This window comes from Bubalus kerabau, chromosome 11 (assembly GCF_029407905.1).
Source record: "Bubalus kerabau isolate K-KA32 ecotype Philippines breed swamp buffalo chromosome 11, PCC_UOA_SB_1v2, whole genome shotgun sequence".
Taxonomy (NCBI): domain Eukaryota; kingdom Metazoa; phylum Chordata; class Mammalia; order Artiodactyla; family Bovidae; genus Bubalus; species Bubalus kerabau.
Window position 1 is genome coordinate 65332020 of NC_073634.1, and position 72089 is coordinate 65404108.

The 72089-nt window shown below is 38.1% G+C and overlaps 1 protein-coding gene across 1 annotated transcript; it reads right to left on the reverse strand.

Moving 5' to 3' along the window:
* Positions 1-329: 329 nt before the first annotated feature.
* On the reverse strand, positions 330-56289 carry PELI1 (pellino E3 ubiquitin protein ligase 1). The gene is made up of 7 exons (XM_055540459.1): positions 56150-56289; positions 15482-15621; positions 12586-12715; positions 6357-6458; positions 3620-3817; positions 3344-3532; positions 330-2767 (listed from the first exon to the last, which is right to left on the reverse strand). Exons 2-7 carry the CDS (start codon positions 15550-15552, stop codon positions 2201-2203), a joined length of 1257 nt encoding a protein of 418 aa, XP_055396434.1. The 5' UTR covers positions 15553-15621; positions 56150-56289; the 3' UTR covers positions 330-2200.
* Between the last annotated feature and the right edge of the window lie 15800 nt (positions 56290-72089).

A 72089-nucleotide genomic window follows, 5' to 3' on the forward strand; every position in this document is an offset into this window, starting at 1 on the left:
CACCTCAGGAAGAACATGAACCTTTTATGATTACTGAGGAACTGCTTAAACAGTCTAGTTATGCAACTTACTAAGAACTATCTCTCTAGCAGGGTTTAACTTAGAAAAAGGCCACAATTACTCAACCACTAAAGAAGCTCCTCTATTATCAGGGAAGAGATACTTTCCTAAGAGAACCAGAGAATAAAGAGTTACATGACATGCAAACTCCTCACCTATTTCAAGTGAATATTTTTGGAGTGTGCATTGGTTTTGTCCACAAGTTTTCACTTCTGGTTTCCCATTCTAAGTTATGGAAAAATGAACTCACAGAAACAAATTCAAGTATCTATTTTGAAAAGTATTTACTTAGTTTGAATAAATTAATTGCAAATAAAAATTAGCTACAATATATAGCCTGAATAGAAATGACTAGAACAAATACAACACAGGACTTGGTTTCCTTGCATTAGTCACAAAGCATGTGACAATCTAGAAAACTTCAAAATCAATTGTATTTCTTTGAAAAAGGAGTAACAGCAGTTACTGGTACATCACAACTAGTCAACTTATAATACAAGTTTCCTGACATGCACTTCCTGAGTGAACCCAAATGATCATTTTTTTAAAACAAGGAAATTTTGACAAGTTGAAGTAAAGTAAAATAGTTCATGGCTTCTAAGCAACAGGTTTTGTTTTTTAAAAACCAAAAGAAAATTCAGAACAGTATCATAACAGGATAAATTAAAGCTATGCTACCACATACAAAATCTTGCTATAGTCAATTAAATATAATACAACTTTTTGAACTAAAGGAAAGCAAATCAAAAGATTAAAAAAATGATTCTGTCTAACCTAAAAGTGTACTGATTTTGACAAGTGTCACAAAGGGTTTGCTGTAGTGCAGCTGTCTATACTTTCCTTGTGGGTATTAAAAAAAAAACAACGGGTGGGTGGGGGAAAGGGAGAGAAAATGTTTTCTTCATTCTGAAGCAAAGAACTTCCTGGAATTAGAGAATAAACTGACCATGCAAGTATGTCCCTCCATTTGGCTGTCACTGGTGCTCACCTGCCAACCAAATACTTCCTTGAGTCACACTGTGGCAAATGTCCTTTTAGGATTCAAACCCACAGTTAAGGCTGGTCTGTTAAAATTTAAAAAAAGAAAAACAAAGGAGCACTGTTGTCATTCAACCCTTCAAATCTTTCTACATTTCTTAACACCTGAATAAGTCCAAATACAGGATAGTTAATTCAGCATTCTTTTTCTAAAGGCAAATCAAGTCACTCTCCTTTCTTGTTAATTTATGCTTTTTCTCATGGGAATGATTTTTTTTCTAGAAACAGTGAACAGATGAACCACAGTTTATATCTAAAAAATAAACTTGCCAAATGTTGCTGATACTAAAAACAGATTGGTTATTGTGGGAGAAAAATAGATTATCTAGATTAAATTGCATTTTCAAAGGAGCATATAAAATGTTTCTTAGCATTAAGTTTTTGTTATAGTACTATACTCGGAAGAAACATTAAGGAAAAAATTCTTTCCCAATTATCTTTAATGTGGTTAAAAACAAACACCTCTTACGTAATGGTAATTAATATGAATTTGTTTTTACAAAGTATTCTAATTTACCAAATTTCATATTTAGATGGGGTGGGGAGAGAGTCTCTCCTGTCCTTCTTCCTAACTCTGCAAATCCTTGAGCTACGCTTGCTAAACTACCATTCCCACCAGGAGAGTGAGACCATCGTTACCATGCTACTCTATCAGGAACATTCTAAGATATTTTCTATAATAAAGATAAATAGAAAAAAGTTAATATACATGTTGCTGTATTTTACAATTTTGCAACAAACTGTAAACTAACATAGTTTGAACCAACAGTACCCTCAGTTATACAAAACAATTTTTCAACACTGAGGATGGGTGATTCAAAAACACTAAAAGGAAGGCATCAAATTAGACTATGTCTTTTTCTCCTCAAAATATATTTTCAAAACTCAGAAATCAGAAGTCTGGTACTTTCGAAAATTCCTTTGCTTGAGTTTCCCAGATTTTTGCTCAGAAATTGCTACTATTTATTACAAATGTTTAAAAAAATTCTTCATCTTAATGCAAACGACCAGAGCAGAAAAACTGTGACGTGGACAACAGGTTGGAAAGCCCAGATCACTTAGCTTATAAATGTGTAATGTAGTCCTGGAGGACAACTGTCTGTTAGTCTAGAGGTCCTTGGAAAATAAGTCTGATGTAGCCTTGTTCACCAGCCAACTGATGTGCACAGAAGGGACAGGCGGCATGAAAAGTGTGAGTACCGTGAGGAAGCGGGATCTGGGACCAATAGGCAGTTGTCTTTTCTGAACACACATGCCCACATGGGCTGAATGCATGGGTTGGAGGGCCGGCGTCCACATAAAATCCAGCTTCACATCCAAGCCACAGAGGGACATAGGGACCAACAGACCTACACATGGGACACTCCCGATCTTTTCCGTCACGTTCTTCCTTATTCCCCCAGTTATGATAGCCATGCACGTGGCCGCAGTGTAGGTACACCCACGGTTGTTTCTCATCAACGACGTCTTTTCTCTTCATGCTGGGAAATGCTAGTGTGTTGAACCCGACAGGGCACTGAGGTCGAGCTGCATTGATTTCCTGTCTTAAAGCTTCTAAATGCTTCACGGTAGGAGTGTGGGAAAGGCCTTCTGCAGTACGCCACAGCAATGTTGCGCCACAGAGATCAATTAATGAGCCATCTTGTAACTGATTGGTTTCAATTTCCACCTAGAGGAAACAAGAATCAAAAAACACACATTCACCAGGGAGTTTTGGATTTTTACTTCAGAGTTTTGGTTTTACAAGCTCCTTACTCAAGAATCGAGATTTCCTCTGGTTGTTTATTGAAGAAACTTGAATGGCAGTCATGAAAAATACAGGTTTCAAAATCAAGGATAAAATATTGAACAGTAACATATCTTTTCAGAGTTATAGTAAATAAAATTTATGATTAAACCATCTGACTAATCAGTTAGCTTAGTATTTCCAATTTGGTAAATATCTTGGTCAAAGATTTACAGATACAAGTAGAAAATACACAGAGTGTTGTTTAAATTGGGAAAGCTTAGGTTGTAAAATATATTAACAAAATATAAAAAAAATACATTTTTAGAATGTCTTCATTGAAAAACTAGGATACTACCCTCCTCGTATAGCATTTGGAACTCAGAGCTTGATAGCCACACTTTGTACTTTGTATCAGCAAAAGATTTAATAGTTTTGGGGAATATGTAATGCATTCAGTCCAACTCACCCCATGAAGTCTACTGTAATTAAGTAAGAAGTTTACATCTTAGTACTCACCATTTTCCCTCTCTGCTGAGCTGATCTGGTTTCACGCAGGCTGAACACATTTCCACACACTGATATTTCTCTCCATATTCCAGGTTTGGAGTCTTCTGTGAACCCATTGCGTGGATGCATAACAAGAACGCCATTAGTGGTCAGGCCATCCATCTGTCCATCTGATGTCTTCCATTTGGCAGCCTTCTCCTAGCAGGAAAAATAGCTTCTGTTTATTTGTAAACTGGGAAACTGAAGTGGTTGTGAAAGGCAACATTTAGGAAAAAAGCTTTTTACCCCAAGAAAGATGTTTTTTGATGAGTCAAATCCTGCAGCATAAATCCGTGCTGTAAAGGGAGGATTCCGTTCACATATGATTCTACAGGCAAATCTTGATATGGTGCTCTGCACTGACTGTGTATCAGAATTACTTTGACTTCCAGGAACTGTGTCAGTTACTACAAAATCAATGGGACTTTCAGTCGACCGGCCAATCTAAGAGAAAAAGAAATATCTATAAAACTATTGAAAGGAACACAGCGGAAAATTCACTCAAAGACTCAAAAAGTAAGGTGAAATCATCAAGCCTCTGAAATTTCTAAAGCCCAAACTTATTACACTTAACTCTGGGGGTATCTATACCCTTGAAAACCAATCTCTCAGATTTCCTCTGATGTAGTAATCACTTAGAGCATAGAATTAAGTAGGAACTTGCTACCCAGAATATAGGAAACCCTCAGAGAATGAAGAGTTTAGGATGGCTGAGATTTCTAAGTGGGTGCAGATTTTAATTTTAACCCCTTGGGAGAGAAATATGTCTACCACATATTACTCTAGTTTCCTTAACAGAACATAATGAACATAAAAGTAAATCTTCTATGATGACTCCAGGACATTACACTATGAATACTGTTTATATTAAGCTGAAGTGCAGTGACGTCTTTGGGTGCTATAAAGGTGTAGAAGAACACTGATCCCTATGTTAAAACCTTACACAGCCGTGCTTGAGGTCTTATGTCTACTTCACAGATTTTCTCCTGTCTTTTCTGTCAGGCTGTCAACTCTCATTTCTTGCTGATGGGTATACTTGTTTCTGCAGCGTACTCCTCCTTGAACCAGCTACTCTGAATTCTGCTATGGGTTGAGAAATCAGATAACTGAACTTCAAAGAACAGTATTTCAAAAGGTTCTTGGTGATGGCCTAAGGGAGTCTCTAGGGAGTTAGAGAAAAGGAATTTCAGTACATGGACTCTGTGGCATTTATTTTATATGTCTAAATGTCTTTTCTGTTTTCTTCCTAGTTCTTGGCCATAGTTTAAAGACAAGTTTCCTTGAACAGAGTTCTGCTGGATGAGGTGTCAGTGAAGTAAAAACATCTTCAAATGTACTAGCTAGTAAATTAATTAATTTCATTTTGAAAGATGAAAGTTGAAAAAATGAAATTGGTGGAAAAGACGTCAAAAGTGACAATTATCACAGGGTATTAAACATTTAGAAATCAGTTCATTAATGTATTTGTTATAAAGTAGTATCATAGGACTTCCCTGGTGGTTTGGTGGTTAAGAACCCGCCTACCAATGCAGGGGACAGGTCTGACCCTTGGTCTGGGAGGATCCCACGTGTCATGGGACAACTAAGTCCAAGCACTGTAACTACTGAAGCCCCCGAGCCTAGAGCCTGTGATCTGTCAAAGAGAGGCCACCACAATGAGAAGCCTGCTCACTGTAACAGAGCTGCCCACACTCACTGCAACTAGAGAAAGCTTGCTCGCAGCAATGAACACCCAGCACAGCCAAAAATAAATAACACTGAATAAGTAGCATCATAAAAAATAAAGAAAGTTGATCTTGAGAAAAACTACTGACCCTTTACAAAGATGACAACTCTTACGTTGTTCTTTGCCTAGTTGAGCTTTAAGAATTCCTTTTATCAACACACTTTCAGATAAAACTCTAGTGTTTTTATCCTGCCACTAAGTACAAAGACTTATTTATTTAGTCTGGATAGTTTTAGGGGGAAATTTATTGATTAAAAAAATGTAACATTTGGATGTTCCTTTCTTTATTTCTAAGAATACGATATCTAAAAAATATTGTCTTAAACCTTTGGAACTAAAAATATTTCCACTATTCTAAAAAATTCAGCATTCCATTAAGAGGGTTGAGTGTAAAGTGACTTTAAAGAAATATTTTGTTACTGACTACAGCAAAGACATCTCCAGCCCTTTTTATCTTCATTTTATCTCATAAAGTTAAGAAAAACTGTAAAGTCATTGGGACAATAATTATAAGAACAACATTATTAGGCACTTTATAGCCCATTTAAGTTTGTTTCAAAAAAGCCCAAGGCTTTACAAAAACCCAATATTAAGAGAAACGATGTCATGAATATCAAGAATCTTGCTTATGTCTTTAAGGTTTGGCTTTTCTGTCACTGATTTATAAAACCATCAGTACTGGATTGGTACAAAGAATGAGAGAAATAAAAACTTACTATACCATTAGCTTTGAGCAAATATGTGCTGAGAAGAAAGTTTGACTTCACATATATGATATGAATAATTAGAAACTGTACTTTTAGTTGCCTAGAGAGGGAAAGTGAGAAGTAATAGCAAAAAAGATCATAAATGTGTATAAAATATCCCTTGGTTTCTTTTTTGGATAATTATTCTTACAGCTACCAATACTAGCAGCTAAGTGTTTACCAGGTACCTGGCACAGTTCTGAGTACTTCAGAGGGACTAACACATTTAAGCTTCCCAATAGTCATCTGAAGGAAGTTTTATTATCTCACTTTATAAGAGGAAACTGATGCAGAGAGTGGCTAAGTAATGTTTACCAGAAATTCTGATATCAGAGCCCATCTCTTACCCATGCTATGTGGACTTCTAGACATGGGGTTTAGAAATCAACATATATTTTAATGAAATGCATTAAGTGTGATAACCTTTAAGCTGACCACAGCGAAAGTCAATTACAACAGGTTTTTAACTTTTGTTTTTTAAGAAAAAAAGTTTAGATGTTATATATAATACCTGAAACATATCAGTGTTGCTGTCATGAGTATATTCAACCACTACTGTCTGTGCTCGAGACAAGGTGTATGATATGCTATGCTGGTCCTTATTGCTTATTGCCTAAGAAAAAAAAAGATTAATAGCAAAAATTAGCAGGTACATCAATCTAAATAGATAACCATAATAGATAATAGATAAACCTTTTTTTCAAAAAAAAAAAAAAAAAAAAAGAGGGAGCTGTGCTCATTATACTATAACAATGTAATTGGAAAAAGAATCTGAGAAAGAAGAGATACATATAAATGTATAACTGAATCACCCTGTTGTGCACCCAACACTAACACACTGTATTGGAGTATATGTACTCCAACATAAAACAAAAGTTAAAAAAAAATACCACTATACTGCTTCAAGGGTAAGTCAACTATTTTATAATTACAAAAGAAAACATCTCATGTCACTGCTAGTATTCATTTCACCTATACACAGACATATAAAAATATACGTTAATACATAATCAAGGACATCATTGCTGCTATTTTGAATAAAATATGTTTGATCAATTGCAAATAAGAAAAATAGAGGTTTTTATTCTTTCGTTAAAAAACGGTAATCTGTTTATTACATATGTGACATATTTTCCCCCTGAAATTCAGAGATTAATAACTTGCATAACCTTTTGCTGTGACAGTGGTTTCTTAGAGTGAGTGGAATGTAGACGAATTCAGGCAGACCTCATTTTATTATGCTTCACAGATACTGAATTTTTTATAAATTGAAGATTTGTGGCAACCCTGCATTGTCAGATAATGGTTAGCATTTAGCATTAAAAGTACTTTAAAATTAAGGGCTTTCCTGGTGGCTCAATGGTGGGAAATTCCATGGAGAGGGGAGCGTAGTAGGCTACAGTTGATGAGGTCGCAAGAGTTGGACACAACTGAGTAACTTTCACGATGCTATTACTGCACACTTAGTGTGCTCAGTCACTCAGTCGTATCCAACTCTTTGTGACCGATGGACTGTAGCCCACCTGCTCCTCTATCCATGGGATTCTCCAGGCAAGAATACTGGAGTGGGTTGCCATTCCCTTCTTCTGGGGATCTTCCCGACCCAAGGATCGAACCCAGGTCTCCTATAATGCAGGTGGATTCTTTACCATATAAGCCACCAGGGAAGCCTGTACACTTAGGAGACCACAGCATAGTGCAAACATAACTTTTATATATATATTAGGAAATGAAACCAGTTGTGATTTGCTTTATTGTAGTGGTCTGAAACTGATCCCAAAATATATCTGAGGTCTATCTATGCACTGAAGCAATTACAGAGTAAAAACATAAGTTCACTGAATTAAAAAAATTGTAAAATCTGAGTCTCCATTATAAGTATTTCAAGTTATAAGATACTTAAAGGAGAAAATACAAAATCTTGCAAGATAAGAGGAATCTTCTTTAATAACTCAAAGAGGTTTAAAGTTAACAAATAAGCAGAGTTAACTGGTTTTCCTAGCCCCTCTGTGACTTTATAGATGGCAAGTATTTGCCATATGCTAGGCTAGATACAGAAAAATTCATAGAATGATTAAACATACCAAAAGAAATGGATATAATGCTTATGACTGTATTATTGACATATGCCAAACTAAAAACATTGCTAAAAAGAACTTCTCAGTTTTGTTTTCAGGCGTTTTCTATGCATATGAGTTGATGATAATATCAGAGGGGGAAAAACCTGCACAGAGGAAGTGGAAAAAGCTTGTGTAAAAGAAACACAGAAGACACAGAAGAATGATTATATGCAGCAAAGAGGCTAAATGAAAAAAAAACTTTCGTAATTAGAACTTTGGTATTATGAAATTTTACTTGGTTTCAATTGGTAGCTAACCTGTAATATAAAGTCTTCATAGTTTTAAGATAATTAAGACTGTGAAATTTTCAAATATACAAAAAGAATATATAAACACCTGGGTACTAACTACCCAACTTTTATCATTCTTACTAATACCATTTCTGCTTCTGATATTTTAAAAGAAATTGAACTGCAGATATAATGAAGGCTGCTTACATGTCCTTCCCTACTCCTGTCTCTGTAGAGGAACTGAACCTCAAGAGTACAGTTTAGGTCACTCCCACGCACTTTAACAGGCTTTACTACACACTGATGCATTCATAAACATGACAAAATGGTTTTAAAGATTTAAAAATCTGTAATTACTTTATCTCAACATTAAGCAGCTGACTTTTCAATCAAATAATTTTTTAGTACTTTGGCCATTAATTCTTAATGGCTAAAGGGATTTAAAAACACAGGTTTGTGTACTTTGAGATTATAAGCTGTTTTTTTTTTTTTAACTATGAGATCTACTCTGATTGAGAATACAGAGCTGTGTCAAGTTAAATTCTCACTGGATTGGAAGTCAGGGTTTAAGCACTCATCCCAGATGACTGCTAGACTAAACAGTTAGTTTTCTTCCTGACCTCATTACACACTCCTCCAAAATTGAAAAAGCAGAAAGTCAATCTTTGATCCCTAAGATTCTTGCTGCCTAGTAAAGATGAAAAGGAGCCAGCAATGAAACATGAGGAGTATGACAGTAAAAATATGAAGAGAAGTACACAACAGGAAATTACAGAAGTAAGACTTAGAAAGATTTTCCCTAGGATAGTAGTTCTTAACCAGAGGTGATGTCAGCTGTGTAAGGGGCGTTTGGTGGCTGTGTTTGCTGGCCATCACAATGATCTGAGGGCTGAAATGGCATTCAGTGGGAAGGGACCAAGAGTATTAGGTTGGTGCAAAAGTAATGGTTGTTCTGCATTGTTGAACTCTGCCTTTAATATTGGAATAAATTCCTAAATAAATGTGGCTATGTTATTATACATCATTTTAATGTGCATTTCTCACTTTATTTTTTTTGCTAATGACTTATTACTTGTTGTTTATATTTATTTTAGACTATAGAAATGATGCTAGATAAAAAGCAAATTTGAGCAATTTTTTATTCGAGTTCAAAACGGATCATTAGGTAGCAGAGACAACTTGTAACATCAACAATGCATCTGGCCCAGGAACTGCTAATGAACATACAGTGCAGTGGTGGTTCAAGAAGTTTTGCAAAGGAGACGAGCGCCTTGAAGATGAGGAGTGCAGTGGTTATCGGAAGTTGACAGTGACCAACTGAGAGCATCACTGAGGCTGATCCTCTTACAACTACACAAGAAATTGCCAAAGAATTCAACATCGACCATTCTATGGTCATTTGAAGCAAATTAGAAGGGTAAAAAATCTTGATAAGTGGGTGCCTAATGAGCTGACTGCAAATCAAAAAAATCATTTTGAAGTGACATCCTCTCTTATTCTACACAACAACAAACCATTTTTCAACCAGATTGTGACATGTGACGAAAAGTGGATTTTATACAACAACCGGCAATGATCAACTCAGTGGCTGGACTGAGAAGAAGCCCAGAGCACTTCTCAAAGCCAAACTTGCACCAAAAAAATGTCATGGTCACTGTTTGGTGGCCTGCTGCCCATCTGATCCACTATAGCTTTCAGAATTTCGGTGAAACCATTACCTCTGAGAAGTATGTTCAGCAAATCAATGAGATGCACCAAAAACTGCAACACCTGTAGCCGGCAATGGTCAACAGCAAGGGCCCAATTCCTCTCCGTGACAATGCCCGACCACACACCGCACAAACAATACTTCAAAAGTTAAATGAATTGGGCTACGAAGTTTTGTCTCATCCACCATATTCATTTGATCTCTTGCCAACCAACTACCACTTCTTCAAGCATCTTGACAACTTTTTGCAGGGAAAACACTTTCACAACCAGGAGGCGGCAGAAAATGCTTTCCAAGAGTTCATGGAATCCTGAAGCACAGATTTTTATGCTACAGGAATAAACAAAATTATTTCTCATTGGCAAAAATGTGTTGACTGTAATAGTTCCTATTTTGATTAATATAAATATGTATTTGAGCGTACTTATAATGATTTAAAATGCACGGTCGGAAACTGTAATTACTTTTGCACCAAGTGGAGAGTGAAAAAGTTGGCTTAAAGCTCAACATTCAGAAAAGGAAGATCATGGCATCTGGTCCCATCACTTCATGGGAAATAGATGGGGAAACAGTGGAAACAGTGTCAGACTTTATTTTTTTGGGCTCTAAAATCACTGCAGAAGGTGACTGCAGCCATGAAATTAAAAGACGCTTACTCCTTGGAAGGAAAGTTATGTCCAACCTAGATAGCATATTCAAAAGCAGAGACATTACTTTGCCAACAAAGGTCCGTCTAGTCAAGGCTATGGTTTTTCCTGTGGTCATGTATGGATGTGAGAGTTGGACTGTGAAGAAAGCAGAGCACCGAAGAAGTGATGCTTTTGAACTGTGGTGTTGGAGAAGACTCTTGAGAGTCCCTTGGACTGCAAAGAGATCCAACCAGTCCATTCTGAAGGAGATCAGCCCTGGATTTCTTTGGAAGGAATGATGCTAAAGCTGAAACTCCAGTACTTTGGCCACCTCATGCGAAGAGTTGACTCATTGGAAAAGACTCTGATGCTGGGAGGGATTGGGGGCAGGAGGAGAAGGGGACGACAGAGGATGAGATGGCTGGATGGCATCATTGACTCGAAGGACGTGAGTCTGAGTGAACTCTGGGAGTTGGTGATGGACAGGGAGGCCTGTCGTGCTGCGATTCATGGGGTTGCAAAGAGTCGGACACGACTGAGTGACTGAACTGAACTGAATATTAAATATCCTGCAACGTGGGACAGTCCTGCATAAAGAAGAATTGGCACACCCAAAATGCCAAGAGCACTTCAGTGGGGAAATACTGGAAAGAAGTTCCTCAGATCAATAAACCTTTCACCCTACCACCTGCTTATTATTTATCAGCACATCTCTTCTTTGCAAAAGAACAGAAGAAACACGTAAAAAAAACTGTCACTTTTCTACATTCTCTGGCTCTTAAGTAGTAAGAGAAGACTCCTTGAGGACTCTTGCTTAGACACCACACTGGATATAAAACAAAGCCAAAAGTCTAGGGACTGCAAATATAACTTAAAACAAGGCACTGTATGCCAATTTCTCTCTCATTTATTTTTAACCTACAAAAATATACCTCAGATGGTGTAATATTAATGTACATTCTGGGGTTGCTTAAAGATATAGGTACTTCCAGATGTAAAGAACTCTTTGTAATGTTTATTCATTCACCACAGTATCAAATTTAATCTGTGTTATAAAACTGGAAGTAGAATACATAGGAAATTTAAGATCTGAAATGTCCCCTTATTGTCTATCACTCTAGGAAAAGCCCAAGTGTCCTGAAATGGTGGCCTAGCTTCTGGAAATTTTGGTTGGGAATAAAAACGAGGTTCAGTTCCGTTCAGTCGCTCAGTCGTGTCCAACTCTTTGCGACCCCATGAATCGCAGCACGCCAGGCCTCCCTGTCCATCACCAACTCCCAGAGTTCACTCAGACTCACGTCCATCAAGTCAGCAGTGCCATCCAGCCATCTCATCCTCTGTCGTCCCCTTCTCCTCCTGCCCCCAATCCCTCCCAGCATCAGAGTCTTTTCCAATTAGTCAACTTTTCGCATGAGGTGAAGCATGAAATAGGCCAGGAGACTGAGAAGTTGTGTTACAGACACAATTGGGTATTTGCTTTCACAGCTTTGATTTGATTTAATAATTAATGAAGATCTACTGTATTTAAGGCACTATGCTACAAAGCTGTGGGGGTCATAAAATAAAAAATAAAAATAAGAGCATCCATAAAATCTTTGATAAAGACCACTTAGTTAAAAAAATGATCTCATCCAAACATGTTTCTAGGCCCTGAATACATATATTCTGTACCACGCTCCTTGCCCAGCTCAGGGAGGTCCCTCGAGTAATAGCGGGAACGCACTACATCTCAGGGCAGTTCCACAATTCCAAATTTTAGATGAAGCCCTGTCCCCCCTCCACCCCAACTTTTTTTTTTAATGACAAAAAAGGAATTATTTCCTTCTAATGGATTATTTCCTTCTCATGGATCCCAGTGTGTCATAAAAAAAAAAAGTCCTATGCCCTTTTAGATGGCATTTCTTTAGATATCCTATCTCCCAAGTGTCTTCTCCCATCCAAACAAAAGGAAACTTCTGGTATACAATGTGAAGGGTCTGCTAGAGAACATGAACAGCATATATAAGTCTTTCAATTTCTCCAAGTTAATTTACTTAGTTTTTGTTTGTGTTACCTTTGCAGCCTGAGGAGTACAAGCAACATGCACAGTGCTGGGCTTCACCCCATTTGCCTTAGGTCTTTTAAACAAAGCAAATCTACTTTTCCTCCTTCCTCTATCGCCGTTTGGAAGAGACCCATTATACCTGATGGGGGAGAAAAAAGTTTAGATGATCTCATGAAAGAACCACACAATTCTAAAACAAATGCTTTACTTTGTCTTAGAGGATCAGCCACTGATTAATTATCTATTAGTAGATTATAAGTGTCTGGAATTAACTTTTAGCGACTGCTGATCCCCAGACCAGCTGCCTGAGTGTGAAACAAAAAAGATTTTTTTCTGTTTACGTCTGAAGTCACAGAGAAGTACCTTTTGGATTACACACAGATTTAAATTACTTGTATTTTTCTTCCCTCTTTTATTTAAGATAATCAAGAGCTGATTAATGGCATATCTGACTTCTTATGACTCATTCTATTTTTTTTAAAGGTGAATGTTTGCATGTGGTAATACAACCTTTAAAAGTACATATTTAAACAAATATGACTTGTTTAAAATAGAATCTCCTTTAATTATGAACCAAACACTTTATAAATAACTGAACTTTTTAAATTAGGAATTTTTAGACTTGTTTGTTAGTCTCAGCTACTGGCTTGTACACATTCACGTTAAGTCAGTAAACCTGTCCGACTGAGCATAACTAACTGGCCGTTAAACACGTTTGTTGCTCACATCTTATGACCATTTCTCCATGATAACATAAACACGCTCTAAAGGTAAGCAAGTGAGCGAGGAGTGAACCAATAGGAAAAGGTTCAAAACAAACATCTGGGTGTTAACTATGTACTAGGCACTAGTGGGTTCTAGTTCACAAATCACTTATTTTATCCATTCTCTCATAAAAACTGCAAGACCAGTATCACTTGCCACTGTTATAGGTTAGGAATTAAGTTATTCTTCAGAGGAACTGAGTCCCTCCATTATTTTCTGAAGGTCACGCAAGTGACACTGGCAAAGCTAGAACTGGAATCTGGGTGCTTGCTGTGCTTTTTTTCATTCTTTACTGCTTCGCTGAGGCATGAACAGTAGCTTAATAATACTCTCTCCTCACGTACTGTCCCCTTATTGCGCGACAAAAACCTTTGGTGTGATGGTTTCTTGTTTATAGCTGGTTAATCTGGGGGGAAACTGAGGCAAGGAACGGGTACAGTTTTGAGGGTGGAGGAGACTGTGCTTATAAAATGGCCTACACTAGTGGCTGACAAGGAAGGGAAGGGAGTTTACTCAAAGGCTGTCAGATAGAGAAATTACACTGAACAACCTTTATAAAATGTAAAACACACTGATTCTTCTGGCAAAAGCCCCTGCTAACCTTGCTAAAGGTTCATGGTAGTGTCCCTCAGCTAACACATATTGGATTTTGCTGCTTGGGATTGTGCTGCCCCCAGTCTCACACACTGAGGGCTCCTCACTGCCCCTTACTACTGTCTGCCAGAGCCCGCCTCCTTCCTCTTCTGGACATATGCTCTCTATTCCTACACTGTGTTCCTGTAGCTCAGAGCTCTTTTCCAAATAGCACCAGCACAAAACTGACCACCTTATCCAGCTTGACTTCTCCTTCTAAAATGCTGAGAAGCAGCATTGTTTGCATTTTAATACATCAAGTGCCAGGTACAGAGACAACCATTTTATAAGGTTAACTGAGAAACTGCTGGGCTAAAAGAGCCAGTTTAAACCATATACTAAATTTCAAATTCTAAGTCTTCAGATGACTCAAATTTCCTGCTGAAGAATTTAACTTTGAATAGCTTTGGTGGTTAAAAATCTGTTATTAACACATCAAAATCTATGTGATTTTAAATTGTAATATTGTAGTTCCTATATTAAGTTTACAATCTTTTAAATTGTTTTTGAGAAAACAACATTTTCTTTAATCTCAAGGAACCTTAGTTGATCTTGTTTGTCATTTTACAGAAGAGGAAACTAAGGCCCAAAATGGTTAAGTGACTTGCCTAAGGCCACACAGCTAGCAGTGTTGGAAAAAGTACTGGAATTCAGGATTCCTGGCTTCCAGTTAAGCTCAGTAACACCATATTATTTCCCTAGTTTTTCTTACTTTCTTATCTGAAACAATGGCCACAGTCTCAGTTAAAGAAGAATTTGCACCAACCTGATTCTAAAATATGTTGTAAATGTCTAGAATTGTTTTTCAGGCAGGACAGAAACAGTAGGGAGAAAGTAAATTTTACAACGTCTAGCTTCTGAGATCTCTAAGAAACAGACTAACATTGTGTCTCCATTTTGACACTGTGGCAAGTTTAGACTGGATAAACTGCAATAATGGAATCATTTATTCCTCAATCATAAGACTGTATGAGTTGAATAGATGAGATTACTTTTGAAGCAAACAAGTAGCAATGTCCTGGGCTTCAGAATCATCATATTGTCATGTCTATACAACTCTTTTAAGTACAGGACCAAAAGCACAAAGCAGCATCTGTCTCAGAGGGCAAAGGAACAAATAAACACTAACCTACATGAAATGACCTAAGCAGAGGGGAGATTTTGGGTACAGTCAGCTGAGGCAAATTTTCTAAAAGAAGGCATAGGGAAGACAAATGGACTGGCTATGTGACTTTAGACAAGTACATTTTTCACTTCATCTTTAAGAAGGTTTGTCCTTTCTAGGGGTGAGGGTGAGGCAGAGTTTATGGAGCATTTGAGTACTTACAAAGGATGACATAAAAATGAGAATTAAAAGAATTTCTTAATTTGGTAATATAACTCTGTAGCTTTAAATACTCTTTGGAAACAGGCAGGATATAAATTCTAAAAAAAAGTGCATTTAACCAAGATTTTCAAGTTACCATATATCATTCAATTTTATGCTCATCAGATGGAGAAGTCTTACCCTAAGACAATGAGTTCACCATATTTTACTGGTGCTTTGGATGGATGATTTTCTTGATCAGGAGAAAACATGAGCTTGGCTGTCTTTCTCAAATCTTTGTTCACTGGTCAGGAGCCTTGGGACACCTTTTGCATTATTTCCTAGAGGGGAAAAGTTTTCATTAATAATTTGAACAATGAATTTCAGTTTAAGTAAAGATGTTCTTTTCTAAAAGTCCTTGTGAGCACAATATTATGAAAATTATCACATAATATATAAAGTGTACGACATTTCCCCCAATAATGGTTGTAGAGTTGATATAACTGTTTAAACACATTAAAATGTAAATTTAGGAATGTTAACTTTACATTAAAAATGTAAATTCCAGTTCCAGGACGATGAGGAAGACATTATTTTCCCCATGATTTATGCTAATTATAACCCCAAACCCTGAACATTATATATAAAGCAGAAGACGACTCTAAAAAGTAGAGAGAAGGCAGAACAGCTAGGGGCCTTGGGGCCCATGGAACGACTTTGTGGCAAGTTCTTTGGGTTTTCTTTTTGCCTAATATCAATACATCCCAGATCTGAAGCTCAAGAATCTAGCAACCTGGAAATGCCAACTGGCAGAGAGAAAAACAAACACCTGACAAAATGCTGCTCTCTCTGGTGAAAAGAACAAGAAAACACAGGCTTAGCAAGACAGAAAACTTTTGACAATAACTGCTCCACTGCAGCCAGCACCACAGAAAACACTGTGACCCCACCATCGCACTCACCTGCAAGAGCTGAGCGGTGAGCCCGGACATCCACCTCAGGAGGCCATAATGAGGCGGCCCGACCGCCCCCTGGGCCTACCCTTGCCAGAGGCAGTGTCAGAACAGGCCAAGTAGGGAGCCAGCACAACCACCCTGTTGGCTGGCAACATGCCCCCTCCTCTGCCCGAGTGGTGTCAGTGGAGAGCGCAGGGAGCCTGGGGTTCCATCCCAATTCGGCAGGATCTTCTTCCGTCAGGGGTCAGTGGAGGCCGAGCAGGGAACCTGGACTTCTATGTCCACCTAGTAGCAGTAAGAAGGCTCCCCGTACTCCCCTGACAGAGCAATGTGAGGAAAAGTCGGTGAAAATAGAAGGTCTGGATGATATTCAGAGTGTCCGAACATACAACGAAAATGTCCAGCTTTCAAAAGAAAGCCACTTACTATATAAAGTACAAGACAGAATTAAAACAATGCAAACAGATAATCAACAGATGCCAGAAGTTTAGATGACAGAGACGTGAGAATTATCTAACAAAGATTTTAAATCAGTCATGATAAAAAATTTCAGTAATCAATTACAAACAAGTTTGCGGCAAAGAGGCAAACGAAAAATAGTCTCCACAAAGAAAGAGAAGATATGTAAAGTTCACTGGATGGGCTCAACCCAGAATGGAAGGTATGTAGGAAAGGAATGAGCTGGAAGACAGAAAGTACCCAGTCTGAACACAGACAGGAAATTAGACTGGAAAAAAACAGGAAGGAGCCTCATGGACCTGTGGGGCTACAAAACGGCCCATTTAATAACATTAGGATCACTGGAGTTCAGAATGAAAGGAGAAAGAACGGAGCTGAAAACGCACTCAAACAATGACTGAAATGCAACAAATGTGAAAAGGGGAACAAAACCACAGATTCAGGAAGCTGAACAAACTCCACATACGATACAACCAAAGAAATCTATGCCAAGACACATGGTAATTAAACTTCTGACTTAAAGGCAAAGAAATTTTCTTGAAAGCAGCCAGAGAAGAACTAAACCTTACCTATAGGGGGAAAACAATGAATTTCTCACCAGAAACTACAGAAGACAGAAGCAAGTGGCCTATTTTTTTCAGGTGCTGAAAGAAAGTAACTATCAACCAGATTCCAGCAAGAATGGAAAGAAAAATTAAGACATTCTCAGGTGAGGAAAAATTAAGAGAATCTGTCACCAGCAGAGCTACTCTAATAGAATGGCTAGCAGGAATTCCCTAAACAGAAAATACATTTTTTAAAAAATAGTAACTTGGAACACCAGAAAAGAACAAAGAACATGGTAGTAAAATCAAGACTTATGTTCACACAAACCTGTACATAAATGTTTATAGCAGCTTTATGCGTAGTAGCCAAAACCTTGAATTAATCCAGATGTTCTCTACTGAGTGGATGATTAACCTGTGGTACATCCACACTACGGAATAGTTCTCAGCAATAAAAAGGAATAAACTACTGGTACATGAAACATCATGGACAAATCTTTAGAGAATTATGCTGAATATAAAAATCTAAGCTCAAAAGGTTACATATATGATTTCTTTTATATAACGCTCTTGAAATGACAAAATTACAGGAACATAAATCAGATAAGTGGCTCTGCCAAAGGTTAAACTGGGGGTGGGAGCAGGGGGGAAGTGAATGCGACTACAAAAAAGCAACAGGAAGGCACCACAGTGGTGATGGAAATGGGCTGTAGCCTTATCAGTGTCAGTATTCTATAAAACCGGAATATTGTGATATTGTGCTCCAGTTTCACAACTATAGTTGCATATAACAAGATCATCTGATCTACACTATGTCGTATATCAATATATGAATGTCTATTCCCTTTACTTCTCCCCTAAAGAAGCATTCCACTTTAAAAAGCTTAGATTTAACCAGGGGTTTTAAATGAACTCTTCTTAGACAATTAACGTACTGCCATCGAAACATGAAAACACTGCTGTGGCACACTTCTGACCAAGAACAGTAAGAATTAAAACTTCAATAACATGAATTAATTAAATTTAAAATTTAAATTAAGTTTTAATAACCCTGTCCTGATTCAGATTCCTTTTTAGAGTTACTTTCTATTTTTAGGAAGTGGGGGTTTTTCATTTATAGCAGCAAAACATTTCCTTAAAAAGAACTTATTTAAAGAAGTCAATTTCAACAGTATTAAATAGGATTAGTAAGCACATAGATATGGCAAAAATCTGAAAATGATACATAAATGCCCATATTTGGCTGACACTAATTTTTAGCATGGCTAACAAGTATTAACCTATGTTATAGTTCTAGTTCTCTTTGAATAAACCAATCTGTTTCCTCATCTCTAAAAATGAAGGGACTAAAGTAAAATGAAGAGAACGTTGGAGGTGAAAATACATGAGAAACCATCTGGTCCTAACATAAGAATTTACAAGTAATGTGCATACAGCACTATAGATTTAGTCCTATTGCCCCTATAGCAAAACAAGAACTAATTCTAGCTTTGACAAGGAATAAGAGTAGGGCTGGCATATACTCACCATTCTTTATTTTCTAGAGCCTCTGGCCAAATTAGCCAAGAAAAACAATATGTTCCCAATTATTCTTATTTTGGTTAGATTTCTTAGAGGGTCTAATTTGAGATATTTATCAGATATCAAAATTTCAATCACAGGAACACATTGAAACTTGGTTTCTATTTCTGTATCTAACAATCAAAATCTCTAATAAGATACTTTAGTAGTAATGGTTATTTACGATCTTAAACAAAGCCCAGCAGCTAGATAGCAACTCTTGCATTCACTCTCTGTAGATAATCTGTGTTTTAAAAATCTGAATAATACACAGAATTCTTCGAAATCAATTCCTGAAGTCATACTCCTGAGAACCCGACATGCGTATGTACGGAAGTGTATTCTAATACCTCAATCACAGACAGCACCTGGTGGTTTTAAGTTACGTTAGCTGGTCTGACCCCATATATTCAGTCCCATCCCAAAGTAACCTAGCAAAAAAAACAAGAAATAGCACCATTAAGTCTATATGAGACTGGAAAAAATGATAGAGAAAATCTTGCTAAGACAACAAGGCTGTTTCCTATAATATCTATTACTTTGAAGTCTGCTTGATCTGTGAAAATGAAGCATGCTGTTCTCATCAGCGGAGACCTTTCTAAGCTGAACAAAATTTAAAAGAAATACATTCTGGAACGCTATTTGTGTTTGGGAGGGGGAGGGCAGGAAAAGATGAATAATTCGCCATAAAATACGTTTCTTAAGAGTCTTATTAATTTGACTGATAAAACATTCTAATCATTTGTTCTTTAAAGGCCAGTGAAATACAATTGTTTTCTTATCAAGTGTTTGCAAAGGAAAACACTTTCTAATATGTAATCGTCAGTTTTACCTTAAGAAGGAAAACTGGGGAACCAATCTTGGTCCAAATTGCTCCTTTAACATAACATTTTTCTTTTTCACACTGCACACAGCCTTTTTGCTTTCTACCTACTAAACACAAGTACAAAATTCCTGTCCTGAAAAATAAAAAGAAGCAAAACAAACACTAAGCGAGGGACAAAACAGACCTTAGGAATGTGTTTACATAATCTTTTGAACACTCCTATTTTGGTGGGCAAGAGAGTAGGCATAAGGGATGCTGGGTGGAGGGGAGGAGGGAGGAAAATGTTTTAAAACATGAAAATGTTATAATTTTTTTATGGTGAAAAATATAATGTGGATTGCATATGTTATCTCTGATGAAAGAGAATTCCATCTACACCAGCGTTCCCCTGTGGTTGATTTCAAAAGGATGATTCAAACAAAAGGAACTCTTTTCTTATGCTTGTGGTGGAGCCATTTTGTGAAAACAAATTAGCTGATGATTGGAGGGTGGTAAACTTGCAGCAGTTTCTTGCTAAGAGTGAAAAGCTAATCATCATCTTCCTTCTTTTACCATCAGCAGGATTAATAAGCAGCATTTTTCCATAAATGGAGAAAGGAGATAGGCAAAATAATGGTGTCAGCTGTAGGAGGATGAGGTTACTACTTTTCTTTCTGTTGGTGTCTTTTGGCTTCTCAGTAGAGCACTCAAAGAAGTGAAGGCCATGCTCCCCTTCTCAAGATACAGGGCACTTCTGGACAAACTCCCAGCCCTGCTTTTTAGGGTGGCCAAATGACATGCTGATAGTCTATCAGCTACAGTGATAACATATTTTCATCCTGATGGGAAAGCAATTAACATCTTTCCCACAGATAGTGACTGTTCCCCTAAACTCGGGTTTCTCAACCCTGGCACTACTGACATTTTGACATGGGGAGTGGAGCGGGGAGATGGCCTGCACATTGTCAGAGGTTCAGAAGCACCCCTGAGAATGTCTCACCTTCCCACACTCCATCCCCCAACTTCCTTCCCACCCTTCGCCCTCAGAACCACTGAGAACAAACTGGAGATAACAATTTTTTTTAGGAGGAATTTCCCCTATTTTTGTCATAGTACTTAGTACACAGTAAGGTATTTAATAAACATTTGCTTACTACCATAATCATACTGATGTCTTAAAATTTTTTTATTTTATTCGGCCACACCTCACAGCACGCAGGATCTTAGTCCCCTGACCAGGGATCAAACCCATGTCTCCTGCATTGGGAGTGTGAGTCTTAACCACCGGTCTTAAAGAGTTATTACTAAGCCTTGTAATAGGGAGAGCAATGGCTTTGAAGCTGCCGTTTCAGTATTTCATTAGACTTGATAAGAGTGGCTGGAATGAGAATGGGAGAACTATCATCTTATCTTGATGGCGATTAATTATTAATATTTCTGTGCATTAAAATATTTTAATATTTAGCAACCTCTCTCAACCTTCCTTCTTTCTTGATGGAAAGAAACTGGAGTTGGGGTAGTCAAAGAAGTAGCTATAAGGCCAGTGCTTGGTAGCCTGACATTTTGTTGTTGCTTAGTCGCTCAGTTGTGTCTGACTCTGCAACCCCATGGACTGCAGCCTGCCAGGCTCCTCTGTCCATGGGATTTCCCAGGCAAGAATACTAGAGTGGGTTGCCATTTCCTTCTCCAGGGGATCTTCTCAACCCAAGAATCAAACCCATACCTCCTGCATTGGCAGATGGATTCTTTACCACTAAACCACCAGGGAAGCCCAGCCTGAAGTTTAGAGAAAGGCTAATCTGTGGAGGCCAGATAAGGAAATATCTTCTTGACCTAGGGGACCCAAACTCAGAGAAACTAAAAGCAGGCTTTGAAAAGCATAGGGGAATGCTTTTAAATCAAAAGGCATATCAATATCAATTGGAATCAAACTTAGATTAAGGTCTATCTTGCACTTGCACAGAAAGTTAATCAGCAAAGTGCTTTCTCACAGGATTAGGTTATTTGATCCTCACAACAGCCCTGTGAATTAGAGATGTCTTATTAACTCCATTTTCCAGACAGGGAACAGAAGTTGTCAGTCAGAAAGGCCAGTGACTGGTTCAAGACCAAACAGGTACTATGTGACAGAGCTAGAACTGAAACCTGTATATTAAACAAACACACATTAACTAATCTAATTTCTATCACAACTGTATCAAGTATAGTTATTTATCTCCACTTGATAAATGAGAAGACTGATGCTCCCAGAAGTTAAGCAGTAGTTCAGGTTTTTTGATACCACTGATCACACCCCAAACAAGGCTGGGTAGGGTTGATTCCTAAATATTAATAAGAGTAAGAGGCCATTAGGGGGCCATTTAGGAAAAGAGACTGTAAAGTAAAATAAACTCTAGACAAGTTACACTCCAGCAGAGACTAATAGCAACTATGCAATTATGACTAGGGCTTTTGGACATTATTTGAAATTTTGTCACTTCCTCAAAGCTCACTGTATTTGTCAACCCTGTTGCCTGGTAGTGACCAACAATAAAAACATCAGTAAATAAAGTGGACTTTGCTTTTTTAAAAAAATGAGGAGGGGAGAAAGGAATCAAAGGGGAAAAGCATGGTATTACACTAAGACAAATTCCTGGCACCATGAGGAAGAAAAACACATATATGAGAAGACAGCCCAGGGGCAGGTTTCATGCACTCCCAGAAAAGTGACAGCCAAGAAAAAACTGCAGGGCAGTATTCCTGACGGGGGTGGGGGTTTAAATACAACCTGTCCACCCCACCCCAAAATGATCACTTAACTCCCCACGTCTAGAAAATGTATTGTAAAGGACACAACTAAGGACTCTTTTTTTTTTTTTTAAATTGTGTCTGCCCATGCTTGGCCTGTATTCAACTCTTTTAGCTTACCAAAGTGCCTAAAATGATAATATGCTTCTCAGGAAAGCAAGACCAGAAATTCCCCTAGATTTCACCACTAAAGTCTTGAAGAAAATTTTGCAGAATGCAGCAAATTCAGTGGGATTAGACAGTAATTCAGAACAAAAAACATCTGATACAATTATACTCATTGTAAACGCTATAGTTTCTTCAAGTCAGCAGGCAACCCATGCCTCTGCTACCCTTTTTTCTTAGTGTCCAACACTTTCCGGGTTCTGTGCCAAGCACTGTTCTACATACTTTACATAAAACAACTGATTTAATCCCAGAACAACCTTGTGAGGTTCAACAGATAAGAAAACCAAGGTTACAATTCAAACTCAAACCAGTACTCTGGATCAGCTGAAACAACTGAGTTTAAAATGAAAAGTAAATGGGGGGTGGGGAGGAGAGAACTGCACTGGGAAACTAAACAAGCAAGAAAACCCTCCAACTCTTCCCCTATAATGTATTTAATAGTGAGAGTTTATATAAATGCTACTGCTCTAATACAGGACAAACTTCTATAATATTGACCAACCATCTGAAGTTTCTAGTAATTCAATCATTTTAAAGCTGAGTTCAAAAGTCCCTTGGATAAAATTTAAACTTGAAAAAAAAAAATGAATGAATGGATTTTTCTCAATCACTTTAAATCTATACCATCCTATGAAATTAAAAAATGGAATATGGAGTCCATGTTCCACAAAAAGCATTGTGTAATGATTATTTTGGACAGTTAGATTGCTCCCAGAAATAGAATAACCTCGGTTTTCTCTAGTCCTTGTTTTTATTAAAACACTGACCAAATTACACACATTTTAAAAAGGCCAATAACAGTCTCAAGTATCTCCTCCAAGATACTTATTGATTATGAAGTAGAAAACAGTAACTTACAGTGGGCGAAACCTGGCAGACACCAGCTTAACTAACTGATCAAGGTTAACATCTGCAATAAAATGTTTCGATATTGTGTATTCCCTGATTATGATGTATGAAAGCCACATCACTTTTGTGCTATGTTGCCAGAAAATGTGTAACCTCGATCTAATCAGGAGAACATATCAGACCAACCCAAACTGACAGTCTACAAAATAACTCTCAGCACTCTCAGTGCTAAGATCATGAAAGACAAGGAAAGGCTGCGAAACTCCCAGGTTGGAGATGAAGGAGATGAAGCAACTACACAGGATCAAGAATTGGATCCTGGAACAGAAAAAAGGACAGTGGAAAACTGAAATTTGAATATGGCCTATAGTTTAGTGAATAGGGATATATTATTAATGTCAGTTTCCTGGTCTTGATAAATATACTCTGGTTATACAGATTGCTAACACTGTAAAAGACCCTGATGCTGGGAGGGATTGGGGGCAGGAGGAGAAGGGGGCGACAGAGGATGAGATGGCTGGATGGCATCACTGACTTGATGGATGTGAGTTTAAATGAACTCCAGGAGTTGGCGATGGACAGGGAGGCCTGACGTGCTGTGATTCATGGGGTCACAAAGAGTCGGACACAACTGAGCAACTGAACTGAACATTAGAGGAAATAAAGGGTGTATGTAAACTCACTGAATTATTTTTCCGATTTTTCTCAAAGGCTAGATTTCAAAATAAAAAGTAAAAAAAGAGAAGACAATAAAAATGGAAAACAAAATGTAATAAAAATTTTAAAACAAAAAATTTAATATAGAAATGAATTCAAGATTTAAAGTTTGCTTTCTTTCAGCCCTCTCACAACCTAAATGTGTTAAGAGTTTCACTTATGCTGGGCCTGTCAAGTCACAGCGTCTGGTATCCCGTCCTATCTCTGATGTGAAGCTGCCCCATTCACAGCCTCTTTAGCGAGGAAAGTTGTTACTACCAAGTGTGGCCATTCATTGGACTGAGTGATAATAACTGAACCTCAGTGATGTATCCACACACTGATCTAAATTTGGCAGAATCATGCTTCATGGTTTTTTTTTTTTTTTCAAAGTTATGACATAAGAGCAACTTTACTACTGAATGCTCTAGGAGGTTTCATTAGAAAACACTTTGTATATGGAATTATATCATAGCTTTTGATTTAATGCTATACTATACAATGACCTTAAACAGGATTTTAGTTTGAGTTCTGAAGAATTTATAAAAGGGAATAGAAAGAAGGATGGGAGAAAGAAGAGTTAGGAAGCAGCAGCCCTGGGTGATTTTTGACACATTTCATTTAGAATAAAATCCTGAAAAGCCAGAAAGTCAAATACTTTCCTAAATTATTCATTAATTATTTCATTGTGGATACTATTCTCTTCCAACAAGAGGAGGCACTTGCAAAGGACTAAGCTATGACAGGCTTCTCTAAGGCCAGCCCTAAGAACTCTGGCCCTTGATAGTCATGAGGGCTGGACCCAGGGTCTTCCATGAATTCTCAAAACTACAAACCAGTCCTGTAACATACAATTCCCCAAAATGGGGACAACATTTTCCTCACCGCATAGGATTTGTCACCGGATCTAAATGAGAACAAAGCCGCATTGGGATTTGTTCTGTTGGGTCATCTCCTTGATTCACTCAAGTCACAGAATTTTGAGTCTCTTAAAATTAGTCACACTGTGAGAGTTAAACCAGCGATTTTCAAGGTCTTAATGTAATGTTAAAAAAAAAAATCAAGTATTTGTAAAATGTATTCAGTTAGGCTAGATAATACTTGGTAATCTAAATAATATATCTAATAATATAAAGTTGGCCTTGATAATACTTAATTTAAGGTAATGCTGCCTTATCACTTAATATTTGTTTTCTGAGATGCATCTTTATTTCTCAGTATTTAAACATGTTTATGGTCTGCTCTTTGTTGATAACTCTGATACCATATATAAAGTTCTAGTTTTCTACTGCTCATAACACATAACAGGCCCTGAAATTAAAAATCTCAAAGATCATAAACATTTGTTTAGATACTGAGAAATAAAGATGCATCTCTGAGAAAACAAATATTAAGTGATAAGGCAGCATTACCATAAATTATTATCAAGGCCAACTTTGTATTATTAGTTTTAAGGTTGAATGCTATATAAATGTTTTGCTTCTCAGTAGTGGAAAAAACTACATCTAAATCAAATTAGATTTAGTGTATGTACTTCCTGCTTTTGATGCTTTCGAATTACGGTGCTGGAGAAGACTTCTAAGAATCCTTTGGACAGCAAGCAGACCAAACCAGTCAATCCTAAAGGAAAATCAACCCTGAATATTCATTGGAGGACTGATGCTGAAGCTGAAGCTCCAGTGTTTTGGTCACCTGTTGTGAAGAGCTGACACACTGGAAAATACTCTGATGCTGGGAAAGACTGAGGGCAGAAGAAGGGCGTGACAGGGGAGAAAATGGTTGGATGGCATCACTAACTCAATGGACATAAGAGTTCGAGCAAACTCTGGGAGATAGTGAAGGACAGGGAAGCCTGGAGTGTTGCAGTCCATGGGGTCACAAAGAGCAGGACAAAACCTAGTGAATGAACAACAACAATTTCCTGCTCTTACAGGGAGTTGACTTTAACTCTTTTATAGTTTCACAATTTCATTATAAGCTCTATTAAAAAGGAATGGGAAAAGAAAATGTGGTTGAAAATTCAAATAACAACTAAATCTCCAATATTTCTTCTAACAGTAAAGTCAGCTACCCACAGAGAGAAGTCATTATTAAAAGATGATGACTATTATAATCTCACTAATGAACAAAAATTTCATCTTATGATTTCTCTGTGGTTCATGAAAAGTTCTCAAAAGTAACAGCATCTGATCTTTCTTTGACCAAACCATGTTTTCCCCATAATTTTTTATAGCAGTAAGTTAGAGACACTGTGTGTGGGAGGCTAAGAACATCTATTTTTTAGCAGAGTGAATATTTTAAATAACCCGGTATGGTGTTCCTAATTCTTTTCATTAGAAAAATAATACATACATGTAGCCGGGATATTTCTACAAATTTCCTCTTTCCACTCTGATTACCCAAGTAGGTAACTTATTAAGATCAATTTTTCTTCCTAATCTGCAACTTTTTTCTTGTCTTCTGCTGTATACATACCCAAGAGAGTGTATACTCCCCTCTCACAGATTAGAAAATCTGATAAAAAATGAACACACAGTTCTAGGCAGCATGTTGGTATTCTAGCAAACATTCAGTTTTTAACAAAATTAAAAAAAGAAAATCTTGGTTATACCTTTTCTTTAAAAGAAAATAAAATGCTTCCCAAAAGAACACTGCTGGGAACTTAAAACTGTTCATTTTTTAGCAGGAGCCTCACCCCCTCTTAATCAGTCAGCAGATCTAGAATTATTAAATCTCCTCCTACCACATTATAGAACAATAACAAAGCATTCAGGTAGAAACATTATCTAAAATTCTTATAAAGCAAAACTCTCAATATTTAAAAAAATCCTATAAATTTCCCCTGCTGCTGCTGCTAAGTCACTTCAGTCGTGTCCGACTCTGTGCGACCCCATAGACGGCAGCGCACCAGGCTCCCCCATCCCTGGGATTCTCCAGGCAAGAACACTGGAGTGGGTTGCCATTTCCTTCTCCAAAGCATGAAAGTGAAAAGTGAAAGTGAAGTCGCTCAGACATTGTCTGACTCGTAGAGACCCCACGGACTGCAGCCCACCAGGCTCCTTCATCCATGGGATTCTCCAGGCAAGAGTACTGAAGTGGGGTGCCATTGCCTTCTCCGAAATTTCCCCTACCTTGTAAAAATGTTTAAATAGTAAATTGTAGTTATCTCAAAGGCCTAATCTCTTTGAGAGGACCTCGGGAGGCTTACGGTGAAAAAGCTAAATTCTGGATAAGCATTAAACAGCTAACCAAAGTACGATGACAGTGCCATCATTCTGGCTACCAAACAATTCCCTTCATAGAGCAATGTAATTCTCAAATTTAATAGTTCAAAAGAAAACAATGAACAACACTGAATTCCAAAGTATGTTAAAAACTAAATACTGTAGCTTCAAAGAAAAAAACTAAATACTGTAGCCTGGATTGGAAAAACACTGCAAATGAAGAATTTTTAGTTTTCTGCTGACCAATAGTCAACAGGTAGTAAATCTCTGTAGTTATTTCTCTAAGAGTAATGAGAGGTTAAAATTAATAGCATAAACCTCCCTAAAAACACAAAATTCTTGGAGCCTGATATTTATTCAACCTTCTTCCCAAGAGGGAAGAAAATATAATTTATACATATTTCTAAAATCAAATGTGAAAAAATTAAGTATAAACCATCTGATGATTCCAATCATTCCTTTTGCAACCCTACCTTTAATCTGAAGCACTGACAATGTGACACTTAAAATTAAGCCATAGAACATCTACGTCTTTCTTCCTTTGCTATCACCACAAGCTAGATAAACAACCTTCTCACCAGATGATAAAAGCCAGATAGTACTAAAGCATCCTCCAGTTACCCTTGGAATCACACACATAAAAGCAGTCTGTTCAGTGTTCTTTCACTTAAGCACCTCATAATGTGTGTGGGTGGCCCTGTGTTAGGGAAAACAGGTAAACACTATGTAATTCTAGATTCTATTGGCTGAGTTGAGAATTCACTTCTCCCCTCTCCTCCGTAAGGAAGTCTGTATCCCCAAAGAGAAGAAACGGAAGTAGAGGAAAGCACTCAACAATTTTTAACACAGACTGAATTTCAAGTTATGGAACATGGTACTTCAAAAGGGAGCATTCTATTTTTTAAAAGGCTAACTGAATTGACTACCTAAAGGCTCTCTAAAAATGTTGGAGATATAAAATTTTGAACTATCTTTTCATAATAAAGTAATAGCCTATTTTAACGGATTTAGTATAATACTTAATCTGTTAAGAAACACTCTACTTAAAAAAACAGAAGAATCAATACCATTCATATGCAAAGAAAGATGGCTCTTTTAGAACTATCCAACGAAGCAGATTTTTTTGGTTTTGTTACAAAAAACTACATTATCCCAGGCATAAGAACAGGTGAGCATTCAATCACATTTCCAATTGATGATGCATATTTCCAGATTTATACTTTAAAAATAGATTCACTGGGTGCTCATGATCATGGAGAAATGATACCAGTACTCAGAGCAAGTTGGGGTTGTGTAAGTTTCACCAAACAGGCACCTTACTTACTGACTTCAGCAGCTTTTAGATCCTCCTTGTAAGCTTTATTTGAAGAGTTACTGCCTGCTTGTCCAAATTTCCCTGCATCTTTTCTTAAGAAATGTGTTTTCTTATGGTGAAGGGTTATACATGGAACCTGTTATTCCTCTATACAGCCAAAAATAAACCCGCTCTGTGCTTAATTACATTTCAGGTTGTTTTTTTTAAGCATGCTAAATTAAGTTACAAGAGCAAATTATGGTCCATACCTGTTCAATAAGCTGCACGTGCAAACTATCTATACTCTCACCCATTAAATTGTTGTTCAGCTTGAGTCTAGGGAGCAAATACTCTTATAGAAAAATATTTGGTAGCCCTAATATCTACCAAATAATAGATACCCTAGTATCTACCAAATAGTAGTAAATCAGTATATCTAATATCTACCTAATATCTACCATCTACCTAATATCTACCAAATAATATGTTGTCACAAAATGAACTCTCTTCTAGCTTATAGCTACAAGTCTACTTCTGTTGCTACCCAGCATTCCATAACTGTGCCATATCCCCTGCAGCTATTCTTGAGCAAATCTGCATAATGTTTATTTTGCTCATTATGCTGGCAGCAGGCCCACTTAGGTTACTGTGAACGTAAATCTGCTCAGGTAGTCTGCTTTTGTCTAAGGTAGACACATGCTCAGTCCAGGAAACCTATTTGTCAAAGTAATCTGGGCATACTCTAACATTTTGCTGTTTGGTGACCCTGCCACGTCATGTGATTCCAGGCTGATGAAACTGCTCAAGAAGCCGGACGTGGCCGGTCCAATGCTCATACTAAACAGAACGTAGTTGTGACTGACTATGCCTTAAACTTGATGCCACAACAAAACTTGAGGATCTGCCATTCTTCAGACCAGTATACTGACTCTCTTATTAACCTGGGGAGTGTATTTCTTGCTCACCTCCTAAGGCAATCAAATATATCAATAGCTCATACACTGTCATCATGACTTATCTTATAATGATTAAAAACAGACCATCAGGAGTATAAAAATTCCTTACGTATTTCAAGCTCAGTGTTTATACCAAATAATCTGAAGGGATATATTTTTCTTAAAGAGCTCCAAGAAAACACTGAAGACAAAACCTCCTATTTATTGAGAATGAGCAGTTTTAAAATGGGACAAAGACCCATATTCATAAGGGAAAAGGGCTAGAATTAAATTTTTAAGCTTTTCTTTCCCAATCTGAATTGACTAGTTACTTGGGTTTGCTTTTTTTTCAAGAACTTTTTTTGCTTTTCACATGTGGTTTATTTTTTATTTACAATGATGTCTGATTCAGTAATATCTCGTTGTTTGTTGTTTAGTTGCTAAGTCGTGTCTGACCCCTGCAACCCCATGGACTGTAGGCCTGCCAGGCTCCTGTGTCCATGGGATTTTCCAGGCAAGAATACTGGAGTGGGTTGCCATTTCCTTCTGCAGGGGATCTTTCTGACCCAGGGACTGAATTCGCAACTCCTCATTGCAGGCGGATTCTTTCATTATTGAACCACTGGGGAAGCCCAGTCAAATACAAAAACAAAACATTAAGTAGTTTTGCTAACTGGTAGGAATCAAAGTTACCAAACTCTGGCAAATGGACCTTAACCGCAATAACCTTTCCCCACCCTTCTTCCGAATCTGCCTTGGCTTACAGGTGTCAAACTTCCTTGTCTTCACCTGTAATATCTGAACTTCTGGGACTTATCTCAGTTGGGCTGGGGTTTTGTTTTTTTTTTTGAGACCAATGATAAACTTTCAGTACCCTGAAAACTTAAAAATTAATCCAAAAGAAAAATAAACAAAACAAAGTGCACTTACCTCACAACATCAATGCCTTTTCAGATGTTTCTTTTCTTATGTCTTATTTTTCTTATCTGTTGTAGTTTAGGTTTTTATTCCACCTTTGAACACGACTTCCTTCTGAGAGCCTGTTGATCCTCTAATGGTCTCTGAATACTTCTGAGGATGCAGTCAAGGACTCTTTCCTCCTAGGTCCTTTACCTCTAGCCACACCCACAGCAAGTGCGTAAACTATTTCATCCTTTAGTTCCACCTCACTGGTGACACGTATGTCCTGTTCCTCTAACCCATAAGGCAAATTCACATAGATGGCCTTGGCTAGTCCACAGTAAGCTTTTACCGAATATCTACATGTGCCCAGGTTTTTACTTGCCGAATGCACCTAACTCTAATCCTTTTGAAGAAAAGGTATTTGAGGTCTAAGATTTTTCAACAAGGCATAATTCTTCATTGTTAGGGACAAGAAGAAGAAGACAATAACAAAAATATCACTGGTATTACTATATCATATAACCACACTGTAAAGCTGGAAAGAACCTTAAAGAATATCCTATCAGCTTATTCAATATTCAATTCCCTCATTTTACAGATGAGAAAAATCTGTATCTAGAGAGGGTAAGGTATTTGATTAAGTCACAGTACTGGGAAATAGATGGGAAAACAGTGGAAACAGTGTCAGACTTTATTTTGGGGGGCTCCAAAATCACTACAGATGGTGACTGCAGCCATGAAATTAAAAGACGCTTACTCCTTGGAAGGAAAGTTATGACCAACCTAGATAGCATATTCAAAAGCAGAGACATTACTTTGCCAACAAAGGTCCGTCTAGTCAAGGCTATGGTTTTCCCAGTAGTCATGTATGGATGTGAGAGTTGGACTGTGAAGAAGGCTAAGCCCTGAAGAATTGATGCTTCTGAACTGTGGTGTTGGAGAAGACCCTTGAGAGTTCCTTAGACTGCAAGGAGATCCAACCAGTCCATTCTGAAGGAGATCAGTCCTGGGTGTTTTTTGGAAGGAATGACGCTGAAGCTGAAACTCCAGTACTTTGGCCACCTCATGCGAAGAGTTGACTCATTGGAAAAGACTCTGATGCTGGGAGGGACTGGGGGCAGGAGGAGAAGGTGACGACAGAGGATGAGATGGCTGGATGGCATCACTGACTCGATGGACATGAGTTTGAGTGAACTCCAGGAGTTGGTGATGGACAGGGAGGCCTGGCGTGCTGCGATTCATGGGGTCGCAAAGAGTCAGACACAACTGAGGGACTGAACTGAACTGAACTAAGTAGTGGAGCCAGTTAATAGATCTTTTCACTTCTACTAGGTTGTTTCATTAGTTTTGGAGGCAATACCACAATACTAAAGAAAAGAGCAGTCAGCTGACAAGTGACTCATACCCTGTACCATAGTATTATCTATCGTGTGAGATGGCCAAATATTGACCTTTAGCTCTATTCTTTTCTGTGTGCTGTTACTTTATACCATAAAGAAAAAGCTGAAAATTAGACAAATAAAAGTTTGATGATATGCGTACCATGGAGATTTCTTTAAAAAACATATAAATGATCAATAATTACATACAAAAAAATGCTCAATATCAACAGCCATTCAGTCAGTTCAGTCGCTCAGTCGTGTCCAACTCCTTGCGACCCCATGAATCGCAGCACGCCAGGCCTCCCTGTCCGTCACCAACTCCCGGGGTTCACTCAGACTCACGTCCATCGAGTCAGTGATGCCATCCAGCCATCTCATCCTCTGTCGTCACCTTCTCCTCCTGCCCCCAATCCCTCCCAGCATCAGAGTCTTTTCCAATGCGTCAACTCTTCACATGAGGTGGCCAAAGTACTGGAGTTTCAGCTTCAGCATCATTCCTTCCAAAGAAATCCCAGGACTGATCTCCTTTAGAATGGACTGGCTGGATCTCCTTGCAGTCCAAGGAACTCTCAAGAGTCTTCTCCAACACCACAGCCATTAGGGAAAGGTAAATCAAAATCTGAATAATGAGACATTTCACACCCACTAGGATGGCTGTAATCAAAAAGAAATATTGTCAAGGATGTGGAAAATTCAAAATTCCCAACCACTGCTGGTATGAAAGTAAAATAGGGCAGTCACTTTGGAAAACAGTCTGTCAGCTCCTTAAAAGATTAAACACAAAGTTACCATTTGACCCAGGAATTCCACTCCTGGTATATATTCAAAAGAAATGAAAACACATGTTCAAACAAAGATCTGTGCACAAATGTTCACAGTAGTATTGTCCATAATAGCCAAAAAGTGGAAATAAGCCAGATGTCCATCAACTGACAAATGGATAAATAAAATGTGGCACATCCATACAATTGATTGTTATTTGGCAATAAAAAGGAATAAAATACTGATACATGCCACAACATAGGTGACCTCTGAAAACCCTATGCTAAGTGAAAGAAGCCAACCAGAAAGGATCACATATTATATAATTCCATTTATTTGAAATGTCCAGAGTAGGCAAATCCAGAAATAGAACTATGATTAGTGGTTGCCTAGGGCTGGGATGGGGACCGGCAGAGGGGGGGTTGGGAATGGGAACTTGAGGGGGCAATGGTTAAATGCCATGAGGTTTCTTTTTCAGGTGATAAAAATCTTCTAAAATTGTAATAACGGTTATACAACTCTATGACTACACTAAAAAACCACTGAAGTATACACTTTACATTTCAAATGCATGGTATATAAATTATATCTCAATTAAACTATTATATTATTAAAGAAACAAAGCATTTCCACATCCAAAAAAAAAAATGCCATAGACTCTAGATCACTGGATGCTGGCATGCATGTGGAATTCAAGTACTAATCTTGAACTTACTACTTCTTGAACCAAAGACACTGAGGGAAACAATCATTTGAACATTCTACAAGATATATAGGTTTTCACAAACAGAGCTGAAGACTTTCCCAAACCAATTGATTTTTCTACAAAAATCACAAAATTCACAGTCAGGCTTGGAATTTTTAATTTTATATCATTTCAATCTACCTTTTACTGTAGACATTTTTGTTTGGTTTTGCTGACATCTTATATCACCTTCAATAAATACGAGTGAAGGGTGTTCCCCTAAGACCAACTCATCAATTCTCTGATAAAAACTGAGTGTCCAAGAATTCAATTCAATTCTGACACTATCCACCTGGAGGAGTTAGCACAAATCCCACAAGTTAAAGGACTCAGTCCCATAAAAGAGCCCCACTTCAGCACTTACAATGCCAGCTGCAAATCTCAGGCAACCATTTAATTCTGCCATAAATCGGGGGTTCCCATGACTACCTCTTCATGTTCCCTAACTTACTAGTATGGCTCACGCAACTCAGGAGAAAATTTAACTTACATTTACCAGTTTATTATAAAGGGAAGTGTTATTTAAATATTTTGAGTATTAAATAGCTTATAGTCTCATTTGGCTAAATAGCTGAAAACAGAAAACTAATAAGATCTAGGTTACCAGATGATGGTATCTCTCCACAGCAGGATTATAAAGAGCCACCCTTCTCCCAATCCTCTAGATTCCACTAAATACCTATTAATGATTTCCTCTACTAACAACAGCAATTGTGGGCTTCCCTGCACTTTAATTAGCTTAGATGTTTGAGTAATTTTTAAACTGAGGCCTATGGTCTCCTTACTTTTAATTTTATACATCTGGAATCACATCTAGAGTCCAATAATACAATTACAATCCCAACAAATAGTATTGAGCATCTACTATCATGCCAGAAGCAATAAGAATATTCAAACTAATGCAAAAGGTATGATTCCCTATACCACTACTCATTTACTCACAGTTTGGAGGGGAAAAGGTGTAAATCAATCAGTTCAACCCCAAACAGGTACCATATTAAAGCAAAAGGAAATAGATAATGTAACACTTCAAGGAAAAGTATTACCATGTTGGTGGAAGAGCACCCAGGGAAAGGTTCATAGAAGGAGAGGTACTTGAGTTGGGCCCTGAGAGACAGACTAGATTTTGCTAAGTGGGGAAAAATCATTTCTGGTGGAAGAAACAACGAGCATCAAGATTTAAAAAAAAAAAACAAAAAAACACACCTTTCCTGAGTACTGTGTGCTCAGGAAAGGTTAGGTTCCCAGGAACTGAAAGGTCAAGAAGAGCCTGATACAGCAGGCCTTAAGAGTCTGGGTAAAGAGATTGAACTTTTCTCTGGAGTTAGTCAAAAGTCTTTAAGGAAGGCTTTCAGAAAGGGAAGAAAACAACTTTATGTATTACCTACTATATAGCAGATAAGAATTTTACATGTGTTAAACCCAATCTTTATAACTGTCTATGACAGATGAGGAAATTAGGCTAAATTATGTGCTCATGGTCATTCAGAAACTAAGCGGCAAAAGTTGAGATCTGAATTTAAACATACATCCTACCATTCTATCTGGCAAAATTCAATCAATCAAGCCAGGGCCAAAAGATGCCTGGCCACAATGTCCATGATCAAATTTGATATTATGTCAAATTAGTTTTTTAGTCTGCTTATTACTACATTATGGTAAATGGGTTTTTGCCAAATTTGAGTAGACTGATGGGATAGCTTGATCTAAAAATACAGGCTGGAGTAGACACATAAAGGGCTTACCAGGTGGTGCTAGTGGCAAAGAACCTGCCTGCCACTGTTCGAGATGTAAGAGACAGATGCGGGTCTGATCCCCAGATCAGGAAGATCTCCTGGAGAAAGGAATGCCTACCCACTCCAGTATTCATGCCTAGAGAATCCCATGGACAGAGGAGCCTGGTGGGGCATAGCCCATAGGATCACAGAGAGTCAGACACGACTGAAGCTACTTAGCATGAGACACATCATTTTGGGGATTCCTGAGAAGTCATCTTGAAGAAAGAGTTATCTTTCTAACAGATTAAACTAATTAAGAGATCTGAAGACGAAGAGGGAAATATATGCCAACGCATTATGACGAAATGGATGACATAAGCCATAGAAAGCCCACAAAGACACAAGCCGCATGGCTCCTTATTCTAGTTACCGAGTCTCTTCACATTTGTTTTGATAATTTTTTACTCTTTATTTATGAAAATCTATATTGATGAATACAGAAGGCTGGTGGGCTCCCTGAGCATTTGTGTATGTTACTATTCAATTTCTCCCAGGTGAACGGTCTTCCCTAAGGAAGGGGAAAGACCCTGGGATCACCATACAGGAATGGGTTTGTACCTGTCCTTTTCCTCAGGTCCATGGGTCAAGAACAAACCAGCACCGTGCAAATGTGAGATCATTTGCATACATGTTTCTGGAAGACACATATGTAAATAAGAATCTGTATATAAAGCTGACAGTTATTGGGGTTATAAAGAATCAGACACAACTAAAGTGACTTAGCCAGCATATAAAGCTGAAGGATGCTTATTAAGCTATTTAAAACTAGCCAGGCCAAAACTGATCAAAAAGAATGTCTGATGTTGGATAGGGTTTTCATATTTTTAGGTTACTGAGAACCAGGACAACCTGACTACGGTTGAGCTTACCTATGAGGATGAGGAGCTGGGTTGGGTAAGATTGGAAGGAAGCTAAAGAAATCACTTGTCAGTTACGATCTTTAATATTTGTGCAATAAAATATAAAACCTCAGTATAAAAAATTCAGTTTCTGCATAAAGAAAAAGTATGACAATTATTACTGATTCCACTTTACATCTTGACAACAAAGAAAATCTCTTCACACTGTATTTTTTCAATCATGGATAGATTACCAAGACCAGAAAAAAACATTCTCTTAAAGCATATTGCAAAAGCCCAGGCTGTGACACAACCCCTGCTTATATTTATTAAACAGTAACAACAAAACATGGGAAGACAAAAGCATAAAACTCATCCAAGCCCAAGCCATTAGGAGCTGGTTTGAAAAGTTTTCAAAGACCATGATTCTGTATAAACTTGTTGGGAGACTATGTTTTAGTAGATTATGGCCATCACAGCAATGTTTCCTAAACAATGCTAAGTAAGTCAGGTTATTAACACTGCTGAATTGGAAGCAGATGCCTTCTGGAACTTTGTTGTGTTAAAAGTATATTCATAGAGCACCAGGCTGAGCTCCCTGCACTACACAGCAACTTCCCCCCAGCTGTCTGTTTTACATGTGGTAATGTAAGGCAACGGCACCCCACACCAGTGCTCTTGCCTGGAGAATCCCATGGACGGAGGAGCCTGGAAGGCTGCAGTCCATGGGGTCGCTGAGGGTTGGACACGACTGAGCGGCTTCACTTTCCCTTTTCTGCATTGGAGAAGGAAACGGCAACCCACTCCAGTGTTCTTGCCTGGAGAATCCCAGGGACGGGGGAGCCTGGTGGGCTGCCGTCTATGGGGTCGCACAGAGTGGGACATGACGAAGTGACTTAGTAGTAGTAATGTATGTATTTCGATGCCACTCTCTCAATTTTTCCCACCCTCTCCTTCCCAGCTCAGCCTGGTGCTCAGTGACAACCCAGAGTGGGGAATGGGGTGGGATGTGGGAGGGAGGTTCAAGAGGAAAGGGACATGGGTACACCTACGCTGATTCATGTTGATGTTCGGCAGAAACCAACACAACATTGTAAAGCAATTACCCTCTAATTAAAAATAAGTTTAAAAAACTTAAAACAACATTGAACTCTTTCTTAAAAAAAAAAAAAAAAGATTTATTTATTTTTAACTGCGCTGAGTCTTCGTTGCTGTGGGCTTTGTCTAGTTGCAGAGACTGGGCTACTCCTTGCTGTGGTGCCCAGGCTTCTCACAGTGAGGGCTTCTCTCGCTGCTGAGCACAGGCTTCCGTAGTTGTGGCGCCATGTGGCATCTTCCCAGATCAGGGATCAAACCTGTGGCCCCTGCAGTGGCAGGAGGACTCTTAACCACTGTACCACCAGGGAAGTCTCCTAACTATCTTTCTTGAACTTTATTTCCAATCAGATTTTGACTGCAACAATTGCAGTTTTGCTAACCATAGTTCTTTTCCTTGTTGTCAAAGGCATTTTGTACCCGAAACTGAAACTAACCCGGAAAATCAAGGTTGTTGCCTCAGCTAACCATTTGAAAGTCAGAATTTAGCTTCCTTTTTAACTACATTTGTTAGGAATGACCACTAGACAAGAAGAAATCTATTTCTCAAACCAGTTCTCCACCTTAGTTTACTGACTTTTTTCCAACCAGTCATCTCAGATAAAACCAGATTCTTTCCAACCATATCATTTAGAATCCATATTCTATATACATCAGACACCTGAAAAGAAGGAATGCTGTTAAATTGAGTTCCCTTTTAAGTAATTTCAGTTCAAGCTAAGACTGTATAGATGAAAAATATCCGTTTTCTTTACATTCAAAAACTGAAAACCCATTTGTATCAAAACTGAGATACAAAGGTGTGTGCCTTATGGTAGGTGGTGGTGGGGAGAGTATTGTTTTAAAGCCCAGCAAAATAATACTGTCTTATATGGATATTTCTAAAACTGCAATTAGTTCAGTTTATGAAGTGCCTACTATGGGTCGGGTACTGTAAGATAAATTATAGATACAAAGACAATTGAGAAATATTTTAAAGAAGTCCTTAAAATTAGGGAAAACTCCTTTTCCCCCTAGAATTCTTCTGAGATTTCCTACTTTTAACCATTTAATGGTCTTACAAGCAAATAAACCTATACACGATACACTTCTGTGCATTTCAGGCTAAGTGATCAGATTCCAAATGTACTTTTTAAAAGTACTGTATACATTTTAATTGCCACCAACACTTCTTTATCTTTCTTCTCCCAATACAGAGTATCTTTTTATCGGACCTCAAAAATTTCCTACAATTTTACCTTTTAGTCTTTATCTAAAATTTCCTAAAACTTAACCTTTTCAACCTTTTAACCTAAAATTTACAGGCTGAGTTGAATATGATATCTATAATGAGTTTTTAAAAAATTCTTAATTTGCTTCTGCTGTTATCTTTGCTTGTCCTCATTATGCTTCCTGCCCTTATTGGAGTTTTATTGTAGAGTATATATATTTAAATTTCCACACATATCTTTGAATTTCATACAGTTCACTATTCTTAAGGAGAAGCTTCACTACTGATATTTTCACATATTAACACTGGTCAAAACATTGAGTTTTATGTACATTAACATGATTATTTGTCATAATAGAAGTACTGCTCTTTCTCTTAGAAAGCCGTGACACAGACATAAAATTTGCTCTTTGGATCTATACATTTGGAGGGCTTTAAGTGTTTTTGGTTTTGTTTTTACCTTAGACCATGCAGCATTTGGTCTATCACTGTGTTTACTGAGCCAAGTAACTACAAAGACAAATAGCAAAGCTTCCTATTCATTTCACTAAATCAATCAGGTTATTCACACATTTATTGAACACTCGCCAAAAAGCTCTTTTTTTAGTATCAATAAAAAGTAACCTTATAATAAAGGTTTATTTTGTTTTGGGGGAAAAAAAAGCCAGGGTTCTCAAATTCACTGTTACTTTGCAACTCTTGATTCACTTGCCTTCAATATTGTGTAGGTGGAGGAAGGAAATCAAGACATTCAGAACAAAATGTGAAGTCAAGGGAAATTTTTAGACAGCAAATAAATTGTGAAAATGACTTAAACTTACTATCAGAACAATCTTTTGTAGAGAAACATAAATGCAGGCACTTTAATATATACCCCTGACATTCAGTGAAAAAAATACTAGGTTCAGAAGACCATAAATTCTGATCTTATTTGTTTAAACTACTCTGGGCTTTTTCTCATATAATTCAATAAATGCAATTAAAATCATAATCGAACTGGCTTTGTCTAATAGCTCATGAAATATATTATTCCCTTTTTTGTTATTATGAAAATGTTCTTCAGTAAATATTTAGACTATTTACAAATTTTCTAAGACCACTCATTTAATGTCACACTGTACTGTGGAAAATCTACCTTAAATGTACCATCCTATATTTGTGAAATGCACTCTTATCTATATAAAAACCAAGTAAATAGATACACTGCTGATTCTATAAGATATAGAATACAGTCTACAACTGCTAATATTGGTGATCCATATAGTCACAGGGATTTCTTTAATAATGACTCTAATGTTAGATTAATTTGTAGCTCAGAGGATAAAGCATCTGCCTGCAATGCAGGAGACCCGGGTTTGATCCCTGGGTTGGGAAGATCCCCTGAAGGAAATGGCAACCCACTCCAGTATTCTTGCCTGGAGAATCCCATGGACAGAGGAGCCTGGCAGGCTACAGTCCACGGGGTCAGATAGAGTCGGACACGACTGAGTGACTTCACTTCAAAGCAATATAAGTACTATTTTTTTTTTTAATTGAAGGATAATTGCTTTATAGAATTTTGTTGTTTTCTGTCATGTACTATTAAGTTTTGATTCAAATCATTGATTATCTACAGAGAAACAATGTAATTTTTGTGAGAAATGATTCTCAAATTTTTATTTACACTAGGAAGAGCTATTGTGGTGGCTGAAACAGAAAGGTCCCCAAACTGATGTGTCCCAATAAGCTCCATTACTTCAATTTTTAAGTTTTAAACCCTGTGTCTTCTGAATTCACTGTACTTCAAATTCTTTCCAACTTCTTCCAGATATAAAGTGCCGTGGCTGTCCCTCTCTATGTCACATATACCACATATTTTTGACAAAAATGAAACTGAATATATGACAAATGCTCAGTAAACAGTAACTGCTTTAATGTTTTCACTATTTAGTTGAAAAGAAATTCTGTTAATGGTTCAAGACCCATTTTGATATTCCTTTTCCAATCACGGAACTTTTCCTTATCCCCTGAACTCTTATTCTTATAAAACCTTTGCATTATAGGTATGTATGAGCTTATGCTATCTCCTATTAAAGCTGAAAACTCCCAAGATAAAAAATGTTTTGCTCATTCTGCAGCACTTAATAATAAAGCACAAGATGATGTTAAATATACGTTTACGTTAGATCCTTTGGAGTCTTCATTTTATTTTGGTGGATAAAGCATAAATATTTCTATGATGTCAAGAAATTTAAAAGAAAAAACTAACATTTCCTAGAGACTATAGAATATTAAAGCTCTATGGGGATGGATATATTCATTCATATACATATTAATGTAACATAAGAACTAGAAGCAGTATCTAAATGATTGTATTAGAGACTGAAATGTAAATACCACTTCATATTTTTACTTATTTTACCACTTCATATTTTTGATGTTAAAAAGCAAGAGTAATCCTACAATATCATTTTTTCAATAAGAATCTAGTTTTCATTTTCAGACTAAAATCAGTCATAGAAATCAGTATGTGATGCCTTTACTAGTGTCCCTTATAACCCCTTACTCCTCCCTCCTCTCTCTAAGGCCCTCAGTGTCCAGGAGAATCTTTGATTTTATGTTTCTTTATGAACTTCTTGGTCCAAGAGCCCAGTCTGCTTAAGGCATTCTTCTTCTTCTTCTTCTGAAGTTGCTCAGTCGTGTCCGACTTTTTGTGACCCCACAGACTGTAGCCCACCAGGCTTCTCCGTCCGTGGGATTCTCCAGGCAAGAATACTGGAGTGGGTTGCCATTTCCTTCTCCAAGGGATCTTCCCAACCCAGGGATCCAACCCAGGTCTCCTGCATTGGAGGCAGACGCTTTAACCTCTGAGCCACCAGTAAGTGTTAACCTAGAAAAAGATGTTAATCCATAAAGACAATGCATTATCTCACAAGAACTAGCTATCAACAAATTGGATTAATACAGCTAATAGGAAAATTAGTAGTATGGTATTTGTTATAACAGCACCAGATTTTAAATTTTGATACATTCTCAAAGCTCTTCGAGGTGAAAATTCTAGCAATTCCCATTTACATACTGCTTTAAAATAGTAATTTAGAAGTGAAATCACACAAATTTCAAATTAGCACTAAATATTATATTAAAAAATAATCAAACTGATCTTTGCTAGTTGAGTGCTAACTCTTAAAATGGGAAAGATACTACAAAGTACATCTATTTTCCACTGCCCAACAATCAATCAATCACCCTTCAGGTGGTATAATGATATCTTCATTCCCCTTTTGTAAATACATATAGTTTATGTGTGTCTGATGTAGCTGACTAACCCTCAAACTCAAAAGCTGGGTACATGGCTCTGCCCCAGACAATCTGAACTTCACATTCCCTTGGCCACAAGGGCAGTGGACGAGTATGAATCCATGAGATACATTAAGACTTTTGCTGGGACTTCTAGGGAAAAAAGATAGTTAATTTTTTCAGATTAAGGATTTAGGGGCTGAATGGACTAAAGTTATCTTTTGCTCATGCATGGCTGGAGAATAAAGTTAACACTGAGGAAGCAATACTAAGAAACATATAGAAACTGAGTCTTGATGACTTTGAGCCATGGGTAGAGCTATTCTTGATGCTACACCTATCCTGGACCAGTTTACATAAACCCTTATAAATTATCCCCCCAGCTGGCCCCCACTTAAGCCAGTTTCAATGGAGTTTTCTGTCACAATAGAGTCTTAGCTGATATTATAACCATTTTAAGTATTTCCCCAAAGTAAATACACTAGGTCATAGAATTCAGTTCCCCAAACAAGTAAAAACAGACTCTTCCCCATAGATGATTCTGATTTTTCAAAGTCTACTCCTTTTCAAGAACCTCCTACCCTACCTCCCTATTAAGTTCAAAGGCTATGAAAGACTCTGTATCTTCTGCCTTTATACTGTCTAAAAACAAAGTTAAAAAAAAAATTACTGCAAAGGAATAAAAATAAAAAATCAACAGTGGGAAAAAGGAAATAAGTAATGGTGGGGACGGGGGTACAAATCCACTATAGAAACTGTAAATAATAACCAGATAACTAAATCTAGAATATAATATAAAGATATCATCCTGCTAAAATCAAAGTTCTTATTCAAAAAGCAGCTGATAAAATTCAAAGGAAAATTCTTTGGGAAATTGAAGTATCTTAGACATCTGAAAACAAACAAATCACTACATAATTTCAAGAGGTTAATCAAAATCATAGAAAGTATTAATTTTAAGCATACTATGTGGATACAACATGTTACTGAGCCTCCAAATCATTCTGAAAATTTCAGCTAGAGAGAATTTAACAGAATAAGTAAAAGACAACTAAAGTCACTTAAGAGTAATACAGAATTAGGACTTCCACTTTCTAGGGATTTTGGTGACTTAACTGCTAACAAGAAAAGGGAAAAAACAAAAATACACATGAAATAAAATGGAATCAAGATGTATATCCTTGTGTTTCTCATATCTTGGTGGTGGATTAGTCACTAAGTTATGTCCGACTCTTGCCTACATAGACTGTAGCCCACAAGGCTTCTAAGTCCGTGGGATTCTCCAGGCAAGAATACTGGAGTGGGTTGCCATTTCCTTCTCCAAGAGATGTTTCTGACCCAGGGATCGAACTTGGATCTCCTGCATTGCAGGCAGATTCTTTACCGATTGAGCTACCAGGGAAGCTCTCTCATATCTTACTGAAGTGAAATTTTACCTGCATATTTTAGATCTTCTATATTTCAAACACCAGGTGTGAGTGTTGAAGTGAATTATAATTCTCTTATGATCACAATGAGACCATTAATTTAGAGTCTGTGTGCAAAAGGATGAGATAAATTCTTATTGGTTGAGATGAAGTGAAACAGAGTGGTTAAGAGAGTTCTGGAGTCAGACTGTCTATGCTGATGCCTGACACTGTCATTTAATAGGTGTGAGACTTGAACCAACTCCACTGAGGCTCAGTTTATTCTCCTGTAAACCTAAGATAACTAATAAGTAATAATCTTAACATGTATGCAGTGCTTATCATAAGTACCAGGCATATTTTTCCAAGACTTTTATATATTAATTCTTTAATTACTTCTTAAGAGATGTTAATGTTCTTAAGAGACAAATAATAATATCATCTCTGTTTCACAGAGAAGGAAACTGAGACCCAGATCAGTAAATTACTTATAAATAATACAGTGTATTAACTTTTAATCTAACATTACCTATATTACCTATATTACTTCAATGAGTTGTTATGAGAAAGAAACAAAGTGCCTAGTACAAAGCAGCAGCTCAATAAAGGTTTACTGTTACAGTTCTGATTGTCAACTTCTATTTACTTTAATATTTATTTTGTCAATTATTTTAAAATGATTATTTTAGTACACAAACTATTTCCTGCTAAAGAGAACTTGGGGGGAAATTGGCTGGAAATTAACTTTTTTGAAGGGTAATAACTCATTCTTCAAAAACTTCTACAGTCTAGTATTCTTCAGGTTCCCATTAGTTTGAGCACGAGAATCTGAGTTACATTTGAGACATCAATGGAAAACAACTGTATATATAAGTCTGGAGCTTGGGATGGAAATAAAGACCTGGAAATCTTCAACATACAAAAGCAATTACCTAGGAAGAGTACAGAATAAGAGAAGAAAACCTAATCTAAGACTAAGCCTGTGGAATTCAAAATTTAGGATTCTACAAGATCAGCAGCAGCTTCTGAAAGACATTAAAAAAGCAACAGCATCAAGTGCTAGCGTAAGGTACATGGTGTCCCGGAAGTGAAGAGAATGTTTCAAAAAGCAGGAAGTATCAACAATATCAAATGCTGCTGAGAAGTCAGGTTAGATAAATGGTGGAGAAGTGTCACTGGATTTAGCAATCCAGAGATGGTAAGTGATCTCCACAGCTTTTTTCTCCTCTACAAAACCAAATCAGGATGCCAATAAGAAAAAACACAGCTTCTGAGTTTTGAGCACCTACTGAACACTTAACACTGTGCTGAGGGCTTTACATATCATTTCTACTCCTTTCAACAACCCTATCTGGAAGGTATTCCAAGGTTTGAGAGGTAAACCGAGTCAACTACATAAGGCTGCTAATCAGTGAGGCAGGAATTTGAATCCAATTTTCTTCAAATCAAAGCCTCTTTCTGTTCTATTACATTACCATACTAACTTGAATGACTGACCACCTATGAAGTTGGTTCTGGAAAAAGAAAAACAGCAAAACTAAAGAAGCTGTTAGCCTGAGAAAACAGGGAATGAGTCTAGGAAAACAAGAGGGTTCAAAAAAAACAAGTTTAATGGATGATGTGAAACAGGTGGAAAGAAAGAAGTAAAAATTTAAAGATCCAGCGCAAAGAGCCTCATACCATCACAGCACTTTCATAAACCAAACTCAGGTCCTTGGCATACAGTAGTAGCACATCTGGGAGACTGCTAAAAATGCAAAATCTCAAGGTCCATCCAGACTTACTAAATCAGGATATGCACTTAATTATGACCCCCAGATAATTCACACACTGTATTAATGCCCAAGAAGCCCTGGTCTGTTATCATTACATAGATGAAGATACTAACCAGGTTAAAAAGTTTGCAGAGCTAGAACTCAGGCCTCTTCTCTCTCAATTTAGGATATGTTCTGCTTCGTTACGTGCCCTCCAAACAGACACAACATTTCTATGAACTTCACTAACCTGAGGTTTTTGCCACAGAAACACTTAGGAGTTAAAATGACTCAATCAAGTTATCATTGACCATTGTGACTTGTTCCACTTCACTTGGAAATTTAAGTGTACCTGTGAATTTTCTCCAATCATTTTTTCTTAATAGTGTAACATACCTTAGTCCATTCGGGTTGCTATAACAGAATACCATAGACTGGATGGCTTATCAACAACAGAGATTTATTTCTCACAGTTCTGGAGACAAAGAAGTACAAGACTAAAGCACTGGCAGATCTGATGTCAGGTGAGGGCCCACCTGACATTTCCTCATTCACAAATCTTTTTGCTCTGTCCTCACATGATAGAAGGAGAAGGCGATGGCACCCCACTCCAGTACTCTTGCCTGGAAAATCCCATGGATGGAGGAGCCTGGTAGGCTGCAGTCCATGGGGTCACTAAGAGTCAGACACAACTGAGCGACTTCACTTTCACTTTTCACTTTCATGCATTGGAGAAGGAAATGGCAACCCACTCCAGTGTCCTTGCCTGGAGAATCCCAGGGATGGTGGAGCCTGTTGGGCTGCTGGTCTGTGGGGTCGCACAGAGTCAGACACCACTGAAGCGACTTAGCAGGAGCAGCAGCAGCAGCACATGATAGAAGGAGCGAGAAATCCCTCCAGGGTCATTTACAATGTACCGATCTCACTCAGGAGGGCTCTGCCCTCATGACCTAAATACATCCCAAGGGCCCTACCTCCAAACACTGTCATATTGTGGATGAGGTCTCTACACATGCATTTTGGGCAGGTATAAACATCAGTCTACAGTCCTGTGTGAAATCTACACATGCTATCCCTGACTACAAAGAATAAGAATGCTTCAATGTACCTAGTGAGTTTCAACCCTGACGCTCATGTGAAAAAAGACAGTACAGACTGGGAGAGGGAGATGGCCTATGGGAAGTCATGGAATCATGGAGTTAGAAGGGACCTTATAAGGCTGAGATGACAGATTTCATCTAGAATGCCAACCATATAGGTGCTGACAGTGCTGTACCAAAAAGGAGTCTAGGGCCATTTGGGGGTTAGCTATCAGCTTTATCTGCCATGGGTTGGTTCCAAAGAGGGCTCTCATCGAGTTCCTGACCTTCCTTGTAAAGAAAAGGAAGCCAAGACATTAAGTGAAATACGTGAGGTACATCCCAAATAAATGGACCAGAACTCTACGTCTCTTGACTCCTGAATTAAGAGACGTTCTTATCCTGAACCATACTGCTTCTCCTTTTGGATACATTTATTAAAAATAGTAAATCATTTTCATGTAGTAGATAATAAAAATCAAACCAATTAAAAGTTAACTGGGAATAAACAAGTCCTTGAAATTTACAAGTCCTATGATAAAGACTTAGATGAAAGTACATTCAAAGATTTAAATGAAGCCCACAACCTCTAAGTTGTATCACTGTGATCCATGAATGATCTCTGACTCAGATTGTTTTCTGACAATTTTACTTCATGGTGAGTGTTTCCATGTGACAATTCTTCTTTAGAATTTAGCCATGATGACTCAGGGCACCTAGGTGCTATGAAGGCGCTTTCAATTTAAGAGGTAGGAGGAGAATGAGGGGGCATACTGAATTGTTAACAGCCTACTCAGCTTGGAAAAGTAGCAAATCCTTTTTGGAAGCCATTTAAAAGACAGCCTCAGGAGGCAAATTCTGGTGAAAGCCTTAAAAAGACTGGTCTTTAAGAGCTCAACTATCTGCAGATAAACTAGTGTGCCATTTTTAAAAGTGATACAATCAAGAAGTTTCAGAAAATGGGATTTACTTTCTGTTGAGGAAGTGTCCATGACAAATTTAAAAAGATCTGGGACCACTGACATCACAGATCTGCTCTCTGCCGATCAGTTTAAGAGTCTACCTCAAAATTCACAGCCTTTTAGTAACCTGACAGGACTAATTCAGAGACTGAATCTTCCTACTTTAAACAAAAATTACAGTAAAGCAGTAAGTAAATTTGAAAAGCTTTCAGATACATGAAGTCTGTCTATAGGACGGTGGTTTCTAATTAGCAGCTCGTACTTTATAAAAGACACACAATTCACACATTTTCTCATGAATGATAAACTTAACTAGTTTTGTAATTTGGGTGTTTTAGTTCTTTGGTACATTTAAAGTATGCTGGTGAGAGACAATCTGAAGAAAAATCCATTATGTTAACTGTAGTCTAAAATTAAAGAAAATAAGCTTTCAGTGTTTCCAGTACATGCAGTTCATTAAATCTGGTGTAAACCCACAGGAACACTAAGTACTGTGGATAGTATCTGCCAAGAACCAGGAGTACAACTCTAAGGTTCTGAAGAACCACACACCTCCAATTGTTTTCGCTTATCATTAAAAAGTAAAATTAAACTGAACTGTGCCTTCTGAAGATTAAGGCAACTGATAGATACCTTGAACACTACAACTAGCAGAAAAATCAGGGCCAGTCACCTTATAATTCACTCCATGGACGGAAGAAGTTTTAAAGGACTTCATCACATTACTGATCTTTTTCTCCTTTCCTCTCCACTGTCAAAAAACAGCTCAACGGAAGTCCAGACAGTTTTTCCCCAAGGCTTATTTATGATTAACTATTACTACAGTGAAGTTCTTGATTGTTTGACATTTTCAGAAAAGACAACAACATACACCAAAAGCTGAAAACAGCTTTTGAAAATCCACTAGGCTAGCTGAGGTATAGATTGTGGATGGATGCAGGATTAATTTATGAGGCTGAGTTTATTACTATTTCCTACATTACTCAGTTCAAAAAGTATTCCATCCTATTAGGTCAGTTATCTCTGAGTGCCAGCTGATACAATATACTATCTCTCCATTAGAACACACACCATAAAAATGGCAAAAAAAGATAAAAAGAAGCTAACTAGGTGACACACAGGAAAAGTACTACACTTGCTATCTACATGTCACTTCTTTTAGGCCCTTAATTCATTCCAAATCTACTTTATAAGTATAAAAAATGGCAGAAAAAAAATGTGGAAGAGCAATGGGTTCTACTAAAGCTAGCGAAGGAAGAAAAACAGAGCCAGCCAGTGGCAGAGTGGAGAGATGAGCGTGAAACAGAGATGAAGTCAGAGATGGAATATGAGTATTTGCAAAGCACAAGGTGAATAGAATAACCTGGAACCTGATGCTGCAACCATCAACAGAGCTTAAGTAATAGACTGAATTTTCATATAACTCTATAAACTATTGTTAATCACCATCATCATTATTCACTCCAAATGAAATATAGGCTTTATCATGGTCATAATGTTCAAGTCAATGTGAAATATAACATGGCCCTTTTGCAAAGCAACTTTTTTCCTTAAAAGAGAAGCTGTATTCTTATCACTACTCTCTACTGCATTTATAAGTTTGAATCTTAGCTCATTAGGTCACGGACACTTAAGTAGATCCAAGTTACTAGGGCTTTCTGGTCATGGTTACTATTTTCTGAGACATGATTTTTTTCTTTCCTTCTTTCTCCTGCTCTCTCCCTTTTCCCTCTTTCTCTTTCTCCTCCTTCATAAGTTATTTATTCCACAAAAAATGGAAATGAGAAAACAGCTTCATAATCCTACCACCAAATCAAAAGACTACCTGTTAATAGTCACCTCTTAGAATTTCAAAGTCCTTTCCGAAAAACTACCACCACTTTTATTTCATAGTTGAATCAAAGACAGTTTGTTCAAGACTTCCAGAGTTAGTGGAAAGCCCCAAAATTAAACATGGCCTATGTTCCATGCTCAAAGGATAGTGTTTAAAACACATTAAATAATCCAGCCAAGCAGCTTAATCCTAATAGTATGTGCAGTATATGAAGAAAGGATCTGGCTATCTACCTATCTATCCACCAAAAGGACAAAAACTCTTGAGTGAATTAAAGAACTAGATACCTAACAATTTTCTGAAAAATAAGAATCTTGGTTAAAGTATTTCTTATACAGTTACGTATTTATGTGCTTAGTGGTCACTGTTAGTAATCTACTATATAATAAAATTTCATAATTTCAACTTAATTCCATTAATTTCTATGTTTGTTGCTATTGTTCAGTTGCTAAGTCATGTCTGACTCTTTGCAAACCCATGGACTGTAGCACACCGGGTTTCCCTGTCCGTATCTCATGGAGTTTGCTCAAACTTATATCCATTGAGTTTGGTGATGCTATCTAGCCATCTTATCCTCTGCCACCCTCTTCTCCATTTGCCTTCACTCTTTCCCAGCATGGGGGTCTCTTCCAATGAGTCGGCTCTTCCCATCAGGTGGTCAAAGTATTGGAGCCTCAGCTTCAGCTTCATTCCTTCAGGGTTGATTTCCTTTGGGATTGACTAGTTTGATCTCCTTGCAGAGATCTACATATCATATTTTTGGTTAAAGAAAGTATTGTGCCTTCTTATTATGCATAATTGACTGGAAAAAGGATGTTTTCTTTATTCAATGTTACTAAAAAGCATTCAAATGTTAAGTTTCTCAGGTTGAAAAACATTCCTATTAAAAAAAATGAACTAGTATAAAAATTTTCAAAACTAATAATCTTTACATCTACATTGTCCTATAAGTAGATAACTAAAAAAACTCCTATTGATGGAGTTTTTTTTTAGGGAAGGGGAGCTTTCAAATACTTGGAGGATAGGGGGGGTCTGATTTTTCTGTAATTTTAATAAAGATTTAAAAAGAGCTCTTCGTGGGAAATCAGCATGTTCTTAAAACATCTACTAATCTGAGATTTGAAACATGAATGTAAGAAGACCTGAAAGCCAGATTCCTAACACTAAACGCATGCTAGTCTTTCAATTCCAAATGTATGCCATAGCAACAAGAAAGTTATACAGTTTCATTATGATGATAAATGCCATCTCTTCCATTTTGGATCAATGACACAAAACTTATCAGCAATGACTGTTTCAAATACTTAAGTATTAAGAAATATGCATGGTCTTGTGTGTATATGTTATGTGTTTTCATGTATGAGACAGAACTTAAATATCCAAATGAGTATAGTCTCTTCCATGTTAGTCATTCTCACAGGTTATATCCTTATTCTAAATGATGCTACAACTGTCTAGGACATTATTAAAACTCCTCTTCAGTCTATGAGTAGATCTGATTTTCAGAAACAATCATGGCCTTCTCAGAGTAGATCCGATATTCACAAATAGCCTGAAGTTATTTCCTATTTTCTTTCTGTTAAAATCCTTTCTGAGTCATATCTGATAAATAAAATGAGATACCATGTAGCTAATACCCCCTTTTTCCTTAAAAACAAGGAGTAAATAGAAAGTTATGAGCTATTTTCATGTGTGGCTCTTAAACTGGCTTAGAAGGCAATTTTTTTAAAGTTCCAAAAATATTTGAGTAATGCTAGTATTGTTGATGGAGAAGGAAATGGCAACCCACTCCAGTACTCCAGTACTCTTGCCTAGAGTGTCCTGTGGATGGAGGAGCATGGTGGGCTGCCATCTATGGGGTTGCAGAGAGTCAGACACAACTGAAGCAACTTAGCATGCATGCATACTTTGGAGAAGGAAATGGCAACCCACTCCAATATTCTTGCCTGGAGAATCTCAGGGACGAAGGAGCCTGGTGGGCTGCCATCTACAGGGTCACAGAGTTGGACATGACTGAAGTGACTTAGCAGCAGCAGCAGCAGTATTGTTGAAATAAGTGCAGAGCTTCCAGGGTGGCTAAAGACTTATTTTAGATAAGTGTATAAAATAAATATCCTTACTCTAAAGGAAGGATGGACAACCAAGTCCTATACTAGTTGGTCTCCTTTACCCTCCATTTACATTTCTGACTGCTGCTGCTGCTGCTAAGTTGCTTCAGTCGTGCCTGACTCTTTGCCACCCTAAAGACTATAGCCCACCAGACACTTCTGTCCATGGGATTCTCTAGGCAAGAATATTGAAGTGGGTTGCCATGCCCTCCTCCAGGGCATCTCCCTGACCCAGGGACTGAAACCATGTCTCTTAAGTCTCCTGCATTGGCAGGTGGGTTCTTTACCACTAGTGCCACCTGGGAAGCCCCGTATTTCTGACTATCCCCTGCTATTCTCTCTCACTCTAACCCAGACACACTGATTTTCTTGTAATTTCTTGCCTTCCAATCAAACTTCAACCTCAGGGTCACTATAATTGCTCTTCCCTCCACCTGGAATGTCCTGCCCCAAAGTTAGCTCCAAGGCTTTTGCTCTCAACTCCTTCAGGTTTTACTCAGATAATTACTACCTCCACACTCCCATCCCATATATCCCCTCTTCTCCCTTTCTGCTTTGTGTGTGTGTGTGTAAAACTGTTAATTACAGAAATTTTCAAACATACACGAAGTAGAAAGTAAGAAATCTCATGTATCCATTATCCAGTTTCAACAACTTTCAATACGTGGCCAATACAGTTTCATCTATGCTCCTCTCCCTTTCCAATTATTTTAAAGTAAAAACTTCGGATATCATATTTTAATTCAGAAGTATATATCTCCAAAAGGTAAGGCTCTTGTTTTAAAACTACATTACATGTTCAATACTTTATACCCTAAAAACTAACAATTCCTTTTTATCAAATATCCCAATGTCCAAATTTCCCAAATTTTTCATCAATGTCTTTTACAGTTAGTTTGCTCAAAGCCGGATCTAAGGATCATACAATGCATTTGATGGATATGACCCTTGAGTTGCTTTTAAAGTTATATTACCCCTCCCTCTCTGATTTCTTGCTATTTATTTCTTAAAAGAATCCAGGTCATTTGTCATTAAAACACAAAATATTTTACTTGTTTATTTTATTGTCTGTGTCCCTACTAAAATGTAAACACCATAAGGCAGAGATTTTAGTTTGTGTGCTATTAGCATTTAGACCAATGCCTGACACATAAAAGGCATCCAAAAAACACTAAATGAATGTTTGGCATTCATGCCAAAAGTGCACAGCAGAAATTGCTAATCACAGCACTCTGTCCTGCTGAGCCTGAACCAGGACTCCATGTTTTCTACATGGCACTCTAGGCAGTCACCACCAGGCAATCAGATTTGGTACCCAAGTTGAAATCTACTAGCTATATCCGCCACCTTTAAAGTAAGTAAATTTCTTATTTCCAAAATAGATTCAACGAACCTTGTATTTTGAAATTTAGCTGAAGCTTAGCATAATAAATTACTGACTGTATTTCTTGTCAAGTATGTTTCAATATTTCTTAGCTCATTTTAGACAATTTAGAAGGAAAAGCAAATTGTAGCCAAAAAATTAATAGGAAAAACTGCAGAACATGGCGGGAAACTAAGCAGGGGTACTACATATTTTTAGAAGTAGCAACATCCCGAGAGGTACATTATAAAATAAAAGATCAGCAATAAACACCTCAAAAAGGAAGGAAGAAAGTAAATTACATGTGTATTCAATTAAAAACTTTTTTTTTAACTACATGGATGGTCACGATTAACTGGGGGATGACAAATGTCAGGATTTTCTCATAGGCACCAGCAACATATTCTATTTTCTGTAAATGGTATTTTGAAGTGCAAAAAAGTATTACAGGGGTGATACAAGGAGTAATTGCAGAACTCTATTTCTCTGAAATGGAGTTTATCGTAGCAAAATATCTAAAACATGTACAACATTCTGAAAAAAATAACCAGGTCTTCTTAGATTCATTTGCAATTCAGTTCTTTTAAAGTACCTGATGAAGCTCTTTCCCTTTGAGTTTATTTCTGAAGAAAGCTATGCTAATTGAAGGGCTTCAATCAGATGTTCATGTTTCAATTAGTTACCTCTATTCAAAATGAAATAAATTCTTTGACTCAAGAAATCTTGTGCTTTCTCTTTATCTCGCAAATTCATTCAGCAAAAACAAAAACTATGTAAGACCTACTACGTGCAATTATTTTCAACCTCTGGAAGGAACAATTATTAGAATTGCTCTTTTGAGAGAATATATATATATATATATCTAAAAGCTAGTGGTACAACCTGAAATTATATCTAGTTCTTTCAGTGTCCAGTATTTCTTGCATTGAGGTTCCTACACATTAGTCTGGGGGAAACTGTTCTCTAACAGAGGTCGAACTCTAACAAAGAAAAACAATAAACCCCCCTTACCATGTGTGTAAAAAAAAAAAACAAAACCTCCCAACAACTCAAATCCCTTGAAGGAATGATTTCTATTTACATTTCCTATGTGATATATTTAGAGAGAATCTGGAAAACAAGGCTAGTGATCTATAAACAGAAAGTGCTAAGTGGAATTCACTGTTTACTGACTTTAGCTAGAATTTTGTCCCTTACATACTGTTGCCAGGAATCTGTATTATTGTACTCTTTAAAAATATCTTCATCAGGTTTCCTTCATTCTACCGATTTTCTTTCTTCTTTCTACTGGCTTTTAAATTTTTTTATTCTCCTCAATTAAAAGACACAAATGCAACTTCATGGAACAGCATGATTTTTCCAAAGAAACTTCTAGCACCACCTCTCATTGCCATCATGTGCTTGTCATTATGTTTTCATATATACAATTACAACAGATGTAACAAAATAATCCATATAAGTTTTCCTGAGTCAATAAATATGAGAAAAGGTCTCTACTGATGTGCCATGATAAGGCATATTATGTGAGAATGTTAGTTTTCAAAGTCTTCCAGATTAAAATCTCTTCTTAGCTACAGAAGCTTCTGTCTGTAAACAGTTCTTCACAGAGCATGACTACTACAGTCCTTATCATCTGACCTACTGGACAACCACAATAAGCATATTCTGAATTCACAGAACTCTTCATATAGAAGTGACATTTTGACAACCTAAAAGGAAGCTGAAACAAAGACGGATGGAAGCACATTTCCGCCTCCCCGTGAAACTTGGCTCAGCAGCAGTTAGCATACTAGACTCAGTTCCCTGCCCTGCACTTTTTCAGTCATTTCCTTTAAGGGGTTCCAAAGAAACTAGGAAAACCTGCAATGCCCGACTTTTGACAGTCAACACTAACTGCTGCCTTTGGACTCCAGTGACTGAGCAGACATTGTGTTAGTAGCTTTCTTAAAGTATAAATAAATGCCTTTGGTAAATCTGGGTTGTAAATGCTGCAGAAAAAGTTCAACTTAACCAACTGTAAGGTCACTTCAATGAAAATATTAAGGAGAGCACAGATTTCTCCCTGCCCCCAAATCTTCCACAAAGAGACAATTCCCAGGATCTCTTTTTCTTTTTTAAAGTCAATAAATACCACTATTATATGACAGCACTTTGGTATTATTAATAAAAATCTAGGTGACAATTTTCTCTTTAAAAGTCTTAAATTTATTAGATTTAGTATTATAACCACTACACTACATGCATCTTTCCATACACTTAACTGTTCTATTTTCCAACTGTTTGTTTTAAAGTCAAGATCTCTTTCAAGATACTACAGAAAGAGAACAGGTTAGAAGACTGGGGGAAAATATCAAAATAAGAACATCTTTCCCTTTTCTGATGGAATCACCAGAATCTAAAATCTAGGGGAAACTATAAAATACAAAATTAAATTGAAAAGAGTTGCAGATAAGAAAAAGTCTTGTTACTACAGTTCTGATCATTATTCACCTCAGAAATAATGCTTGATTTAAATTTGCAGTACCTTCTAGTTTGGGTCAACTACCAAAATAAACTTGTCCTCAGAATTATCTTCCTCCACAAGAGGTTGTTGGTGCGAGTGAAAAACATAAGGAATTTGTATGCTGTATTTGTACAAGAAGGACAATGTTTTGAAAGATATAAATCTGATCACTCTGAGAAAACATTTTCTCTTTGTTAGTTACAAAGAAAACGCCATAAATTGAAACAAGAACCGGAGAAACTGAACCTTCTCCACAATTCAAAAATTTAAATTCACACTACTATGCAAAGTAAATAACAAAAACACTCTAACCTTTCTGCTCAATTATGAAGGTAACACATACACAATGTAGAAAAAGACAAAGCCAGTTCTTAAACAAAAGATCAGCTGCTATGAAAACAAAATAACATTCTGCAGACTAAGAGAAGTACACCGTCTTTGAACCAAAACAAATAGATGACCTTTTCGTATATTTAAACCTTCAGTTCTTAGCACAACCAGCACCTTATGGATAAAGCGCTCACTCAATTATCTGATGACTAAACGATGGGAAGGCTGTTGGTGCTATTAAAACCAAGACACATTTCCTTGTGTGCAGTGATTAAAATCTGTGAAGCCTACGTTAAAAAGTCTCTGTCCTCCCACCCCCATCACTGCTCGTCTGCCTTGTAAGAAATCTACATGTACAAAAAATAAAAGTAGATGGGTGAGGTGAGTTTATGATGACAGTATTTTCCCCACTCCGGGCATTTTTCAAGAGACTTTTGAGGTTTTAAAATTCAAATACTATGTAAGAAGAGTTATTGTTTGAACTAACTAACAAGTACCTCGACCTCTTTTAGACTTTAGTTAGCCTGTAAGTAAAAGGAACATCTTTAACTTTTCCACGGGGCATTGGAGAACGAGTTCTTACTCATAAATGCTTTCAGGTCTTCAGACACCAGGTGCGCTGGAGGAGCACGCGTATCCATCAATTAGAGAGCTCTTCTGAACCTCAGTTTACCCACTTACAGAAACGGGCTTATTAACTTGTTTCGTCGGGGCCCCGGAGGTGTAATTAATTAATGTTTTTAAGTGCTCTGAGATCCAAAGATGAAAGGAAACGCAAGGGACACGCAGAGATGATGACAATAATCATAATAAAAAGAATGACTAACTTGGAAGTCTGTGTTATGTAAGGAGAGGAAAAAGAAGTTACCAGTTTCGCACAAACAAAAGAAAAGCCCACCACCCCTTTTGTTTCCCTTTGGTTTCGGTCTCGCTCCCAGCCCCCGCGGAGCTCCCCTCCGGCAGCTGGCGACCCTGCGCCGGGCGCGGGGCTCGGACTTGGCCACCCTCGCGCCCGCTCCCAGGCAGAGGGGGAGGGCGCGCCGGGCAGGCTCCTGACAAAGGCGCTTCCTCCTGCGAGGGCGCGGGATGCCGGCGCCGCAAACTCCGCTCCCGGCCGCCTCCGGCGCGGGGGCGCGCAGGCGGGCGGGGAGAGCCCGCTGCCGGCCGGCCGCCCCGGTAAGCCGCTGAGGAAGTTGCGCGCCTACCTGGCCCGCACCCCTCGGCGGCCCCGCCGCGACCCCTCCTGCGGCCACACTCACCGGACAATTGCTGGTGGCCGGAATCCCAGCACGACCCCGAGACCCGGAGCGAGGGGGGAGAAGTGTGCGTGCGCGGGCAGCGCGAGCAGACAGCCCGGCGTTCCGCCGCCGCCTTGCTCGCCAGCCGGCCGAGCCCAGCGAGGGGAAGTTGGCCGCGGAGCCGAACGCTGGAGAAGCCGCGGGCGGAGGAAGAGCCACGGGATCCGCCTTGTGATGCGCTCCGGGAGGGCTCGAGGCAAATCCGAACGCGCGGCGAGGCTGGTCCTGCTGCTGGAGGCGGCGGCGCCCCCCGACGGTTCCACCGCCTCTGGGTCTCTGACCCACGCTCGGAGGGAGGGGAGGGGACTAGCGGGAGGGCGGGACTGGAGGGAGGGGACAGGGCCGGGCCACAGCGGGAGGCGGTGCGGCGGCGCCGAGCGGTCTCTTGGGAGTTGTAGTTCTCTTCAAGAAAAAAGATGTACATTGTTGTTGAGGACGCTTCTGCGTTCGCTCTGCACTGCGCATGCTCGGGAGGGAGGCTCGGCCCTACTGTTACTATGGTCACCGACACACTAAGGAAGGGAACGTGTTAAGCGAGGCTGCTGACTGAACAAGGCCTTCCTTGTATTATGGTACTGTTAGGGATCCCACTTTTGGCTAGTCCTTTTACTTCGCTCCACCCCCAGCTTCTAGCCTCATCACGCCAAGTGCCCAGTGAAATCTGACTTCCTTACCATATCTCCTTGGTCTTCCCTGCTGCTTAATTTTATCCCATAAATTCGGGATCACAAATACCCATTTCCCTCCCCTCCCGCAAATGTAGACTCTCTGCCTTAAATTTAAGGTTCTTTGTTTGTTTGTTTTTTAACCTAAGACTTGTAGAAAGGTGTTAGTCATTCAGTCATGTCGGATTCCTTGTGACCCCAAGGACTGTAGCCCCTCAGGCTCCTTGGCATTCTCCAGGCAAGAATACTGGATTGGGTAGCCTGTCCCTTCTCCAGGGGATCTTCCTGACCCAGAGGTGGAATCCAGGGCTTCTGCATTACAGATTCTTTACCATCTGAGCCACCAGTTGCTTCCGATATCTTAATTAATTAGGTTATAAAAGGGTTAGGAACATCACCACTGTCAAGAGTCCCATCATTTCTTCACGCAGTCACATCCAACTTTAAGGCCAGCAAAGGTAAAGCTCAAGGTTAAGATCACTATATCTTACTTCATCCATGTTAAAAAATTTCTTAAATTTTAAGGCCTACAATTTTCAAGAAATACAAATTTTATAAAGTAGAAGTTCAAAAGATAAGTGGAAAGTTGAAAATTGTTTGCTGTATGTACATTGACCAACTTTCATTTGGCAATAAGAGAAGTCTGAACCAAGGTCTGAGTATGCTTTTGGGCTGGTCAGCTAAGTCTATGCCCATGTGGGACAGCCAGGTGTGAAGAGATGGTGGAGGAGGTCAGTGCAAGGCAGGACATGTTACTGGATTCCAGAGAACTAAAGGCAACCTGTCCCAAGATCTTTTGTTTTCCTTCTCTGCCTACCTAGAGCCCCATACTCTGGAAGAAAAGGACTAATGTTTAGAAATCAGAAACACAGGAAAAGCTGCGGTTTTCAGGTAGAGAGTTTCAAGGTCAAGGATCCTTGTGTTTGCAGACCCCATAATTAATATTCAAAAAACAGTTATTGAGTATAGTATGTCTCAGGTACTTCTTCAGTTCCCAGAAATAGAGATACAGGAGTGTAAAAGAAATATTTATTGTTTTCAAAGTGCTTACTGTGCAGAGGAAAAGCCAGGTAAATAAACAAACTGCAATAAATACCTTAGTAGAAAAGTTTACCAGATGATTTGGTACACACCTACCCCAGACTCAGATAAGGTCAGGAAATGCTTCAAAGAACATTTAAACTTGAGGATGACTAGGAGTCAGTGTGTCTGTGTTCTTTGGTGGAGGAAGGAAAAGGGAGAAGTAAGTGAGAGCATTGTGGGCAGGGTTAGGGCAGCAAGAGTAAAATGCTAGAAGTGTGAGATCAAAGAATATTTTGGTCCAGTAAAGAATTCATCATAGCTGGTGGTAGGATGGGGTTAAAGAGAATGGCTAGAGAAGAGAGGAAAAGGTAAAGGAGACAGATTGTGACGAATCTCGTATAATATGCAAAGAATGCAGGCTTTTCTAGAAGCAATGGAAAGTTGTGCCAGGATTGGAAGCAAATTTTAGTAAGATGTACATTTTATAAATGCATTTTATTCATTTAAAAAAAGATGAGAGCCTGAACTGGCACTGGCAGTGGCAGGAGACAGAACTGAGGGAAATCAGACACTATTTAAGTAAAAGAATTACTAGAACCTAGTGAGTAAATTACCTGTGATAGGGAGTGAAGGATGAAGAAAAGTTATCAGTTATGATGCTTTGGATTGCAAGCAGCAAAAATTCCAACTCTAACTAGCTTAACCAATAAACCAACAGTCACTTGTCTAGATATGAGGTCCAGTGAAAAGATGGGCTACAGGGCTGAATGATCCAACAGCTCAGTGATGTCATTAAGGACATGCTTCTTTCTTGTTTCATTGTTCTTCCTTAGTAATGGCACCCCACTCCAGTACTCTTGCCTGGAAAATCCCATGGACGGAGGATCCTGGAGGGCTGTAGTCCATGGGGTCGCTAAGAGTCGGACACGACTGAGCAACTTCACTTTCACTTTTCACTTTCATACATTGGAGGAGGAAATGGCAACCCACTCCAGTGTTCTTGCCTGGAGAATCCCAGGGACGGGGGAGCCTGGTGGGCTGCCGTCTATGGGGTCACACAGAGTCCGACACAACTGAAGCGACTTAGCAGCAGCAGCAGCAGCAGCAGCAGTGTTGGCTTTATAGTTGCCAACAATTCTTGTGGCTGTGAGTTTCACCATCTAGGTCCAAAAAGAGAAGATTAGGAAGTCATTTTTGTAAACTCTTTCTAAAACTCTTTTAGAAAGGAGAGAAAGCTCCTTTCTTAGAAGTCTCACGAATTGATTCATGGTGACCAGGGGATGCATGAGTCTAGTTATCTTAGGATAGAGAAATATATCCTGCCTCTAGATCCAAAGCTGTGATGAGAAGGTGTGGATATCCCAATGAAAATTGAGGTGATAACCTAGAAAAAACACCTACTACATGGAAGGAAAAGGATAATGACTCCCAGATGTTTGGCTTGTATGACTATGAGCAAGTAATGCCATTCATTGAGTTAGGGAATATAAGACATTGAGCAGCTTTTGAGGGGGAATTTGATGAGTTTCATTTGGGGTATACTGAGTTTGAGATGGCTCTGAATCTAGGTGGAGAAGTGGAGTGGGCAGTTATATACATGATTCTACTGCCCTGAAGAGATATCTGGACAGTAGAAGATCAAATTGGAGTATACCATCATATAGATGGTAACTGAAATTTTAGAAGTGGGTGAGATCCACTTCCAGGGAGAGAGGCCAGGGAGAGAATGCACAGCAGAAAAGAAGTCACTAATAGCATCCAGGAGTCTCAGAGCCAATAATAGCATAAAGGCAGCTTCATGCTCTTCTTGCCTACTTTTTAAGTGCTGGGAACATCAGCACTTAAGATGCCTGGGAACTAGCGAGAACACTAAGACATACAAAGTAGGAAAACATAATCTATAAGCAGGAAAAAAGTCAGTCAATAAACAAATCTAGAAATTACAGAGATGGCAGAATTAGCAGTAAAAATATTAAAACAATTATTGCAAATATGTTTTATATGCTGATACAGAGAAATTAAAGGTATAAAAATGGAATTTCTAGAGAAACAGCAATTAAGAAAAGTAAAACAGAGAGCCTCAATGATCTGTGGGATAATATCAAGTATTCTAGTATACATATATATAGATGAGAGGAGGGTGAGAAGGGTGATAGAAAAATTATTTGAAGTAATATAACTGATATTATTTTTGTATTTGATGAAAATTACGAGACAAGAAGCTCAGTGAGCCCTCAGCAGGATAAACACACACATTCCCACGTACTCACAAAAACCACTGCAAAAGACACCATTAAATTGTTGAAAACTTGTGATAAGAAAATATTAAAAGCAGCCAGTGGGGGATAAAAGATTATGTATAGAAAAAAAATTTCAGTAAACTTCTAATTAAAAACTATGCAAGTCAGAAGACAATGAAAGGGCGTTTTTAAAGTGCTGAAAGAAAAAAGTCTGTCACATAGAATCCTATATTTAGAGAAGATATCTTTCATAAATGAAGGCTAAAGAAAACAAATGCTGAGAAAATGTTGCCAGCAGAACTGCATTATAAAAAATGTTAAAGCAAATTCTTTGGCATAGAAAAATAGTACTATATAGAAACTTGGATTTATACTAAAGAATGAAAAGTGTCAGAAATGGAAACTATATGCGTTAGTATAAAAGATTTTTCCCTTCACTTAAAAAAATTCTAAAAGATAATAGACTATTTAAAGCAAAATTTATATAACATAACATAACATATATGGAAGTAAAATGTTTGACCACAATAACTATTTGAATTCAAAGGGTGGAAGCAGGAAATGGAATTACATTGTTAGAATTTACATCATATGTAAAGTGTTATACTATTACTTGAAGGTGTGTGCTTAGCGCTTCAGTCATGTCCAACTCTCTATGACCCTATGGACCATGGCCTGCGAGGCTCCTCTGTCCATGGGATTCTCCAGGCAAGAATACTGGAGTGGGTTGCCATTTCCTTCTCCAAATCTGATGTGAGACAAGCCAAAACGACCACCACAATTTAATTGAAGGCAAATTGTGATAAATTAAAACTGTATATTCTAAACCTTAGAACAGCCATAAAAAAAAAAAAACCAGGTATAGCTAATAAGCCAATAGTAAGCAGGTAATAAATAATAACAGTATAGCTAATAGAAACAAAAATATAAATGAAACCTGTGTCCCTAAGGACCATGGAAAAGACATGCAGCTCTGGACTTTCTACCTCTTGACTTCTTTTAAGTGAGAGAAATAAACTTCTGTTTTCTTTAAAGGCATAGTTTTTTGTAGTCTGCGCTATGTACAGCTGAAGCTAATCAGAACAGCCACAAGCCTAAAGTAATTTCATCAAGTAAAGTGTGTTTCCCAGAATCAGGCAGACCCACATATTGCTCAGAATTTGGCCGCATGGCCAATAAATTCAACATATGTTTTGGGGTCATGTATTTGTCACTAGAATTCCAAGGACAGTTCATCTCTTGTATGAGTATCATTTATTACTATCAATTCAATCAGTTTATTCTTGAAGGAAAAGATACATGTAAATTGCTTAGTGTAGTCCTTGGAATACAGTAAATGCTCAGTAAATATCTGTTACTTTGAAACAGAGCCACAATAACAAGGTAGATGTACCACCACTTAGACCCATGTGGGGTTTGTGCTCCAATGCCAGATGTAGAAAATCGAGGTGGCATTCATTTATTTGTCAAAATCTCTGAATCTCTTTTTGAAATTTACCCACCACAGTTCTATTGTGTTCTTCAAAATCTGAAGTCCTTTGAGTAGAGGACATTTGAGTCACGGAAGATGCGTTCACCTCCAACTGCCACCTACTTGGTCCAATTATCTAGTCTAATACATACATTTCCTTGACCAAAGCAGCTATCCTTTGGTTGAAAATCTACAGTTCCAAATTTGTTATATTCAGATATCTAGTCATTTTAGTGAATCCTAAGAAACTAATAGGGCTTCCCTGGTAGCTCAGCTGGTAAAGAATCCATCTGCAATGCAGGAGACCTGGTTCAATTCTTGGGATTGGGAGGATCCCCTGGAGAAGGAATAGGCTACCCACTCCAGTATTCTTGCCCGAAGAATCCCATAGACAGAGGAGCCTGGTGGGCAATAGTCCATAGGGTCACAAAGAGCTGGACACGACTGAGCAACTAAGCATATACAAGGGACTAATAAGTTATATTACTGGGATCCCTTGAATTCTAAAAAGTTTTTCATCTTGGAAAATTGCTTAGTAAATTTCAATATTTCCTCTACCTTATGACTATACGAAAGTCAGCTAAAACTATGTTTCTACTCTCCCCCAGGCAAATATAAAAATGGTATTTAGGATGTGAACATAAGGAAAAATCACATTATTGGCACCTGTCTCTAAAACATCATGCAATAAACCTAATTTACTAGTAAATGATGCAGAGGAAATTAGACACACTCAGCTTTTCTTATGACTTGAAATATTACAAGCTTATATTTCTCCTTACATTGGAAATTTTTCATTTCCTGCAAATGAATATATCTTTTTATGTTTAATCCAAATTTCTCATATTTTATACTGATAAATGATTACATACTGTTAGTTCACATACACTAAAAGTTATTTTTTGTTTCTAAAAATTTAGGCAAACTTCCCTTTAGGATCAGGAAAACCCTAGACTGCATATTTAACTCTTGCTGAGGTTCTTGGATTTGAGAGTAATAACGTATGTGTGTGTGCGTGTATGTATGTGTGTTCATTTCAATATTCAGATAATAAATAAGTTCTCTCTCAAAACTCCTACCTTCTAACATTTCTCCCCCAAATAAAATTATTCTCTTCTAATGTCCTCAAAAATCTCCAAATAGCTCATAGTCAACATGGAACATGTTCCTATTTTAAACCCGTGAATGACACACAATTTGAAGGCCTGGGCTTTCACTCAAAAGATTTGTAGGCCCCAAATGTTGGTTCTGACATTTTAGATATATGTGGAAAATGTCAAAGACAAGCTAGTTAAGATTTTAATGTTTTAAAGGAGTATGTTTGTACATCAAAGAATGCAGTCTATATATTAGTATTAGTCCAACCAACATGTATGCCAGCAGTTACTTTGGGACTGTAAAAATTACTGAATAATGAAAGGAGTGGAAAACTCATGAAGGGAAGATTTAGATTGTGTTTCCATCCCTATTAATTTATTTAATCATGGAATAATTACTTGTATTGATATCTTCATACCTCAAATTTCATGCATTTATTCTTTCACCACATATTTATTGAGCATCTACTATGGTGCCAGGCTATGGACACAAAGATTAATTAGCATTTTATCAACCCTCAAAAAGCTTTTAATCAAGTGTATAGATAAGTGCAATGAGATTTTATAGGCACTTTTTTAGAAGGATGTTTAGGAAGTAGTGAGACTATAGATAGGGAATAATTTCTCATGAGAATGCAGTCAGAAAACACTTCAAAGAAGAGGTGGTAGTTGGGTTGAGTCCTGATAAATGAGTAGGTGCTTATCAGATAAGCAAGGACATTTCAGTATAACTGATACTCTAGAAAAGATATGGAAAAATGAAATAGCAGGTCTCTGAGTTTGAGTCCCCCCTTCCCCTGACACAGCGGTTTGTTTGTTTGTTTTTTTCTGGCAGCAGGAATTCCTCTTTATTTCTCTCAAGTTCAGCTATGTATTTCATTTTTTGCTTCTGTTATACTTATGTAGAATGTCTATGTATTTGTATCAGAAAAGGTGGCTCCAATTAGCTGTCTGTAATGATGTAGGAACTTATTTTTCATTCTTTTAGAAAACTATTTTAAACACTTAGCCATATCCCAAAACTTTTAAGAACACATCTGTCTTTCTAAAATACCATTTCATTAGTGTTCAAAGTGTCTTCCCTGGTGGTTCAGAGGGTGAAGCATCTGCCTGCAATGTGGGAGACCTGGGTTCGATCCCCTGGTGGGGAAGATCCCCTGGAGAAGGAAATAGCAACCCACTCCAGTACTCTGGAAAACCCCATGGACAGAGAAGCCTGGTAGGCTACAGTCCATGGAGTCGCAAAGAGTCGGACATGACTGAGCGACTTCACTTCACTTCTTCAGTGTTCAAAGTGGTTCAGCGGCTAAGATTCCATGCTCCCAACACAGGGGGCCTGGGGTTCCATCCCTGTTCAGGAAACTAGATCCCACATGCTGCAACTAAGACCAGCACAACCAAATAAATAAAACAAATTTTTTTTTTTTTAAGAAACATGTTGACTTTTAAACATTACAGTCTTGAGTAGTAGAATAGAAAGTCTTAGGAGGCCAGGGGAGGGTGGGGAGAAGGTTCTGGGTAAACATATTTAAATTTGCTAAGTTATAAAACTGTAAACTCATGATACTTGCTTCAACACTCCCTATTTCATCCTCCCAACTAGGTAGATGCCCCATAACCCAATCTTCCCTGTTTACTTCATCTAGTTCTCTGAGCTACTTTAATAAATAAAATAGGAAGTTACTCCCTAAACTCCTCAGTTTTTTGTTTTCTGTTTGTCTGTCTTTATCTCTTTGTAGGCCTAAATACAGGAATGGTGAACTTTGCCAATAGAAATTTTCTACTTGAGTTCTGCCTCTCTGAGAATTGATTTCTTACAACTACCTCTCTTGAACTGGTACCCCCTTAATATTTCCTCAAGTAGTTCCTCCATGCAGTTTCACATCCTGCTTTAATCATCTGTGTCTCCTCCTGCTTGTCCTGCCTCCATAGTTACCTCTCAGAGATCAGTTTCTTCACAACCCCACTTCACTGTGTCACTGTGCAAAACTGCCAGCCTCCCAATCTGAGTCACCCGATGCCCCTTTCTAGTGTTACCAGCCCAGGCTCCTGTCCCCAGCCTGCCCCGTCTCTTCTCAGGTAGAATCAGCATCACACGTTAGTAGAGATCCAGTTCCACCCATTTGACTAGACTTAGCCAGCCTGGAGTTTTTCAATTTGTGAGAGTACTTATAAAAAATGTATTATTTGAAAATCTTTTTATTACAGAAAATTTCAAGTATACAGAATGGCAGAGAATAGTCTGATGAACCCCATGTATCTATCCAACATCCAGGTTCAACAATTTTCAACTCCTGGTCAAACCCGTTTTATCTCTACCTCTACTATACTAGTTTATTTCAAAACAACCCCCAGATGCCATATAATTTCATTTGTATCCCTCTTACAAAGTATCTTTACTTTAAGAACATAACTATAATGCAATTATTACCTGAAAATACCATCCCTCAGATACTTCCCTAACCTCCTCAAACACCCAGACAGTTTTTATGAATTGAGATTTAAAAAAGAATATATGTGCTATTGGTTGCTATATCTCTTAAGTCTCTCTTCATAGAAAAAAAACAAAAACTTGTATTTTGAAAATTTCCAAACATATGCAAAATAAGCAGAAAAATATAAGTACTCAACACCCAGCTTCAATAATGATCAACAGTCTGTCATTCTTGTACCACCTATACCTCCATCCACTCTCCAATTTCCATTCAATCGTTTGAGGTAAAATGTCTATATATTTAAATATACAAATCCTAGTGGTACAATTTTGACAAATGGATATACGAATATACCCAACACCTCTGTCATTACTACACGCTTGTGCTCAGCCATGCCTGACTGCAACCCCGTGGACTGTAGCCATGGCTCCTCTGTTCATGCGATTTCCCAGGCAAAATGACTGGAGTGGGTTGCCGTTTCCTACTCTGGGGGATCTTCCCGACACAGAGATCAAATCCTCATCTCCTGCATGTCCTGCATTGGCAGGCAGATTCTTTACCACTAGTGCCACCTGGGAAGCGCTTATCATCACACAGGACATTTCTGTCTCCCTAGATGGTTCTCTTTTGCTTCTTACTTCTTCACTAGCAACAACTTCGATTTTTAAAAAAAAAAATCTTAGATTAAAGAGTCAGGCCCTAGTGAGGACAAGATTCCAGCCCTAGTGAGGACCAGAGTCAGGACATAGTGAGGCCCATAGTCAGGTTGTCTTGAGGACAAGAATCAGGGCCCAGTGAGGACCAGTCAGGCCCTAATGAGGATGACAATCAGGTCCCAGTGAGGCAAAGAGTCCGGCCGTAGTGAGGTCCAGAGTCAGGTTTCAGAGAAGACCAGAGTCAGGCCATAGAGAGGACCAGAGTCAGGGCACAGTGAGGCACAATGTCAGTTTCCAGTGAGGACAAGAGTCAGGCCCCAGTGAGGCACGGAGTCAGCCATAGTATGGCAAAGAGTCAGGCCCTAGAGGACAGAGTCAGACCGTGATCTAGATGAGAGTCAGGCTGTGGTGAGGATGAGAATCAGGCCAAAGTGAGGACTAGAGTCAGGCCCTTGTGAAGACCAAAGTCAAGATATAGTGAGGACCGTAGTCAGGCCATAGTGGTGACTAGAGTCAGAGCCCAGTGAAGACCAGAGTTAGGTCCCAGTGAGGCAAAGAGTCAGGCTGTTGTGAGGCAAAGAGTCAGGCAGACTCTTTGTTGTGAGGCAAAGAGTCAAGAGTTAGGTCCCAGTGAGGCAAAGAGTCAGGCCATTGTGAGGCAAAGAGAGGACCAGATTCGGTCTATAGTGAGGACCAGAGTCAGGCTATAGTGACTTATAATAGTCTTGGAAAATTATATTATTTTATGTTCAGCATCTTCTCGGTATAATGTCTATGAAATTCATCCTTATTATTGGATTAGTTTGTTATAATTGCTCTTATTGTCACACATGTTTATCTTTTCTCTTGTTGGACATATGGTGAATGCAAGGTTTTAGCTATGGAGAATAAAGCTGCTAAGAACATTCTTACATAAAACTACCAATGGTTAAGTCTTAAGTAGCATGTCTCTTATAAAGTTGCTGTGAACAGTAAACTAGCAAATACTGAATGATTACTCTGAAAGGAAACACAAGGTAAGTTTCTGAGAGTGTCTGGTCCCAACATTTTAGTCAACTGATCAGTACATAACCATGTTTTATGTGCACTTCTTCTTAAAGACACCTTATTTAATATGTACTGTTGATCCATTAACATTGAACTCACAGTCAACAGCACTATAACTCAAGCCAAATGAAGCTTCAGTTCAGTTCAGTCACTCAGTCATGTCTGACTCTAACCCCATGGAAAGCAGCACTCCAGGCTTCCCTGTCCATCAGCAACTCCCAGCATTTGCTCAAACTCATGTCCATCAACTTGGTGATGCCATCCAACTATCTTATTCTCTGTCTTCCTCTTCTCCTCCTGCCTTCAATCTTTCCCAGTATCAGGGTCTTTTCAAATGAGTCAGTTCTTTGCATCAGGTGGCCAAAGTATTGGAGTTTCAGCTTCAGCATCAGTCCTTCCAATGAATATTCAGGACTGATTTCCTTTAGGATGGACTGGGCTGGATCTCCTTGCAGTCCAAGGGACTCTCAAGAGTCTTCTGCAACACCACAGTTCAAAACCATCAATTCTTCGGCACTCAGGTTTTTTTATAGTCCAACTCTCACATCCATACATGGCTACTGGAAAAACCATAGCTTTGACTAGACGGACCTTTGTTGACATTAATGAAGCTTACCTAACACATATTTTCTCCAAAGAAAACATCACAATTTTCTTGTGCTTAGGAACATTAGACAGCACCTCAGTACTACATTTGTGGGCCATTTTAAACAAAATCACCAATGAAAAGCACAAAAATGTGAACAATTTGGCACTAAATGGACCACAAAAAGGACACTGATTGACAGTGTGAGAGTTGAAAGAAGAAGGCAGAGCATTGCCTCACTCAGTCGTAGCTAGGAATGTGAGCACTTAGTGACTCAAATTTTGCCTGCTTTTCATATGGTCACAAATGATCTGCAAAGTCACTATGAGTATTGATCTGAGGGTTCAAGTAAATTTTAGCAAGTAGATAAATTCATAAATATGTACTCCACAAATAATAAGGATCGACTGGATGTGTAAAACAGGGTTCTCATCTCTTCCCAATGCCTAGAATTGGGGCAAAAAAAAAAAAAAGAAAAAGAAGTGGTGCTGGAAAAATATTATGTATTTTTAAGGAAAGCAACTTGGCTAATAAGATTATCATTACTATAGACATCTACATTTTAGTTTCTGACTGGACAGATTTCATAATATTTAGGAAAACTGTGAACAGTAATTCTTACCTCTTAGAAGATTAGAATTCAAGAAAGTGCTGTCACTCAGAAGTAGTTTTACTGATTGAAGAGAAAGGTAAAAGGATTTCAGTAAAAGGAGTCAGTAAAAAAAAATCTTGTCTGTACACATAAAATAGTAGGATTGATATAAAATAAGATAATAAGCCCTTGTAACTGCAGGTTCGTTTGAACTTTTATTTACTCCTTTTCTAATTTTCATTGTTCAGTTAGAACAGTTATGAGATGATTTTACTATCCAGAGCAATTTGTTGCTATTCACTCCTCAACCGTAGCTATCTACCCTCATCTTTTACTGTCCAATTCCAAATCCCAACAGATAGTAATACACTGGAGGTTTAGACTGGGCTAGGGGTTGCAGACAACTAGATGATACATAATAAGAAAATCAGAACAGGTCAAGTTACTCTGAGGACAAATCCTCATATAAAGCCATGAGAGTCACAAGTGGTCTGATTAGTGACCCTCTGTAATGTTAAATTTGGAGTCAGACCTGAGATTTGGGAATGGTCTTCAATGAATCATTGTTGCGTCTCACCTTCCCCCTTAGAAAAATACCTGCTATGTTGCAATCACTGAGCATTTGCCAAATGCTTTCTGGGATGCTCTAATCCTTCTAGGAATACCCCCTCCTTCAAGCTCTTATCTGCTCTGTAGGAAAGTTTTTGAATTTCCAGACTCCAGCCTGTTGCGCCTAGATCCTGGCCAACCAACCTAACAAGTGTGTGGTTCAAGTGGTCCCCTCAATCACATGGATAACCAAATATGTCCAGGGAACAGAAGAGAATTATCACGTTAGTAATAACATGTGCCTGATTAGAGCTTGTGTGTAACTTCACACAGAGGGAAGAAACTAGCATTAGAATTCTACTGATGTTATGATCAATGTCAAATAGTGTCTTGATTGATAAGCATAAAAAGGAACACAGGAAAAACCTTGTTTTATAGGTACAGAGTAGTGAGATTGAGTAATAGAAATAATCAATAGTAGTGAGATTGAAAATAAGCGACTTAGCAGCAGCAAGTATAAAAAAATTTCTACTAATAAAGATTATGAGCTTTAGTATAATTTTTAAACCTTTCCCCCTCCTTTCTTTTTAAAGCCACTTAGAAATTTTACACTTACCTCTGGGTGAGTGGGTCCTATTTTGATTGCTGAATAAATGATCTCAAGATAATTGGAATTTTTGTCTTTTAAGTCTTTGAGATAACCTATCTTTTTTTTCTTACTGTTATTTTAATCCATTTTCTCTGTTTTATTTACAGTGATAGATTTGACGTTTCATATAAGTTAACCAGTTTGTATGTGTTCTCACGTATAAATGTTTGCCTTTTATTCGTGCGTGACCAATCGTGTCAATAGCCAAGGTGACAATTCAGCATGTCATTAGTAAAAATTCACAGCAGTTGTATTTCTAAATCTTAACACCAAACTAGTTTAAATATCGAATAGAACAGTCAAATATTTACATTACGTATTCCATTTCTTTGTGTTTAAGTATCATCTATTTGTCTTCAACTCTGTTTTGTCTAATCTTCCAGTTGAATAATTCATTGTAATTTGGAAGTGGTGATAAAAAATGAGGGTAGATGCCTATTGCTAAGGAGTGAAGAGCAACCAATTGTTTAGAAGAGCAAAAGAAATCACTTATGTGGTATACACAGATGGTTCAATTAACTCTGCTGCTGCTGCTAAGTCACTTCAGTCGCGTCCGACTCTGTGCGACCCCATAGACGGCAGCCCACCAGGCTCCCCCTTCCCTGGGATTCTCCAGGCAAGAACACTGGAGTGGGTTGCCATTTCCTTCTCCAATACATGAAAGTGGAAAGTGAAAGTGAAGTCGCTCAGTCGTATCTGACTCTTAGCGACCCCATGGACTGCAGCCTTCCAGGCTCCATGGGATTTTCCAGGCAAGAGTGTTGGAGTGGGGTGCCATAACTTGATTATTTCATTTCCGGGGGCACAGAACATTAGAAACAGTAAGTTTTTGCCCCAGTCTTTACAGACCTTAACATATATTGTGTATTTACCATGGGTGAGGGATAGTTATAGAAATAGCTAATTTCTATTAGCTATTAAAATTTCTAAGTGGCTTTAAAAAGAAAGGATCCTAGGTGGTATGTATTATTAGAATCTGCCTGCAATGCAGGAGACCGGGGTTCAATTTCTGGGTCGGGAAGCCCCTGGAGAAGGAACTGGCAACCCACTCCAGTATTCTTGCCTAGAGAATCCCCATGGACAGAGGAAGCTGGCAGGCTACAGTCCACGGGGTCGCAAGAGTTGGACATGACTTAGCGACTAAACCACCACCACCACCATGTATTATGAGTCCCCTCATTTCACAGACAAGAAACAGTTGGAGAGAAGTTGATAAACTTGCCCAGAATCACACAATAGAAACAGATAGGGTCAGAATTCAAAGACAAGTGTTGTTTTACCAGAGACCACACTGTCACAGTTCTTGGGGCAGGCATACAGTGATGAACAGGTCTGAGGAAGTTCCTGCTGTCACAATCTACGGGGACAAGCCCATGTAAGAGAAGAAAGCTGGGAGGAGCAAGAAACTGACACACAGCACGACAAGGAAGGAGGCTGAGGACTGGGGACCACCAGACCCTTTACAGTTATGATGTAACTCTCTCTTTGCAACCATTCTGCAAGTTAGAGTAAGTACTTTGCAGATGGAGAAATTGAAACTGTAAATAGCTAAACAAATTTCCCCCAATTGTATAATTCATTAATAGTGGACCTGGGATTGGAATCCATGTCTGCATGACATGAAAGCTTAATTCCTTGCTCCTACACATCACTTGTTGTTGTTGCTGCTGTTCAGTTGTTCAGTCACGTCCAACTCTTTGCAAGTATGCCAGGCTTGTCACTACTCTAACAAAACACTGCAAGCCCAGGAGCACAGACACCATTCAGTCTAGTCCACTTCGTACAAAAGGAGACAGTCCTGTACATACTACACCAGGCTGTGAGGGACTTGTGCGAGGCGTAAAATGGTTAAACGTAAAAGTGGGACAATAATGAATGTGTAAAATTGATACCTGAACAATCAAGAACCAGTTACATTATGCTGATTACTCTGTTTAAGAAAATGTATAGCATATTTTTTAAAATCTAAAAATAGACATGGTGAAAATAAATTTGTAGATTTAAAGAGATGAACTTGAGTGTCTGGAAAGTTTTTGGAATACTTCTTTTCTAATGAAATCAGATAAATAAAGTTTTCTATGTTGGGAAACAGTACAAATAGACAGATGAAATAAAGGTTAACACAATTTTGTCTCACAGGGTCCAACAAAAATAGTCCCAACACTTTAATACCAAGTTGGATTATGTGTTAACACTGAATGATTCAGCATCTAAAAAGTGTTTCTACAAGTTAAATGAGAGATTATAATTAAGGGAATTAAAGCTTTTAGAAAAGTAAAATAATTGGATTTCCCCTCAACCATACTTTCATGAGAAAAAAGGACATTGGGTATTCTTCAAAGACTTCTGAATTTAAAATTCAGGTATTCAGCGCCAAGTAAATAGGGGATTTACATTAGAGAACAATATTCATGGCATGTATTAATGCAATCTTTAACTCTGTTTCCTACACTGTCCCATGTATGGCGCTGTATTGATGATTGTCTTGTAATGATAATGTACGTTCTGAACTACAAAAAGGCAAAAAAGTTAAAAACTATAATCAGTGTAATTTGGGAGTAATACATTTGCTTCTGTCTTTTAAAAGTTAGCCAACTGTTGCTTAACTAATACATTTCCGATAACACAAATATTAGAAGATTTTATTCTCAGGCCTATTCAAGGGAGCATTTGAAAAAAAATTATAGAAAGTAGTTCTAGAAATATAAAAAATTATAATTTTTCCATGGCATATTAGTTGTATTGACCTGAATGCTCTTTTAAAGTCCTATGTCCTGCTTAGGTGTTTGATGTATTTTTTATGAAAAAAATTTAATAATTTAAAAATAGCTACGAAGAATTTTTCAGTTGGCTAATGATCATAGACAACACTCAAACGAACAAAAATACTA

What these genes read in the sequence shown, in the direction of transcription:
- PELI1 (XM_055540459.1), bottom strand. Translation starts at nt 15,552, where the DNA reads ATGTTTTCTCCTGATCAAGAAAATCATCCATCCAAAGCACCAGTAAAA. An exon ending in GGTGAACTCATTGTCTTAGG is followed by an intron (nt 12,716 to 15,481) that starts GTAAGACTTCTC and finishes CTCCCCCATCAG; the next exon opens with GTATAATGGGTCTCTTCCAA. An exon ending in GCAACACTGATATGTTTCAG is followed by an intron (nt 3,818 to 6,356) that starts GTATTATATATA and finishes TTTTTCTCTTAG; the next exon opens with ATTGGCCGGTCGACTGAAAG.